This window comes from Bactrocera tryoni, chromosome 2 (assembly GCF_016617805.1).
Source record: "Bactrocera tryoni isolate S06 chromosome 2, CSIRO_BtryS06_freeze2, whole genome shotgun sequence".
Classification (NCBI taxonomy): Eukaryota; Metazoa; Arthropoda; class Insecta; order Diptera; family Tephritidae; genus Bactrocera; species Bactrocera tryoni.
This window is the reverse complement of record NC_052500.1, coordinates 40208917-40281005: the sequence shown is the minus strand read 5'-3', so window position 1 is coordinate 40281005 and position 72089 is coordinate 40208917.

Genomic DNA, 72089 nt, shown 5'->3' with positions numbered 1-72089 from the left:
TGTCCGTTGTTAGTACCACTAAAATCTTTATACACTGAATTGTTGGACTCCTCCTCGCTAGCCGTTTTTCTTTTAATTTTTGTTCTGCTCAATTTTGCATACGTTCTTGCATTTTCAGTGTATTACAAACATTCGTTTTGTTCTCGTTTCATACTTTGCCTTATCATATTTATTATTCTCATCTTAAGCTCACACTTAATTACAATGTCTTATTTTATTTTATTCTTCTTCTTTCCAACTTATTTTCTTCATTCTTCTCTTATTAGATGTAGTTCTTCTTCTTAATGTAATTACCTTTCTAAGTACTTGTCCTTATTAGATTTCGTTCTTAACAACTTCTATTCTTGTTAGATTGTATTCATCTTACAACTTGTTTTCTTTAAAATTTTCGTCTTTAAAATTTTTTTCAACTCACGTCGACTTTACCTTGAAAAGGCCGACATATCGTCCGATTTATATAAATAATATTCCTATTCCACATCATAACAGTGCTAAGTACCTAGATATCACCTTAGATGCTAAGCTACGGTGGAAAGAGCATGTCAAAAAAAAGGAGCGAGCTTGATATGAAATCAGCTAAACTTTACCACCAAGTTGGCAGGAAATCCGCTCTATAAGTTCAAAACAATCTGTTAGTATATAATCAAGTTCTAAATCCAGTTTCGGCCTACGGAGCCCAACTATGGGATTACTCAAGTTAAAGCTGTATTGCCAGCATTCAGCGCTTTCAAAGTAATGTACTAAGGACTTCAGTTGATGCTCCTTGGTACGTTAGATCTGCTGACCTGCACAGTGATCTAGGCGTGAATTCAGTCGTAAATGAAATCTCCAAAATTGCAAAGTCTAACGAAGTGAGGCATAGACAGCACGTTAATAAGGAAGCCTCCAGACTCATCGAAACTGCTGGGCGAGAAATCCGGTTGAAACGAAAGAACCCTTCCGACCTAGTGAGACAACAGTAGCAGCAAATGTACTATATTTCTTAACATTTAGCTTTCAAGTATTTCTCCTAATTAATTAGACTAGAATTGTTGTTGGTATTTTATTTCTATATACTAGGCACAATTGTTAAATAATAAATAAAACAAGTAAGGAAGGGCTAAGTTCGGGTGTCACCGAACATTTTATACTCTCGCATGATAAAGCGATAATCGAGATTTCATTATCAGTCATTTACATATTTTTCAAATACCGTATTTGTGTAAAGTTTTATTCCGCTATCATCATTGGTTCCTATGTACATATACTCGTATTATACAGAGAAGGCATCAGATGGAATTAAAAATAGCGTTATATTGGAAGAAGGCGTGGTTGTGAACCGATTTCACCCATATTTCGTACATGTCATCAGGGTATTAAGAAAATATTATATACCGAATTTCATTGAAATCGGTAGAGTAGTTCCCGAGATATGGTTTTTGGTCCATAAGTGGGCGACGCTACCCCGATTTTCAATTTTTAAAGAAGCCTGGGTGCAGCTTCCTTCTACCATTTTTTCCGAAACCGAAAACTTATAAAGTGTCGTAACTAAGCCATAAATAAAGATATTAAAGTGAAATTTGGCACAAAGGATCGCATTGGAGAGGGGCATATTTGGACGTAATTTTTTGGGAAAAGTTGGCGTGGCCCCGCCCCCTACTAAGTTTTTTGTACATATTTCGGAAACTACTTTAGCTATGTCAACTAAACTCGATAGAGTCGTTTCTTTCAGGAATTTCCATATACAGTTCAAAAATGGAAGAAATCGGATAATAACCACGCCCACCCCCCATACAAAGGTTATGTTGAAAATCACTAAAAGTGTGTTAACCGACTAACAAAAAACGGCAGAAACAAAAATTTTACGAAAGAAATGGCAGAAGGAAGCTGCACCCAGGCTTTTTTCAAGAATTGAAAATGGCCGTGGCGTCGCCCACTTATGGACCAAAAACCATATCTCAGAAACTACTATACCAATTTCAATGAAATTCGGTATATAATATTTTCTTAACACCCTGATGACATGTACGAAATATGGGTGAAATCGGTTCACAACCACGCCTTCTTCCAATATAACGCTATTTTTAATTCCATCTGATGCCTTCTCTGTATAATACGAGTATACATTAGGAACCAATGATGATAGCGGAATAAAACTTTACACAAATACGGTATTCGAAAAATATGTAAATGACGGTTAATGAAATCTCGATTATCACTTTATCATGCGACAGTATAAAATGTTCGGTGACACCCGAACTTAGCCCTTCCTTACTTGTTTTCATTACATTTTCTTCTTAACCATGTTTTAGTATGGTCATTATATGTTTTATCTGGTCATTTATAACTTTTGGTTATATTTTGATCAGCTGATGTGCATCGCAGTCTATGTGAAAGCGGTAAATAAACCCACATTGGCACACATAGACACGCACACTGCAAAACTGTCTGACGCACAGATAAGAATTAGTAGGTAGGTGCAATAATGCGATTCTTACTGTTTTATTCCTTAGCGCTATTCATCTTTTTCTCACATATACTTTTCTTCTTTCGACTTTTAATAATTTTGGTCGCTTTTAATTATTTTATACATTTTCTTTAGTTTTGTTTATTTTTTACTATATGATTTTTACTTGGTCTTTCACTTTACATTTTTCAGACTATACTGGTTTAGGATTCCGATTCGGATTAACGTTCGGATATAGGAAAATCAATTTCGAAATTGCCAACCAACCACAATTTTTATTAACACCAATGTGCATTTAGTATATTAACAAACACTACCAACATTGCGCCTATAATTTTTATCAAACAAACACTGCAGTCCAGCGACAAACAAATTTGTGCCCTTCGCGATCTTATACCATGTTCAGACCGAAAATTTAAAGGGATTAGATTACATTTAATTACATTCACTAATCAGTCCGTTCTCACTGCCGTTGGAAAGATGAAAAAACAGCTGTTTTTGCCATTCACGAATTCACATCGTTCAATATTTATCAAAAAAAAAAAACATTGTCATATAGTATTTTGTAATAAAAACCGTATTCTTTTAAATATTTTCCATATAATGGAAATAATGGACGCATTTTTTCATTTTGGAAGTCGATTTTCATTTTGTTTCCCTTTGTAGTGTCAAAATCAGCTGTGATAATGTAATAGATTTCCAATGCTGACAAGTGGATTGCGCAAAATCACAGTCGCACAGAGACATTTAGCGTGGATCATCTTCAAATCACTTCTATGAAGTGATTTTGAACTGTCATTTTTGTATGGCGAAATCTTGATAAAATAATAGGATTAGTGGGATAAACCACTCAACAGCCGAAATCGTGTTATTAAGTGTCGGTCTGAACATGGTATAAATCAGCTGTGATAATGTAATAGATTTCCAATGCTGACAAGTAGATAGCGCAAAATCTGAGTCGCACAGAAAGATTTAGCGTGGATCAGTTTCAAATCACTCCGATGAAGTGATTTTGAACTGTCATTTTTGTATGGCGAAATCTTGATAAAATAATAGGATTAGTGGGATAAACCACTCAACAGCCGAAATCGTGTGATTAAGTGTAGGTCTGAACATGGTATTAGAAAGAGCTTTGTCGCTGACAACGAAGAATCGCGAAACAAAACACCACCACATTACCGCCATCGGTAAACAGCTCTTTGTGTACTCTTTATTAATACTCTTAACACTAACTTATTACAAGGTTCTTACATCTATTTATACTAGTATGTTTATTTAGTACTAGATTATAGTTTGTTTAGATACAGATGTTTATTATATAATATTATTTCTTTAGGTTTGTTTACATATATATTGTTTCCTTAGATAAATTTCCTATGTTCTAAGATAAGCTTGTTGAGGATCACTGTAGTTGTATCCATTCCCACTATACTTTTAATAAACAGCTCTTTATATTGTGTCCAGGTTATCCCTGCGAAACACGAAAGAAAAATGTTGAGTGGAAACATTTTGAGGCGGTCCTTCTAATAATGTTAGTAAAATAATGTTTGAACCGTCAGTAATGTCATTGATCAACTCATTACCATTGTCGCCACTGGATAGTTATTCAACATCAATGGGCACATCAAATAGAAAGAGCTTAATTGAACAAAGAGCTTTCGTTAAAAAAATAGTTTCTTGCCAGTGCCGGATTAGCCACGTAGCAAGAGTAGCAAATGCTACGGGCTCACGCTCCGACTGACCGTAATTAAAAAAATATCAATTTAGATGGAGCGTAAAACATCGTTGCATGCTTTAAACGCGAAGTGCTTAGGCTTTGCTTCACTTCCACCTGAAAATCTAAAAAAAAGAAATTTTTAGTTCAGCCCAGCCTTAAGAGTAAGGTGTTTCAGAGTCTCAAGTAAAAAGCCCGGTAATTTGAAAATAAACTATTCATATTAGGCGTGTTTTATTTGACCAGCAAATTAAGCTATTAGCTTATTTTGTATGAAAGACTTAGCCAACATAAGTATGTTAGCTTGTCATAAGCTATCATAGCTTGTATTTTGAACCAGAGGCATTGCCAGTTCATCGCCTTTTTTCATTCACAATAGCTATGATTTTTCCAAAAAAAAAAAAAATAACGATAAAAACTGTTCGGTGCACTTAGTTTCACTGGGTATGGGGTAGCATAAGTATACTTTATTGTGTATCCCTTTTATGTTATTTGAGTTAAAAGATATTTCCCTTTTTTTTATGGAATTTTAGGTTTATATTTTTCTTTTCCTTTGGCGATTTCACTTGTTATAATAAATTCACAAAGAAATGTTATAATTAAATAAATTGGCCACTGACTATCCTATTGCGTACACTCACACGCGATGACGGAATTTCAGCTGTTTGAACTTTGAAACGATCAGTGGTCGAAAAAAGGCGAAGCGTTCTGAATACCGTCGTAAAGCGAATTGGGGCCACCCCGATCTAACCAATCCCTTTTGATCGGTTGGGTGGTGAAAAGATGAGTATGGTGTGTGTGTAGTATGGTTGGTTTGTTGCGTGGTATGATGATGCAGGTTGTGTGCTGAATGTAGTGTTGTGTGCTGAATATTGTGTTGTGTGCTAAATGTTGTGTTGTGTGATGAATGTGAGTGGTGTGATGAATGTTGTGTGGGGTCTGCCAAGCATGTCATGCAGTGGCCGTGGGCTCCAGCGATCTGTTGGCGCTGAGCGGGCGTCATCGTCTTGAAAATCGTACACTTCTTTAGGAAATGGGGTCGATGGCCTAGGCTGCATCGTGGCGGTACATACTCCTCGAACTGCTCCTCGCCCGCTTGCCTGACTGATTGATCGGATGATTGGCTGGGCTGGGTTGTGCCTTGTTGCTTCCTTGGTGCGGCGATGGGTGCAGCGGATGCTGCATTTGCAGTAATTGCGGACCTCACCGAATGGGGGTTACTGCGGATTTTTTCTACGTCCATTTCTAGTGGAATAGGAATAAGTATAGTATATTAAACATGGTTTTGCTAGTAGTATGAAGTATGCTACTCATTATATATATGAATATATATATATAGATACATGTATTTATGTCTTTATATGATACTTTTATTTGTATGTATGTATGTATTTATATAGATGGATTTTGTTTTTTAATATTAATCGCGTTCATTAGGTTTTTGGTTTGTACGTACGGATAGTAAAACGGTGTATTTTTAATTAATTATTGTTTGATTTTATGTATGAGTTTGCGTTCGCTTGTTTTCGGTGATCGGTTCTTCGGTGTTTGGAAGAAAACACATTCTACATCTACTACTCTTATATGACCATCTCGTCCCCGATGTACCTTTTCAATGCGACCTAGTCGCCATTCCGTAGGGGGAAGGCATTCGTCCAGTATGATGACGCATTCGCCTGTACTGCGTTCCTTCTGGATCGTTTTCCATTGATATCTCTTATGGAGATCTTTAAGATAGTCCTCCTTCCATCTGTGGCTGAATTCATGATGTAGAATCTTGATTTTTTCCCATCGATTTATTAAAGTGAGTGAGTCTCCTTCTGTCTCAGGCATTGCGAGAAGAGGAGCTCCTCTGAGGAAGTGTCCAGGTGTAAGAGCTGTGAAATCGGAGGGATCTTGCAAGAGTGGTGGTATAGGTCGATACGGCTTCGATACGAGTGAGTAGTGTAGTAAACTCCTCATAATTGAATTTATGATTACCAGCCGTTTTCTTTAAACGGGACTTAAAGCTTTTAAATGCTGATTCCCAAAGTCCACCCATGTGTGGAGAACATGGAGGTATAAACTGCCAATCGATCCCTTGGGGTGCATATTTTTTAACAATTTAAGGGATACTTCTTTCATGAAGTTTATGAACTCTTTTTCGGTGGCTCTTTGACCTCCGATAAAATTTTTCCTATTCTCGCTCATAATCTTTGATGGAAATCCGCGTCGTCCGACAAAGCGTGCAAATGCTGCGAGAAAAGCCGCAGTTGTCAGATCTGAACAAAGCTCGAGGTGTACTGCCTTTGTCGTAAAACATACAAAAACAGCCACATACCCTCTTCTAAATGAAGAGGACCTTAACATCGACGCCTTTATCTGGAAAGGTCCAGCAAAATCAACCCCAGTAATAGTAAAAGGTAGAGCATAATTGCAGCGTTCAGGTGGTAAAGCTGCCATGATCTGCGTGCGTATTTTATGTTTGTACAAGGTACACTGTTTACACATAAAAATCGTTTTTTTAAGTTGTGGCTTTAGTCGAGGAATATAAAATTCTTGTCGGACCATTTGCTACATCAAGCGATGCTCACCATGTAGTGTAAGGGTGAAGATATATTAAGAATAAATGCGTAAAACGGGATTTCTCAGGTATAATAATGGGATGCCGTTCGTTGTAACTGAGGCTGGAATTCGCAAATCTTCCGTTTGCCCTTATTAATCCCTTAGCGTCCAAGAATGGATTTAAGACGAGAAGAGAACTTTCCTTTTCGAGTGGTCGTCTTCCGACCAACTGTGCTTTCTCTCGACTGAAATAGCGAGTTTGGGTGTAGGTAATGAGACTAACTTTGGCATGTTGCAAATCGGTATGCGTTAGTTGTACGCAAGGATCATTTGGTATCCCTTTAATTTTTTTTTTTTGGTCTTTGGGTGAATTTGTGCATGTAAGCGACTACTTTTAGTGCTCTAGGAAATGAAGAAAATCGGTGGAGAATATCATCCTCTTCTGTAGTGATATGAAAATTTTCAATTTTCCGACTTTCCTATGGTATTATATTCCAAGCGGTGGACATTGGCCTGAATTCTTGTAATTCTGTTAGCCATGTGAGACGTTTCCACCGGAGTGTAGTGCTGGTGAGATGCAGTGGCTTGCAACCTCTTGTCCCAAGATCCGCTGGGTTATCTGCACTTGCAGCATGTTGCCATTTTGCTAGGCTAGATACAAGAGGTGTGCAAATATTTTATTGTCGTACTGAGTACGTACGTAAACTGTTGCGCAATAAGCCGTTTCCTAGGCATCACAGAAACCGTGTAATTCCGCGTTAATGTTAGGGATGAAATTTACCCATCGAGGGATTCGAATTTCTGATATAGTAAGCAAATTGCCAGCAATTTGAACCCATTTTGTTAAACGCACAGGTTTTGCCTGTTCATCCCATTCAGTGCCATCTTGCCACAGTTCTTGAATGAGGATTTTCGCTTAATCATTATTGGCCATTATTGGCCATCCTGCAGAGTCTAAAAGTTTTGCCACTGAGGAAAGTATTTGGCGCTTGGTTACGGCGGACATTGCTGATATTGACTCAATTGTATATGAGAATTTATCGGTTATCGCATTCCATTGAATCCCTAGGGTTTTTGTTGTGCTGGCCGTTTCAAATTTAAGGAAATCTGTATCTATTAAGTCTTCCTTTTTTATGTTTTTTAATATTTCGAGTTGATTTGATGAAATTTTCTTTAGGGGGAATCCCGCTGAATTTAGTGCTTTAATCACTTGAGATAGTGATTCGCACACTAATGACAGACGTATTTTTGTGTTTGTAACACAGAAGTTGCTAAGAGCAAATTTGTTTCACACGTTTTTGCCACTTCATGCAGTGTCCTAATCGCCAAATAGGGCGCGCAATTGATGCCAAAGGTGACGGTTTTAAGTTTGTAGTCGCTTATTGGACTATTACTTGATTTGCGGAAGAGTATACGCTGGAAATCTTGGTCATCTTTATGTACTAGAACTTGTCTGTACATTTTCTCTGCATCCCCATTAAAAACATATTTAAACATGCGCCAATTTAGTATTAGCAGCATGAGATTAGGTTGTAAGGTTAAGTCAGTGTATAGTACGTCGTTGAGTGATTTGCCTGAGCTTGTACACTTTGAGACATTGAAAACCACTCGTACTTTTGTTGTGATTTACCTTTACCTATTTACCTTTAGATACTTTTTCACATGGTACAGCTTCTTCCATATGATTGACGTCTAGATATTCGTCCATCACATTATCATATGCTGATTTAAGCTTACTTTTCTTGATCAGGCTTTTTTCCAGGCTTAGAAATTGCTGGACTGCTGATATTCTAGAGTGACCTAGAGCTATACAATCTGGGAAGGTGTGTTTGAAAGGGAGTCGCACAACATAACGACCATTTTTGTTTCTTGTTGTTGTGGACTTGTAATAGGCTTCGCATGCCTGGTCTTCTTCTACTTCCCAGAACTTTTTGAGTTCATTATTTAAATATTCGTTTGAAATATTTTCAACTTCAGTTGTAAAAGAATTAATTTTTTCTGTGACTTGGCCACTTAATATCCACCCAAAGGTTGTTTTTTGGGCTAACAATTTATTGGATATTTTTTCAATACCTTCAAGAATTATTTGAGGTATTAAGTCGCTACCTAATAATAAATCGATTTGTGATGGGGTATGACAGTTGGGGTCTGTTAATTTGAGATATGAGCATTTTTCCCATTGCTTTTTATTTACTTCACAGCTTGGAAGCAAATTTGTGCATCTATTATTATATCCGCGTTTGGGGAGACTATACTGATTGGGCAATTTTGTATAATTCTTCCGCCTAATTTGGAAATTTGAATGTTTTGACAAGCAATTTTAGCCGATTTTGAGCTTTTTGTGTTAAATTTTTTTATTTTGTTGTTAATTTGAATAACTCTCCTCCATGTTCAATAGCGATGACCGCAGTGGGTAAAAGAATTTTGCTTTCATTTTCTGAATGAAGAGCTTGAATTTTTGCTGCTTTAGAGCAACATGGTTGTTCTTCCCTTTTTTCGGGATTTGAGATTTCGGGATTACCACTTTTGGTTGTAGTGACTAACCCGGTGGTTTTATGAAATTGATTTTGTTTCATATTTTGAAAATTTGTAATATGAAGCAATGAGTGGTGTCTTCGTTGAGAGTACACACAATTAAATTTGCTTTCACAGTCTTTTGTCCCGTGACAATTGGACAGACAGTTGAAGCAAAGCTTATGTTGTCGAACAAGATTGTTCCTATCTGAAACAGACTTTTTTATAAACTTCTCGCAAGATCTTATATTATGACCTCCTTTACATATTTCACATAATGATTGCCAATGATTTGTTTGATTTGACACAAATGTTTGGCTTCTATAAGCGAGCCTATTACTCGTATATTGCATATTATTGCTGACTTGGGGCTTAAAAAGTTTTTATTCGAGTCATTTTGATTATTTTTTGGCTTCACTATTTGTTCAAAATTGAACATGTTCGTTGCTACCAAAGGACGGAAATATTCTAGCTATTGTAATAAATTATACAGTTCACATATATTAGATAAGGCAGACAGTATAAAACATACATAAATAAACACATAAATATATGCATTTATATGCAACATACATACATATATGAGGCACGTATGCATTAATATGTAACACGCATGCACTCAAGAAATATAATCAACATATTTACTTAGGTTTGGGCAATTGATTACAAATGTACATGTGCACTTGAAAACAACCTAAACCATGCAACATAAATTATATGACAACACACACACATGTATGTATAGTTGAAAACAACCCCAAGTGGTGAGCCGTACATCATATATACTTATTTAATTAGATAACTAAGAGCTCAAATATAGTATATAAGGTTTACAAATTTAAAAATAAAATTAGAATGAAATATTTCTCAGCTTGAATAAGGTCTTTGTTTTCCCCCCACCAGTGGTAAAGGCCTAAAGAATCTTATTTAAGTTTTAACGTTTGATCATACAAATCAAACAGTTTGATTCTATAATTCAAACACTATTATTTTGTCAACTCGCTCAGTTATTTCGTACTAAATTGTTAAGAATTCTTTCATTTGATGCCATTTTGGCGATTTCTTTCTTGCAGCATTAGGCAGTGTTGCTGCACAAATATTTACTAGGATAGGGTCCCACGATTCTGTGGAAATCTTTTGTGTTTCAAACACAGCTAAACAATTAGTCACTGTTGAGTATAGTTTTGAAATTCTTGGCTGGTTTCTTGTTGAATTTTTAGCAAATTCATTAAAATTGTTATTTGGTTGTCTACCAATACTCTTTCATTTTCGTATCTTTGGACCAGTTTTTCCCAAGCCAGATTAAAGTTTTCGTAATTTAAATCGAAACGCTTGACGATACTGCCAGCTTCCCCTTTTGCTTTGTATCTGAGATGGTACAGCTTTTGGACTCGTGAAAGTTTGGGATGGTTAATGTATACGGCAGTGAACATGTCCCGGAAGTCCACTGCACATAACCTCCGTGAAAAACTTCAATATCACAAGCTGGCACTTTCAAGAATATAGCTGTATCTATTTCTTCTTTTTGAGTCGTAACTACTGTCGGGGGAGGAGTAGTGGCTCTACATGGCCTTAAAAAATTTATTTGGTCCTGTACCATTGCCTTCGTAATTTCATATTGTTCGAGGCAGTTTTCATATTTAGCTGACGCCGAAGCTTTTATGTTTTCTGGGGGTTCAGCATCGTCAGTATCTAGTACTGTATCGTATGCTGCCAGAAGGCGTGCCCATATGCCATCTATGCTTTGAATTTTTAAATTTAGAACCGAATCTGTGTTATCATTAATCGGGAAAGCAGTAAATCTTGTGCAGTATCTAACAAAACTGTCACGTTCAGTTATGAACCTTGACACTGAATTATCTTTGGTTCTTTTTTGTTTGACACCCTGCTTTGAGCGTGTAGCTTTGTGATTTATCATCATCAGCCATTTTCGGAATTTCTAATAATTGAGGTGTTCTTGGTTTAACCTCTTTTGATTTTTCCGATTGCATTTATAGAACTAAATTGTAAGCTTTGAGCTTGGAAATATTTTGCTTTAAAATACAATTAAAAAATTGGTAATATGAGCAAATGTGTAAATAAAAATGAAAAGAAAAATAGATTTGAAACTTTTATTATTAATTAATTGAATGATATAATATAAAATTGCGAACACGTATTCACCGCATAAATTGTCAAAATCAAAAAATGTTTGTATATAATAATAATAATTATTATTTTTTTTTGACCGTGTATTATTTAAATGTATCTGCGAAATACTTACGATTAATTTGTATATTGGTTGTCAAAAAAGTTTTGTGGTATTTTCGCTAGTTGGCGCTGAAAGCGCGTAGTTCTAGTTTTCAGTTTCACGCGCTAACACGTGTTTGATTGATTGTCGTTTCTTTTAAGTCGTTCGTGAGTTATAGCGTCGCAAACATGGAGCAAAATAAAGAGAAAATACGGCATATTTTACAGTACTACTACGATAAAGGCAAAAATGCATCTCAAGCCGCCAATAAAATTTGTGCAGATTATGGACCCGATACAGTTTCCATTTCCACCGCACAACGATGTGTTTCAACGTTTTCGTTCTAGTGTAGAGGTGGTCGAAGATGCGCCATGCTCCGGAAGGCCTGTCGTCGAAAATTGCGATAAAATCGCTGAATTGGTCGAAAGAGACCGGCATAGTAGCAGCCGTAGCATCGGTCAAGAGCTGGGCATGAGTCATCAAAAATTCATTTCAATTTCAATAAAAAAAAATCAATAAAAATACCACAAGACTTTTTTGACAACCCATTATTATGCAGAGTTGAGGTTATTGACCTTTGTTTTGTGTTATAACGCGCCCGTTTAATGCTATTTGTTAATATATAGTTATAATAATTTTCTTCACTTTTTTGAACCTTTTAACTTTTTTGTTTTTCTTTATGTATTGTATCGTTCTGTATTTAATTTTTATTTTTTCATTTTTTTTTTTATTTTACGCTTGTGGTTTTTTATCATACATACAGTGGCGTACAAAACTCTACGTACGACCCCTTTTTCTTAAATTTAAATGTCCCAATACATTTTATAAAAAAAGTAATGATGCAGGTTTGTTTTGAATCTTATAATTGTGTAAAAAATAACTAAATAATATATATCTCCAATATGTATTAACTTTTAAAGTTATTCACAGAAAACTCAAAAAAGGCACTGACAAAAGTGTACGTACGAATTTAAAAAAAAGAAATAATATTAAAATATAATAATAAATAATAAAATTTAATATTTTGTAGGTGCCTTTCTGAGTGGCTCGAAGGACCATTTGTTCGGTGCACTTAGTTCCACTGGGTATGGGGTATACTTACGCTGCCTTTTATTATGTATCCCTTTTATGTTATTTGAGTTAAAAGATATTTCCTTTTTTTAATGGAATTTCAGGTTTATATTTTTCCTTTCCTTTGGCGATTTCACTTGTTATAATAAATTTACAAAGAAATGTTATAATTAAATAAATTGGCCACTGACGATTCTATTGCGTACACTCATACGCGATGACGGAATTTCAGCTGTTTGAACTTTGAAACGATCAGTGGTCGAAAAAAGGCGAAGCGTTCTGAATACCGGCGTAAAACGAATTGGGGCCACCCCGATCTAACTAATCCGTTTTGATCGGTTGGGTAGTGAAAAGATGAGTATGGTGTATGTGTAGTGTGGTTGGTTTGTTGCGTGGTATGATGATGCAGGTTGTGTGCTGAATGTAGTGTTGTGTGCTGAATGTTGTGTTGTGTGCTAAATGTTGTGTTGTGTGAGTGATGAATGTTGTGTGGGGTGAGGAATGTTGCGTGGAGGGGCGAGATGCCATGAAGTCGCATAAACACAAACCAAAAATACAAAATTTTATGGTTTGTTTAAGTCAAAATTAAGACAAATCTGAACATTTGTTATATTTGTTTTGTATTAATATCATCAAATGAACAAAATAAATAATTTTTATAATAATACCGTTTACAAATTGAAGAATTCAAACTAGCATTTTCTCCACATCAGACATTTTGAAACAAATTGAATATCAACTGACTGTTCCCGCCCGCATTGCCAACACACTTAGTTTTTAAGCGAAAATATGAAATAAGCTAAATGCGTTTTATTTGTCCATGGTTTAGCTATTAGCTTATGATGGTCAAATAAAACACGGCTATTATGCACAAAAAGTTATTCTATTTTTTTTTTCTACATTTCTAAAATTGAACACTGACCACAACACAAGTTGTGTGTTGTACTTCTTGCACTACACTACACGCAAGTTAGTAGCTCTGCAAAAATTTCTTGAGAAAAGTTGTCTTGACATTGCTTCGAGTTAGCGCTGTGCGTGCAATTCGTTCAATTATCTGTTTTGAAACACAATAGAATTCTCAAAAATCAAGAATTATACCTCAAAAACAACAATACGCGTGTTGATTCTCAACTTGTGAGCCAAATGGAGACTGAGCAAAAATATTGGAGGCTACTCTTAAAACGAATCATTGCGGTAATAAAGTTTTTAGCAGAACGAGGTCTTGCGTTTAGGGGTAATGACGAAATTGTTGGATCACCTCACAATTGAAATTATTTAGGCTTATTAGAATTAATAGCCCAATTGACACTTTTATTGAAATGGGCATATATTTTTGATATTTTTCAAAAACAACTTGTGAAGAATTTATTCATCTAATTGCATCTAGCATACTGGATCAAATTATTTTCGAAATTAAGAGGTGCAAATACTACTCAGTTTCATTGGATTCTACTCCAGATATATCGCATGTAGACCAACTGACTCTGATAGTACGCTATGTTCTGCCATCTGGACCAGTGGAAAGATTTGTTAAGTTCCTGGACATGGAAGGTCATACTGCTGAACAACTCGCTCAAAGTTTACTAGATTTCTTAAGTGAGAGTGGCATTAATATCAAAGATTTTCGTGGGCAAAGCTACGATAATGCCAGCAACATGAGTGGGAAATACATCGGCTTACAAGCCCGAATTAAGAAAATAAATAAGTATGCAGAATACATTCCCTGTCTTGCACATTCATTAAATTTGATTGCTTAGTGCACTGCAGACTGCTGTACAGAAGCATTACTTTTTTTCGATTTCATTGAAAACCTCTATACATTTTTTTCCGCTGCTACCTATCGTCGTCTTACGAACGAACTTAAACATTCTACTTCAAAAATTCCGATTTTGAAACGGTTATCGAACACTAGGTGGCCAGCCAGAGCTGATGCAATGAAGGCACTTTTGTGTGGTTTTATCACTATTTAGCAAATATTGGAAGACATTTTCAATAACGTGGATCAAAAAGCGGAGTGCCGTAATAAAGCTTACGAACTACTTTCCACGATGAATAAGTTAGAATAAGTTAGTTAGTGCTTCTCTGCAGTCGTCTGATCAATACCTTAATACAGGATACGCTCTTTATGAATCATTATATGGCTACGTCCAAGCAATGCGATCCACTTTTTCAGATATTGAGGCAAGAGCCAAAGATCTGACCTACTGTGAAGAATATCAGCAACAGACATCACGACGAATCAAGTGAAATACAAAGTACGACCGCTTCAGCGGCTTTACTACACTCGATGACTTTGTTGAAAATTAAACACCTGGACAACGTTTCGTTTGCCATTATTGATAACGCACTGTCTGCTTTAACTAAACGTATGAAAACATATCATAAAACTACTAGTGTTGAAGTATTTCAACAGCTAAAATCTCTCACAACAGAAGAGATTTTGGAAAAATTCTCTAGTATGTTCAGAGCTTACGAAGATGATTTGGAGAACAGCCTAGGCGGCGAATTAGTGCAGTTCGCAGAGCTGCTGAAAACAGATGTGGCTACTGTTATTGACAGCAAGAAACAGGAGCCTCTGGAACAGCAATGCTATACATTTTTATACTCTAGCAACAAAGTTGCTAAGGAGAGTATTATAGTTTTGTTCACATAACGGTTGTTTGTAAGTCCTAAAACTAAAAAAGTCAGATATTGGGTTATATATAACAAAGTGATCAGGGTGACGAGTAGAGTTGAAATCCGGATGTCTGTCTGTCCGTCCGTCCGTCCGTGCAAGCTGTAACTTGAGTAAAAATTGAGATATCATGATGAAATTTGGTACACGTATTCCTTGGCTCCATAAGAAGGTTAAGTTCGAAAACCTATAAAGTGTCATAACTAAGCCATAAATAAAGATATTAAAGTGAAATTTGGCACAAAGGATCGCATTAGGGAGGGGCATATTTGGACATAATTTTTTTGGAAAAGTGGGCGTGGCCCCGCCCCCTTCTAAGTTTTTTGAACATATTTCGGAAACTACTATAACTAAGTAAATCAAAGTCTATAGAGTCGTTTCCTTCAGGCATTTCCATATACAGTTCAAAAATGGAAGAAATCGGATAATAACCACGCCCACCTCTCATACAAAGGTTATGTTGAAAATCACTAAAAGTGCGTTAACCGACTAACAAAAAACGTCAGAAACACTAAATTTTACGGAAGAAATAGCAGAAGGAAGCTGCACCCAGGCTTTTTTTAAAAATTGAATATGGGCGTGGCGTCGCCCACTTATGGACCAAAAACCATAACTCAGGAACTACTAATCTAATTAATTTTACAGCAAAATAAAAAAATATGTAAATGACGGATAATGAAATCTCGATTATCACTTTATTATGCGAGAGTATAAAATGTTCGGTGACACCCGAACTTAGCTCTTCCTTACTTGTTATTAAAAAATTCTGTGGAATCGTGTTTCCCAAACTTAGAAATTGCTTTTCGAATTTACTTATTTCTCATGATCACTGCAGTGGCGAACAAAGAACGTTCAACATTCAAACGTATTAAAAATGAATTAAGGAACACGATGGGCAAAGAACGTCTTAATCATCTCACTTTGTTTGCTTATAGAAGTCGACATTGAAAGTATTATCTCTAAATTTGCCTATAATAAATCCAGAAAAGTTTATTTGTAACAATTTTGTTTTATTTAGTACTCTAAACTTGAGAACCTATAGCAAACCAAGTGCCCGTTGAAAGAATTTGCTACAGGCCCCGCGCTAGCTTAATCCGGCACTGTCTCTTGCATCAGCATTTGAAAACATATGTATTTATGTTGGTGAATATAATTTGGATGGGGCTGATGTTGAGGACTAAGAGAAAAAATATAATCCTCCTGAGCTTTAGTCAGTTCTCGAAGTTTTAACATACATACAAGAAGATTTTTTTTATTCAGAAAACAAGTTTTTGTACGAAACGCATGCTCCCTGCAAGATGAGTTTCTCTGAGCAAACGTGTTAACGACTTTTGCATACGTTAAAGTATTTGTTATTTTTGTTCAGAAAGTGGTAAAAAGGTAACACATCGCCATTTGATGTTCAATGGTCTTCTTACTCTACCCAATTGCAAATATGGCAGCTTTCTTTTCCTAAGTTACCTCCTATGTCATGTCCATGTTTCAGTTGGAGTGACCAAGTGGAAGAAGCAGTGACGAATTATTATAATTACGCCCGGCCGAAATTAATCTCCGCTCTGAAAACTAAACAAAAAAGTTCAATGTTTTATTAAAATCCATATATTATATTATTAAAATAAAAAGGTTAGTAAAATAAAAGGTGATCCATTTCGAGGTTCCATACAAAACCAACAAAAGAAAACATATAAACTTCAAATCTAATAGAGAATGTTTTATATCATTCGAAATAACATTGTTTGGCATTTACTTTTTGAAGATCATCTCTTTCAAATGTTGGCGGCGTCTACGTCTCAGATGATCCATCCAATGAATTCAATTTTTGATGACTCGTTCGAGCATTTCGACTGATAACTGGTGAATGAATGGAAGTGACATTGTTCGAATAGACTTTAAACTTTACGTATCCCCACAAGAAAAAGTTTAACGGTGTAATATCGATCTTGGTGACCTAATGATAGGCTTAAACGTGAAATTATCTGCTCACAATTCAATTTAAGGCATCAATCATAGTGCGATAATGACCGCCATTGATACGTTCTCACCGGCATCAAGTTAGAAGAAATATGGACCACTGACTTCACCGGGCAAACCGTGTTTTTTCTGGATGAAATGACAGCTCTTAGAAATCTTCAGGATGTTCTTCATCCCAGTTTTACTAATTTACGTACCCATTGAGCCAGAAATTAGCTTGATCACTAAATCAAAATTTGCTCAACAATACAACATAAGTTCTTGAATCTTTTCAAGAGCCCATCGAGCGAAGCTATGTCGCTTGGGAAGGTAGAGCGGCTACAGTTCTTTATTTTGTACGCTTTCAATTTAAGGTGATGACGTAAAATACGCCAAGTCGTTCCATACGTCAGTCCGAGTTGTTGCAAACGGCGCCGAATCGGCTGATTTAATTTCTACATTGCGTGCTGGACGTAATCTATCCAGTCGAATATTATCCAATAATAAATGCTGGGTCTCAAGATGGGTGATAGTGGTGTGAAAAGTGCTCGGTGGGCCGGTTTACAGGTTGGTTTACAGAGCATGAATTGTTAACCTTATACAGGCGAAAGTCTTTCCATGATGAAATGCGAAATAATGCTGAAAAAAATGGCAGCTTGACACGACTCACGCTTAATCTGTCAAAAAAAAGAATATTGAAAAAAGTATCCCTACTTGGATCACGCGTTATAAACAAATAAGGAAGAGCTACCTGTAAGTTATGGTATAACCAAACATTTCATACTCTTGCCACTTGCTAAGAAAGTACTTCCATGTACATAAGGCTTGTTGATAGTATGGGGTAATGGCGAAATAGCACTAATAATATAAGATAACTCCGATATTGGCTGAGGTATGCGGTATAAAGTCACCCGGAAGTTCGAAAATCTTTGTATTAGGTATATGGGCGCTAAGGATTGTATTGACCCGATTCAACCCATTTTTGACACACAGTCATAATATTATGATTTAAGGAATATCTCTGTATTTCAATTATGTGCATATCTCATATCTAACAAATTTTTTCGGGGAAAATGTCAAATACAGGTACTGGGGTCCAAATGTTCGGTACCTTGGGCTTGCACAGTTTTTGTTGGATTTGAACAATTTTAGTGATAAAGTGGAATACTCTAAATATATTATTTGGGCAGAGTTTTATCCCGTTATATTAATTGCTCTTTGATTTGTACATACATTCGAAAGGAAAGAATTAATTAAAATTTTAATTGTGTTATATGGGAAGTACGTGTGGATGTAATCCGATTTCGCCCATTTTCACACTATAGTATACAAAATATGTAGAATGCCACATATTGAGATTGAGATTTGTCTTTTCACATAAAAGTGTGCGATGCCACGTTCATCGTCTAATTTTGACCCCGGCTCAAATAAAGCCTTGTTATCCCAACTCGCGGGTAAAAATCAATGTAGCATATTCAGTAATTGATTTATCACGCTTTAAGCACTTTTTAAAGTACCGTTAAATGGGGTGTGAGCGGGTTGTCACCCGATTTCATCCATATTCAGTTATTGATTTATCACGTTTAATTAGTTTTTAAAGTACTGTTAAAAGGGATGTGATCGGGTTGTCATCCATTTTGATGGTAGGAGTTCTTATAGTATTTATGTTACGTGAATTTAGTTGTTGCAGCTTAAGTTGTTTAAGAGATATGTCCAATATACTTATTAGAGGGTCCACTCTTTTTAAATTTGTTTTTCTCACAGGTGGCCCTTGAAGTACAGTTCCATACCTTGATAGAGATATTAGAGATTAGTTATGAAATTTTATATGTTTTGCTTTAATGGCGTTGGCGTGGTAGTGGTCCAATTACGCCGATCTACGAACTCGTAATTTTCTTTTGCCAATGAAAATGTGTACCAAGTTTTATCAAGATATCGTAATTTTCCCCTATATCTTTTCAAAAGAGGATATCTACATCTAAATTTATTTTTTACAAAATGAGAAAACGTTATAAGGGAAATATATACTGATTTATTAACAACTTTGAGAATCTGTTCATAATTTTAAAACTCTTAATTTATTTTTCAAAATCAATGTCGTGTCCATCAAATTAATCCCCTTTGCCCCAATACACTTGTGCCGACGTTTTTTATTAAGACAATTTACGCAATAGCAATAATCTTCAAAAGGGCTAAATCAGACCAATACGGTGGTTGCAGTACAATATTAGTTGAAATTCCGACCTCATTTTACGAATAGCTTCGCACAAACGACACTCAAATAGTATTCCCTGTTGACAGTTTGACCGATCGGAAGGAATTCAGTGCGCACAACACAAGAAAATTGTCACATAACTTTGATTTTTGACCTGCTTTAAGGTGGTTTTTTTGGCTTCGGCTATCCTTTGCGACGATATTCGGCAGATTGATCGTCTGTTTCCGGGTCGCAGGCATAGATACAAGACTCATTACCAGTAGCAGTACGTTTCATGACATCCTGGTAGTCGGAAAGCATGATTGATTGATTTCGATGCTTTCACTTTTCTTAGGGTTGGTTTTCACTGATCCTTCCGATATTCCAACGAAGTCAGTGAGATCTCTGGCAGTTAATCGGCAATTCTCAAGCACAAATTTCTTTATTTTATTGACGTGTTGATTATCAGTTGATATTGATTCTCGACCCTCTTCGAACAATTTGGCACCATCACACAACGCCATTAATGGAAGACGTTTAAAGTGTCGTAACTAAGCACTAAATTAAGATGCAGAACTGTAATTGACACAGAGGACCGCAGTAGTAAGGGAAACTGTAGATAAAAACTTTTGAAAAAATGGGAGCGGTCACGCCCTTTAATTACTTGAATATACATATGTATCTCCTAAACCAACTAAGCCAAAATAACACATTTGCTCAGAACAAATCCCCTTAGCACATCTCTCGACACCGATAAAATGGATGAAATTGAATGATAACCGTGCCCACTCCCCACTTATGGGCACTATTAAAAACTGCTAAAAGCGCGATAAATCAATAACTGAATTCGCCAGAGACATTAAATTTATTTTATCCCCGAGATGATATAAGAGGTTTTGATGAGAGCAGGTGTAAAAATCGGGCGCTGGGGGTGGCCCCGTCCACTTTTATATAAAATCCCTTATCTCAGGATCTTCTGGACCGATTTCAGCCAAATTCGGTATGTAATGTTCCCCTTACATTCTTATGTTTTAGTGCAAAAATGGGCTAAATCGGACTACAGCTACACCTACATGCAACATAACACAATTTTAAATTCAATCTTTTTCTTTAAGCTGTACGAGTATAAATCAAAAACCATATTAATATAAAGGAGGATGGAGTCATGTGTAGAAGTTCACGCAAGTGAGGAAAGTTCTCTGATCGTCATTCACTTGGGAGTGGCCAGAAACGATTCTTTTACATATGGCTCAAGCAGCTCACGATTTCTAGTCTTTGACCAAGTATCCTCTGGATAGCCTAAGAACATCCGTTTGAAAGCGAGCTAAAGTAAGAAGGCGAAACATCCCATCAGCAAGGTTGTGCGCTGGGTTTGGGACCCGCCACGTAAAAAATGGACCCAATGAAAAGCCTCGGATGAGTGATCCCCCTTTTGATGACGACCATGGCAAACGAATAAAGGTTTCAGACAAGGCCACTCTCTATCGTGCGACTTCTTCAACCTACAAATGAAGAAAATAATTCGAGCTGCAGAACTTAATCGAGCAGGTACAATCTTTTATAACGGTGTTCAGCTGCTGGCGTATGCCGATGTTGGAAGGACGAGGTGAAAAAGGACCTGGCTTTGCTTGGAATATCCAATTTTCGCCAAGTAGCGAAAAGAAGAAACGACTGGCGCGCTGTTGTTAACTCGGCTATAATCGCGTATAAGAAGAAAATATTAGTATAACGGAAAAAAACTTTCCAGTAATAAAACCTTCAGGTTAAGCCATCTTATGTCCAAAAATTGTCTAAATGGAACAGAAATTATTCAAGCCCGAACACCCCAGTACATATCTTCTTCATCTCTATTGGCGTAGACACCGCTTACGTGGTTATAGCAGAGTTCACAACAGTGCGCCAGTTGTTCTTCCTTCTCGCTGTTTGGCGCTAATTGGAGATCTCAAGTGAAGCCACCTGCTCTTTCCAACGAAATGGAGGTCTTCCTCTAATTCTCACTGCGGCTACCGCGTCGAATAATCTCAGAGCTAGAGTATTTTCATTTTCGAACGATCTTACCCAGCAAGCGTAGCCGCTGTCTCTTAATTCGCTGGACTATCGTTCCATCGACTGCGCTATTCGCCGCTGGCAATGCGCAAAGGAACATGAAACTTCAGCAGAACCTATCTTTTAAGAACTTGTAGCGCCTGTTGTTATCGTTCATGCCATGTAACAGTTTCTAGGCTGATGTTGTTGTTGGTGTTAATACTGGTTCCAAGAAGGACGAAATTATCTACGACTTCGAAGTTATGACTGTCAACAGTGACGTGGGAGCCAACTCACGAGTGCAACGACTGTTTGTTTGATAACATGATATGTTTCGTCTTGCCTTCGTTTACTACCAAATACGTTTGCTTCGCTTCCTTAACCATTCTGAAGAAAGCAGAACTAACGACGCGGCTGTTAAGGCCAATGATATCAATATCATAAGCATACGCCAACAGCTTATAAGATGTTGCCTTCTCTGTTTAGTTCTGTTTCCAGAAGTAGGTTGAAGAAGTCACAGGAAAGGGAGTCGCCTAGTCTGAATCCCCGTTTAGTATCGAACGGCTCGGAGACGTCCTTCCCGATCCTGAGGGAGCTTTAGGTGTTGCTCAACGTCAGATTACACAACCGTTTTGGTTTTGTGGGGATACCAAATTCAGACATCGCGGCATAAAGGGCATCACCTTTTCGTGCTGTCAAAAGCAGCTTTGAAGCCGACGAATGGGTGGGGCGTGTTGATTATTTTTTCACGGTCTTTTCCACGATTTTGAGCATGGTGAATATCTGGTCGGTTGTTGATTTTCGCTGGTACTAAAGCCACACTCATAAGGTCCAATCAGTTTGTTAACGGTGGGCTTTAATCTGTGTGGATTTTGCAGAGCACACTTAAATTCTAATCGATGGGCATGCTTTCGTCGAACCATCTTCTACAAAGAAGCTGATGCATGCTCGTTATAATTTCTTCGCCGCCGTGTTTGAATAGTTCGGCCGGCAATGTATTTGCCGTTGCGAGGTAAGTAGTCTGTTGTCTCTCCACTGGACCGGACGGACAGACAGTCATCCGGATTTCATTTCTCTCGTCATCCTGATCACTTATGTATGTACATATATACTAGTTGTACTCGTATAACCACCTATCTATCTCGCATAGTGTTAGGTGATATGTATAACGTAAGGTGAACAAAACTATTAGACCCTGTAGTAACGTGTTGTAAGAGTATAAAAAGTAAAATATATTAACCGAAAATGTAGCTCTAAAATTATTGCACCTTAGGCAATTGCCTAATTGCCCGTTGACTGTTATCATTGAAAATATAAAAATAATAAATATACGTATATTATATACGAAAATTGAGATATCATGATGAAACTTGGTACACGTATTTCTTGGCTCCATAAGAAGGTTAAGTTCGAAGATGGGCAAAATCGGCCCACTGCCATACATATCTCGGAAACTACTATAGCTATGTCAACCAAATTCTATAAAGTCGTTTCCTTCAGGCATTTCCATATACAGTTCAAAAATGGAAGAAATCGGATAATAACCACGCCCACCTCCCTTACAAAGTTTATGTTGAAAATCACTGAAAGTGTGTTAACCGACTAACAAAAAACGTCAGAAATACTAAATTTTACGGAAGAAATGGCAAAAGGAAGCTGCACCCAGGCTTGTTTTAAAAATTGAAAATGGGCGTGGCCTCTTTCCACCTATGGACCAAAAACCATATCTCAGGAACTACTAAACCGATTTCAATGAGATTCGGTATATAATATTTTCTTAACACCCTGATGACATGTACGAAATATGGGTGAAATCGGTTCACAACCACGCCTTCTTCCAATATAACGCTGTTTTGAATTCCATCTGATGCCTTCTCTGTATAATAATATATAGTACACATACATTAGGAACCAATGATGATAGCGGAATAAAAATTTACACAAATACGGTATTTGAAAAATATGTAAATGACGGATAATGAAATCTCAATTATCACTTTATCATGCGAGAGTATAAAATGTTCGGTGACACCCGAACTTAGCCCTTCCTTACTTGTTAAAAGTATAGAATGGTATAACAACTCAGTCCACTCCGCGATAAAAGCAACCCCTATAGATGTAATTGAAGGAAGATCAGATAATGCAAAAATTTACTTTATGATATTTTAATTGATTTGAGAAGTGTTTAACATTAAACTATAATTTTATTTTGGGTACATATTTTAACATTTAATTTACAGCATAAAATCAATACGGTGTTTGCTCATTTTACTAAATTTTTCTATTCTTTCTTTTGGTTCCACACCAATGTTGGAGTTTATATTTAGGAGTGCTAAGCCGTGGAGCATCGTTGTTCCGAGCGAAGTCTTGATTCGGCGCAAAGAAGAAAAGGATCGTTCACTGCCAGCATTTATGGCTGGCAAAGTTCAGAGTACGTGAAGGAGAATATGAATCGATGGATATATATCCTTATTGCAAGTGCTGAGGGCTTCTGAAGGCAAAAAGTACTTGTGTTCTCGTAGTCATTTTAATTTTCCATTGTTGTTGAGAAATCGCTACTTTTGCTTTGAGCTTAATTTTTTGCAGTTTCTGGGCAAGATTTTGACAAAATGTCTAACTAGGCATTCAATGAGACCAGTTAAATCCTTTTCTTCCAAATTTAAGTTAAATTTTGGTAACAGCAGGCTTAAATTGAAACTTTCAAGAACTTCATAGGAAATATATGCAGAAACCCCGTAAAAGTCTTCACATCCTTGAGGTGGGTGATTGTTTCGATAACTCTGACGACCACCATCTGATGCCTTCTCTGTATAATACGAGTATACATTAGGAACCAATGATGATAGCGGAATAAAACTTTACAAAAATACGGTATTAGAAAAATATGTAAATGACGTATAATGAAATCTCGATTATCACTTTATCATGCGAGAGTATAAAATGTTCGGTGACACCCGAACTTAGCCCTTCCTTACTTGTTATTGGATATATTTGCGAAAAATAAGGCTTTTCATGAAATGTAAAATATAGAGGAAATCACTAACATACCATCATCAGTAAAACAGATTTAAATACTTTACTTCTGAAGCCTTGAGACCTATACCCCGTTTGTGTCCAAGAAAAGCAATGAACAGGAGTGGAAGTGGATCGTAGTAGACGATTACCGACAAGTTCAGCAGAAAAACAACCACAAAAAGCAAAAGTTACAAAAAACATCTCGAGACGATGTCTGTTTCAAAATAAAAGTTCCAATAAAAAAAAATTTCAATTTAAAATTTCATACCATCTAACGATAGTATTTTTAATGAAGAGGAACATAAAGATATTCATTTTTCAAATTGTATATTAAATGCCGACGAAGAATTAAAAAGCGTCCACAATGTTTCGTTTAATTTTGGAGAATACAGCAAGACATTCTCAGAAGTCTTTCCAGATTCAACATACAAAGTCAATTACCAAAGAAAACTATATTTATATAGCTGGGTATTCGTAAAATCAGAAGTGGATGATCATCACTTTAAGGAGTGAAATCGAATTGAAATTTCGGAATCCAATCGCACCAAATATTTATTTAACATAACGTTAACTTTGGAAAGCTATATATTATATGCAACTAATTTTTTATATGTTTTTTACATTACCAGTAAGTATGGTACGTTAAGAAAAAAGAATTCTGAGTTGTGCCTTCTTATCTTATTTAATATGTTCAATAAGAAATAAGAAAACAAGTTTAATGCAAATGTTTTGTGAAATATGGTAGGATCATTGAACAAAACTAATATTTAACGTTTGTTTGTATTTAAAAGTCAATAAACACAAATATTAATAAAAATATATTTTAGTTTAACTGGAAGAATTCCACATAAAATATAACTGTTCAATTTTACCTTTATAAAGTAAAATGTACCCCTTATACGGGGCACATTAGACAATTTAGAGTTTTTTATAAAACCCTAATATACCAATATTATATACATATATTTTCTTAAGTCTTGCCCTGTATAAGTTAAGCTTGAACATACACACGTTTTATCAAAATAATGCATTGCATTAAAAAATACACCAATTGCTCTAAGATAATCGGTCTTAGAAAATTAAGTTATAAATGTACCCCGCCTTACCCTATATGGGGCTAAGCAGGGTCGGTCCGTCCATATAGGCAAGTTAGACAATTGCCAAGAGCGAATGAATTTCAGGGCGGTATTTTGGCATTTTGTTTTATATTTTATAAATTTACAAAATTACTTCATTTATTTCCTTTGTATAAAATATGTATGTAGATATTATTACTTTTTTTTTAATAATGACACCTATTTGTATGTATGTATTTTCGATCAGAAAAGACAGTTCAATTATGATGTTAACCAAAATTTTAAAATTAATTTTTATATATTTTGTCATTATTGATACTGCATTGTCTTTAATCGATGAAAGATATAATTAGTTAAAAAAATTTACTAAAAATTTTTGACTAAATTCAATATTGATTAGCTGCAAAATTTTACATACACAGCCATTTCTGAACTTTTTAAAAAATTAGAAATGTTATTAACTCAAAGTGGATTAACGGATATAGATAGAACAGATTTGTTCAACAAAGTACAAGCTATTGGCTGAAAAAATTTTATACGCAATACAGGTGATGCTAACATTGCTTGTGACCGTGGCTCTCTAATTGAAATTTAGCCTTCTCTACAATGCGTCTAAAAAGACTGACAGGCTTGACAACATTGTCAGTTGAAAATAAAGTGGCACAAACCTTTAACATTACAAGAATTGTGTCTGATTATTAAAATAATTAACTTTATAATTAATTTTAATTAATAAATATAATAATTTTTGATTAATAATGTACCCTATTGCGGTTTTCAGCCCAACTGAAATTTGCTTTTACGCACAAAAACGATGTGCAAAATATTTAAACCCTTCCTAACAGGCATTGTTATCGTAGTCTGCTCCAGCCCAAAGTTAAAATCATTTAAAATGCATTCTCGATAACTACCAACGGCAGGAAATGGATAGTTTGTGGTGATGTTGCTTTCTTGTTTTAGAAAAATAAAAACCAAAATGCTTTCTTTTTTCAACGATTAAAACTTTTGGATCTGCAACAAACCTCATCTAAAAGCCATTTAATTGTAACCATAGCTTTGTCTTACTTGATATTAGAATTCAAATGGATTTGACTGGCTGACTTTTTCTTATGCGCAGGGCATCACTTTTTTGTCATCGGCTTATAAATCAACCCTAATGTATTTTTAATAATTGTTCACCTTTCCGTGAGCAATAATTAAATATAATTGATTTTATTATTCATTTAAAAATTTTCGGCTTTTAAACTGTTGAATCGTCATTTTAGGTTAGCAACACCTGTTTTACTTCGATTGCTGTCGAACTGAGAGGAGATGGAAATATTATTAAGGGTATATGCTTTGGAATATGAATGTCGTTTGGTTTAGTAAAAGCTATAAAGACAGAGGCAACGTATGAGACAAAAAGCGTAATTTGAAAAGCAGAATAAACAATGATGATTTATGCATCGCTTAATAAAACAAAAACCTACAGAGTTGAAGAGGTTCGCCGGCTCCTTAAGAAAAACAAGTTTTATGCTAAGGTATCTCACCAAAAACCACTTATTACAAAAAATCAAAAGTATAGGGTAGAGTTTTCCAAAAAGAACCAACATGAACACTGATTTTTTGGTCTAAGGTTTGATTGAAAAATAATCCGACATCAATGTATTCATACCACGTCTTCTAAACCCTGTAACATGGCGCATAAATGTACTAGAAAATTTAGTCGCTGGGGTCTTTATACATACCTTCGATGCAGGGTATCAAATTTTTCCAGAATTTTCGTATACGTCTCAACATTGAGTTTTCTTATAATTATAAGAATCCATTACACTGGCCTACAAAAAAAAATTTTGGTTTGGTGCAGCTCTGTACGTATCAGTAGTCGGTATAGTAGGTAGGATGAACCACATTCCCGCTACTAGATGTCAGCTGACAGCTCTAGTTTACCTACAATTCTCATTTTAATTTCCTCGTATACTACTCGTATGTATGCAAACACTTGCCAGCCACCGCATCGCGCATCACTCATACGCCCTGGCATACACTAAGTAATGTAAGCTTGTATGGTATGGTCCTGCATGAGGTTAGCCGTTTCAAATATTGGCTTCTGGCAATTTATGTGAATAAACCAATTACACTGGCCTACAAAAAAAAATTTTGGTTTGGTGCAGCTCTGTGCGGTATAGTACATAGGTCGGATGAACCACATTTCCGCTACTAGATGTTTTTTCTTCTTTCTTATGAACAAGAGCTGATATGGAAAATGTGACTTGTTTTCTCGTATCAACTCACAAAATACATCCAAAATTAGGTATAAAATGTTAGGAAAATGAGTGTAGGCCAGTGTTATAAAAAAAGCGCTTGACTATCCTGCTTTCTGACTGGCGTACTTTTATTTGTAGTTATTCTCCACTGAAACGTTGAAACTGACCTTCTCCACACATGGTGGATGCCAACAATTGTCGATATTTGTCTGGAGCTTTGATTCTGCTGCGATAAGGATATTATTTGCCCTCTGCTGACATCAGTCTTTTGCCGTCGTTTTGGTATGTATAACTGCACTTAAACACACTTTTTCAAAACACAATTGATTTTTATATGATGCAAATCAACTCTTTATAGCACTGAATACCAAAGATAAAAAGTGCATGGCAATCCAATAAGGAATAGCGTATTAACTCAAACTTAAAGCAAAGCTGAGGTAGCAACTACCTGACCCGGTTATTTATGCCCCATACTAAATATATACCTCATTAGAGATAACTGAACATGTTACGTATAATATACGTACAAGGTTGTATACCACGATTTGATATTTATAATGAAAATACATTACGTTCGTAGGTATTTTACGCTTTTCATAAAATAACTTCTTACAAATTAATTACAATAAGTTTAAAACCTATTCGAAGACTTTGAAGATAACAGCAACTTCCATAAGAAAAATATATGCATGTTTAAAAAACAACGTTGTACGTCTCCTGAACAAAGCTTAAATACTGTTCAGCAAAGGTAGTGATATTCAATCATGTAAGTCTCGGCCGGAGAACATTGACGTACGGTCTGCTAAACAAAGTATAAATATTATTTGGCGCAATGTCGGACCGAAGTATGTATTTACTGTGCCGGACCAAGCCCGCCAACTCAATTTCGAAACTTTTTTGCAAGATCATCCGAATACGTTGAAAACTTTCAATCTGAAGATGAAAGTTACAACTTTTGTGCAACTTTTGTTCATGTAATATAAATTCACTTAAGAAAACGTTTAGAATACAATCATGATAATACGACGAATACCTTACACCCCGCAAAGGTTATGAAAACTTTGCAATTTTTGGTATCCGGTGCATCGCGAGCACAATATATAGTACATAGTAATTAGAACAGGATTTCATAACTTAATAGCCAGAAAGAAATGGCTTTTGTTGGGGTCAAGACACGCTTACAGAAAAAAAAAATCCTGCAGAAAACTTCGACTATAACCGTTCAGTTATAGCTCCAGCTGAAAGACCAATTGACACAATTCCGAAGAATTGTCAATTGGAACAATATACGTTGGGCTGAAACGTACTTACCCTGAAACATACAGAAAGACGTACTGACTCTCTGAAATTCGCCGATTGACAGGAGAATATATACCATTCCAATGTTGTTCTACAATTTTAAAGAATTAGAATTCTTGCAAGTTAAGAATGATATATTCACTTGTCTTCGAAACTTTTTAGGTCGCAACCGACTAACGGCCGAAATTTGTTGAAGGAGAACCTTTTTTAGAAGTTTGTGAAAGGTGTTACCATATATCCCTTCCTGCACACTGGGAAGCTTTGAAATAAAAAGGCCATCGCCATTATTCGCCAATTTGGGTTTTCAACTTTGTAACTGGTCGTTCTGTCAATAACTGTAGATTCTAAGGATATTCTATAGAACATATGTATGTTTTTTGATGACTTAAGGTCGTTACTGTGGATTAAATTCTTGGAACCTTCTGTTGGTTTCATAGCCTGATCAAAAAAGGTACATTATCTAGAAAGTTCCTGGACACCAATTAAAGGCGAACCCGATTCCCCAATCGATGACGATTGAGCAGACGTTCCATTGCCCGACCACGAAGAAGTTCGAATAGCAATAGCCCGCCTGAAGAACAACAAAGCGACGAGGGCCGATGGATTACCGGCCGAGCTATTCAAACACGGCGGCGAAGAACTGATAAGGAGCATGCATCAGCTTCTTTGTAAAATATGGTCGGACGAAAGCATGCCCAACGTTTGGAATTTAAGTATGCTCTGCCCAATCCATAAAAAATGAGACCCCACAATCTGCGCCAACTACCGTGGGATAAGCCTCCTCAACACCGCATATAAGGTTCTATCGAGCGTATTGTGTAAAAGATTAAAGCCCACCGTCAACAAACTGAATGGACTTTATCAGTGTGGCTTTAGACCTGGCAATTCAACAACCGACCAGTTATTCACCATACGCCAAATTTTGGAAAAAAAGATTCTCTTGTGAAAGAAGAATCGACACACCACCTCTTCGTCGATTTCAAAGCTGCTTTCGACAGCACGAAAAGGAGCTGCCTTTATGCCGCGATGTCTGAATTTGGTATCCCCGCAAAACTAGTACGGCTGTGTAAACTGACGTTGAGCAACACGAAAAGCTCCGTCAGGATCGGGAAGGACCTCTCCGAGCCGCTCGATACCAAACGAGGTTTCAAACAAGGCGACTTTACTTCAACCTGCTTCTGGAGAAAATAGTTCGAGCTGCAGAACTAAATAGAGAAGGTACCATCTTCTATAAGAGTGTACAGCTGCTGGCGTATGCCGATGATATTGATATCATCGGCCTCAAAACCCGCACAGTTAGTTCTGCTTTCTCCAGGCGGGACAAGGAAGCACAGAAAATGGGTCTGGCAGTGAACGAGGACAAAACGAAATATCTCCTGCCATCAAACACACAGTCGTCGCACTCGCGACTTGACTCTCACGTCACTGTTGACAGTCATAACTTTGAAGTTGTAGATAATTTCGTCTATTTAGGAACCAGTAAACCACCAACGATGTCAACCGGGAAATCCAACGCAGGATTGCTCTTGCCAACAGATGCTACTTCGGACTGAGTAGGCAATTGAAAAGTAAAGTACTCTCTCGACGAACAAAAGCCAAACTCTATAAGTCGCTCATAATTCCCGTCCTGCTATATGGTGCAGAGGCTTGGACGATGACAGCAACCGATGAGTCGACGTTACGAGTTTTCGAGAGAAAGGTTCTGCGAAAGATTTATGGTCCTTTGCGCATTGGCCACGGCGAATATCGCATTCGATGGAACGATGAGCTGTACGAGATATACGACGACGTTGACATAGTTCAGCGAATTAAAAGACAGCGGCTACGCTGTCTAGGTCTGAAAGTATTGGGCGCAGTATCCGCCGGGGGAAGCAGAGGAAGAGGAAGACCTCCACTCCGTTGGAAGGACCAAGTGGAGAAGGACCTGGCTTCGCTTGGAATATCCAATTGGCGTCACGTAGCGAAAAGAAGAAACGACTGGCGCGCTGTTGTTAACTCGACTATAACTGCGTAAGCGGTGTCTACGCCAATTAAGAAGAAGAAGACTTATGCGATAGTGCATAACTAACATAATAGTATTTCCGTCTCTGCATATTTCGAACTAAAATAGACTTAGTGCAACATTTCTTTTTCTTATGACATTAATATAGCATAGCAATTTTCGCAGTAGTATATATGTAAAATATAAAAATTTAATTGTAAAAAAAAATAAATAAAATATAGTATATATATATATTTCGATTAGTTTTAGATGATACGCACACCCATTAGGGAACAAAACTATTATACTCTGTAGCAACAGGTTGAAAGAGTATAAAAACAAACAGTGAAAGAAAATTTAGGTTATCAGGTTAAGATACGAAACGGAAATAGTTTCATTTATAAGGATATTATTACAACGTAAATTTTAATTTCAGAGTTTTTTTTATGAAACTGACTTAAGAGAACTGGATTGCAGTCATCCCTAATAACGACGATATAATATAATAGATAAGAGATTAAATGAATTTGTCAACACTAATAATAATCAACTTACATTAGCTATAGAAACGTTTAAAGTCAGAACTCAATTAACTGGAACAATTATAAATACTAATGAAATTTCCAAGTATGAGCAAATTTTTAAACTATAGGTAATCTTTTGACAAATGAATTTTGAAATGTTTCACCGACATTAACGTAAGTAAAATTAAGAATTGAAAATCCGGCCATTTTACCTTTAGACAAATTAAGAATATAACTGAATACGAAGGTGAACAATTAACAATAAATAATTTAAAGAATACATAGAAGTGTTAAATATTACAAAATAATGAATGAATCGTTATACAAGTATGAATATATTAAATCTATATATATAAAAATCAATACCACTTTCTTTGTAATTGCATCACTCATAAACGGCTGAACTGCAACTGTACGTAAGAAGTTTGAAATGCCGTCCCACAGTTCCCTTTATACGGAGTTGTTGACTAGTGCTCTAAGAGAGCAGGAGTGCAAGCTTAGTAGCAAATCGTTCGGCTGTCTGTTGTGATTGCAGTACATTAATACATAAAAATTCACATGTAAACAATAATTTAAATAAGAAGAATATAATACTGTGCCCAAAAAATAAGGTGACATTTGAATTTAAACTGCGCGCGTCGAGGGATTTGGAGAATTATTTTCTTTTTAGGTTGGTAGTACTGTCAGTGACATTTATGTCAAATTTCATGTCAAAATATTTATTAGTGTTTGAGATACGTGTCGTTTCGTGAGCTGCTAAAAGTGAGTTTTTCATGTTTTGCGATGTCGAAATTTGTTGAGCAAAGAATTTGCATTAAATTTTGTTTACGGAATCAATTTTCTGCTGCGGATACGTTGGGGACGGTGCAGAAACCCTTTGGTGATGAGGCTATGTCTAAAAAAAAATGTTTACAAGTGGCATAGTGAGTTCCAAGCCGGCCGTGAACGTGTCGAAGACGAAGAGCGTCCAGGGCGACCATCAACCTCAACCGACGAAGCTCACGTTCAACAAATCAAAGATTTGGTGTTGAAAAACCGTCAATTAACAGTTAGAGACCTTGCTGATGAAGTTGGCATATCAAAATGCTCAGCCAATACCATTTTGAAGGATGTTTTGGGCCTCAAGCGCGTCAAATCTCGACTGGTACCGAAAACATTGAATTTTTTGGAAAAAAGGCGTCGCGTTGAAGTGTGACAATTCTTGGTTTTTACACCACGATAATGCACCATCCCATACTGCCCACGTAATTCGTGATCATTTCGCCAAAAACTCAACCCATATCGTTCCGCAACCACCGTATTCACCTATCTGGCGCCGTGCGACTTCTGGCTGTTCACCAAGCTCAAAAAACCGCTCCGGGGACACCGTTTTTATACGATAGAGGAGATTCAAGCCGCAGCGAAGACGGAACTGAAGGCCATCCCGGAAAGTGACTACAACCAGTGTTTCGAAGATTGGAAAATCCGTTGGCATAAGTGCAGTGCATCGGGAGGGGATTACTTTGAAGAGGATGAAATTGATTAGGAAGAATAAATAAAGAATTTTCAAAATAAATACAATGTTACCTTATTTTATAAGTAAGTATGTGTATAAGTGCGTTTGATGTACTAATATAAAGTGTTGTAAAATATCAAAGCGTTGGCATCTGAAGCATACAACAAAATTATTTACATATTTACACATATGTATGCACACTAAGCATACGCACATATACATATAGAGATTAGAATTAAGAAATGTATTGATGAAAGAAATTTTAATAAGGAATTCAGAGTCAAACGTGAACTCTCAGCGTACAGATCAAAACAAAGAGTCTTTCTGTACAAGTAAATGCTAAAATACTCTTTAAAGTTTTAAAGGCAGTACGCAAAATTTTAGAAAAAGAAGGTTTTCTAAATATTATATATTTAAAGAGGATAACCCATTAGGTACATATTAGACACGACCAGTAAGTTGAACAATTATATACTAGTAGTAGTGAATGCCTTCAGTAAATTTGTGTCGTTGTACCCTATTAATACAGCAGCTGAGGTAGATGGATAGACTCAAAAAACAGTCAACCATATTTGGTAAATAGAGACAAATTATTTCTGATAGGGGAGCAGCTTTTAGGTCGAATTTGCTTAAAGCATACTGTCATAAAGAGAATATACAACATTTGTTGATAACAACGGGCGTTCTAAGAGGTTAAGGGCAAGTGGAGAGAATTCATATAATTGTTTTACCTATGTTGTCTAAATTATGTATAGAGAAATCCACTAATTGCTATAAGCATGTAGAAAAGGAGGATGGAGTCATGTGTAGAAGTTCACGCAAGTGAGGAAAGTTCTATGATCGCCACTCACTAGGGAGTGGCCAGAAACGATTCTTTTACATATGGGTCAAGCAGCTCACGACTTCCGCTTTTAGACCAAGTATCTTCTGCGTAGCCTAAGAACATCCGTTAGAAGGCGACGTAAAGTGAGAAGGCGCAATATCCCCTCCGTGCTGAGTAAAATACGCCCCAATGAAAAACTACCAACAGACTCGGATGACGACCATGGCAAACGAAATAAGGATTTCAATTTGAGGACATGTACCTGGAATGTACGCAGCCTTAATTGGGAAGGTGCCGCTGTCCAGCTGGGTGATGTCCTCGTGAAAATAAAGGCTGACATCACCAGCGTCCAAGAAATGCGATGGACGGGACAAGAACTGAGGCGAGTAAGTCCTTGTGGCATTTACTACAGTTGCCATATAAAGGAGCGCTAACTCGGTGTGGGTAGACAAATTCAGCTTTAATGAGGAAACATTCCCAACTGGGTTGAGACTGCTCGAGAAGCTGCAATCACAACAGATAGCCGAACGATTTTCTACTCGACTTGCACTCGTGTCCTCTGAGAAAGCTGGTACGATGAGAAGTTCATTTTCGCAGCGGAGAGAAAATAGACTGCCTACCTTGCAACGTTACAATTGACCACAACATGTACGGGAGGGAAGCGAGACGCATTCGCACACAGAAAAGAGAGAGGTCGACATGCGTGAGTATGAAGAGCTTGACAAGCTGGCCGACAGGGGTAATGCTTGAAAATTCGACGAAAAGATGCGGCGGCTAACTTAAGGTTTCAACAACGGAGCATACTCTTGTAGAACCCTCAGAGGTGATCTAGTGACTGATGCCCAGAGCATACTAAAATTATGAAGGGAACAATTCTCCTGCCTGCTGAATGGCAGTGAATGCATACCGCCAAGATAAGGCGAACCCCATTCTCCAATTGATGATGATGGAGCCGACGTTCCATTACCTGACCATGAAAAAGTTCGAATAGCAATTACCCGTTTAAAGAACAACAAAGCGCGGGGGCCGAGGACTATTCAAACACGTCGGCGAAGAACTCATAAAGAGCATGCATCAGCTTCTTTGTACATAGAATATGGTCGGACGAAACCATACCCAACGATTGGAATTTATGTGTGCTCTGCCCATTCCACAAAAAGGGTGATCTCACAATCCAACTTCCGTGGGATAAGTCTCCTCACCATCGCGTATAAAGTTCTATCGAGCGTATTGCGTGAAAGATTAAAGCCCACCATCAAAAAACTGATTGGACCTTATTAGTGTGTCTTTAGACCTAGAACGAAAAGGAGCTGCCGCGATGTTTGAATTTGGTATTCCCGTAAAACTAATACGGCTGTGTAAGCTGACGTTAAGCAACACCAAAACTCCGTCAGGATCGGGAAGAACCTCCCCGAGCCGTTCGATACCAAACGAGGTTTGAGACAAGACGACTCCTTTTTGTGTGATTTCTTCAACCTACTTCTGGAGAAAATAATTCGAGCTGCAGAGCTAAATCGAGATGGTACAATCTTCTATAAGAGTGTATAGCTGCTGTCGTATGTTGATGATATTGGCCTTAACAACCGCGCCGTTAGTTCTGCTTTTTCCAGAATGGATAAGGCAGCGAAGCAAATGGGTCTGGTGATGAACGAGGGCAAAACAAAATATCTCCTGTCTTCAAAAAACCAGTCGTTGCACGCACGTCACTTTTGACAGTCATAACTTTCGTAATCGGTCGTCACTGTGAACGGACGTATTTTTTCTCTGCTCCGCCTTCTATTATTTAATCTACATATATTAATGCCGTGTGTTTGTGGCCATAGAGTTGATCGTGCTCAGCCCAAGATCAGCTGCCATAAGTGTAATCAATTCTTTCACTTGTCGTGTGTGAATTTATCACAGGCTGATGTGGATTTTTTGCTGAAATCCAAAAATGCTTTTTATTGTAAAGTGTGTGCGGTTGTTCCAAGAAATTCCATTCGTTCGCCGCCTGCGTCGCCATCAGAGCGCAATGCTCATTCAAACAAGGAAGTGAATCTGAATCTTTGATGGAGCCTAATAATCCTAATAATGTAAAAGCGGTGCTTAATTCTCTGGTTTTGGAAGTAAGTTCACTGAGAAGTGAACAATCGAAGGCGCTCACCTTAATACAACAACTCTGTGATGATCGAAATTCGTTATTCGTTAAGCTTAACGAACTTAAATCAGAGATCTGCATTGTGGGAAAAAATTGTCCGATAACGGCAAGTTCTCTGTACCAGCTTCGAATGCTCTTTCTGCTGCCTACCCCACTCTCACTGCTGCGACTGCTGTTGGTACAAATGCTTCTACAATTGCTTCTCCGTCTAACGCTGCTGTTTCTGCTGATAATGTGAGTGTGAATTATCTCGCCCCGCTATACCGAAATCATTCTCTGCAGCTGTGTTCCTGCGGATAGACCTCCTGCAGCTACCAATGCTGTTAATTATGCCAATGCATATGCTGACGTTGTTGCTAGGAATTTCAACACTCATTCGAAAGCCAAAAACAATCCAACAGTTGCTGCTAAACCAGATCGTCCCTCCGTCGCTGTCAATGCTGCTCAATCAGTTGCCGTTGATGATTCTGTTAATCTAAACTCGTCTACTTCAATTACTGCTAATGGAAATTTGAAGTTAAAAGTGAGTACTAGGAACAAAAAATCCCCAGCTGCTTCAACTGTTGTTGGTGTTAATGCCAATTATGATCACGATGTCGTCATACCCAAGAAATGGATTCACTTGTCTGCCTTTAAGAACTCAGTCACTGAAGAAGATATTATATCTTTTGTCGCTAAACATGCTAATGTTGATATAGAGCAGCTTTTATGTTATGAATTAATTAAGGATACTGATATTAATAATCTTAAGAGCATAAACTTAAAGTTAGGTGTCCTTCTGGCATTAAGTTGCGTCCCTTGAAGTTTTTTCCAAAGTGAGGGGAAAGCAGCGCTGCAGATTAGTTGATGCACCTGTTAATAACGATTTTATTCATACGTCTTCTTCACCTTCCTCAACTGGATCCTGTCTTAAGGTGTACTACCAAAATCTATCAGGTATTAGGTGTATATCAAATATTATTCGCAACTTTCCTTCACATTTGGATTTCGATATTATCGTGATTGTTGAGACTTGGCTAAATTATAGTTTCTTTGATAGTGAATATTTTGACTGAAATCTCTATTATGTCTTCCGTAAAGACAGAGATCATGAAAAGACTGGCTGTTTAAGAGGGGGTCGTGCTCTCCTAGCAGTTCATCGCAAATATCGTCCTCGTTTAATTATGTTTGATAATGATGATTCTATTCTGGACATACTATGTATTTGTATCAATGACGCTCTGTTCATTGCAGTCTCATGCATTCCTCCTAATAGTCCTCTAGAGTTGTAGAAGTTGCACGCAAATAATATTTCCGCTGGTATTAAATAAGGTGAAAGAGAATAATATTTGTGTTCTGGGTGACTTTAATTTAAGCAATATCGTCTGGTCTGGTTGTTCTTATAGTAATGCTCTTATTCCTTCCAATTTTTCGTCTTCTCAGGAGTTATTTCTCATTGATAGCCTGCTTAGTCTCAATCTGATTCAAATCAACTCATATTCAAATAGTCTTGATCGTTGTCTTGACTTAGTCTTTCTCAGTGATAATTTAAAATTTAGGTTTCTTGATGGATTGTTCGCAAGTACTCTAGCCACCATTCATCATTCTCCGCTAGCGTTTGAAGTGGATACTTATCTTTTCGCTCCTGTTAAACCTATTGATGGGATTGGTTTTAATTTTGCATTTTGTGATTTTGAGCGACTCAACAATCTGCTCTCTGAGATTAAATGGGATGATTTACTTTCGGGACTAGATACAGCTAATAGTTTCTCCATTTTTAAGAAATCAATTCAGGAATTTTGTCATTATAATATCCCGCTCAAACATATACAATCATATAAGTTGCCTTGGTACACTAAGGACCTCAAACGTTTAAAAAATCTTAGAAATAAATACTACAGAAAATTCTCTTCAACTAAATCTCATGTTTCCTTTGTTCAATATCAGTACTACACAAAACTGTTTACAAGTCTACAATTAAGTCGAACCCGAAGTTCTTTTGGAAATCTAGAAGAGCGTGTTCGGTCATTTCCTCTGCTTTACGCTGGGGTGATAAGTCAGAATGCACTCCTGGCGAAATCTCCAACTTGTTTGATGAATTTTTCAAATCGAACTATGTTCACGATGATCCTGGCACTAGTTCCATTTTCGGCTAATAATTTCCCACACTGTGTCTTTCACAGGATGATATTGCCAAAGCTATTTGTGATATTAAGTCTTCTTACAAATTGGATTTGGATGGGCTTCCGCCTGTACTTATTAAAAATTGTACTGCCTTGGTATATCCTCTCATGCTTATCTTTAATAAGTCTCTCTCCTCTGGGAATTTTATTTCTGACTGGAAATTGACATGCATTACCCCTATTCTCAAAGGTGGTAGAAACCATGAAGTCTCCAATTACAGGCCTATTTCTAAACTTTCTACTATTTCGAAAATTTTTGAGTGTTCTGCTAAAAATAAATTATCTTTTGCAGTGAAATCAATAATTGATGTCAATCAGCATGGGTTCGTCTCGGGACGCTCCACTGTGTCAAACTTAGTGGTTTTTAGCGATTATTGTACATATGTCTGCATTCTCCGCTGTATTTCAGGTAGATTGTGTCTACACAGATTTTTCTAAAGCCTTTGATAAAGTTTCACACAATATTCTAATTAAAAAATTATCATCTTTAGGATTTCACTCGGTCTTCTTGCAGATTAAATCATATTTGCACAATAGACGATGCGTTGTCAGTGTCGATGGAGTGTCATCAGATTCATTAAATGCGTCTTCGGGAGTGCCACAAGGAAGCGTCTTGGGTCCACTTCTCTTTGTGCTGTTTATCAATGACATCTCCTGTCGCTTCTCTTTCGCTAACTTTCTGTTATATGCAGATGACTTAAAAATTTTTGCAATAATCAAAAACTCATAAGAAGTTTTCAAACTTCAATGTGATATTGATACTTTTTATGATTGGTTCCTGAAATCGAAGCTTTTTCTGAATCTAGAAAAATGCTCTCAGATCTCTTATAGTAGGCGACGTAACATCTTACCTTCAAGTTACATTATTTCTAATTGCGTCCTAAAATGTGTTACTGAAATCAAAGATCTTGGGGTAACCTTTGACAACAGAGTTTCTTTCAGTAATCACATCAACTACATCACTTCTAAATCATTCTCTGTGCTCGGCTTTGTCCGTCGAAATGCTTTAAATTTTTCCGACCCCTACACGTTAAAATTACTGTATACATGGTTTGTTCGGTCCATTTTGGAGTACGCAGTGTTCATCTGGACACAATTTTGCATATCGTCAATTAATAGGATCGAGCGTGTTCAAAAGATTTTTCTTAAATTTGCTCTCCGCTCCTTAAAGTTTGTTGACCCAATACCATCGTATACATCTCGTTTACTGCTTTTACATCTTAAATCACTGGAAAATCGACGGTCCGTTCTTTGCCTTTCCTTCATTTTCAATGTGATTAATGGAGATATTGACTGTCCCTATTTATTAGGGAAAATTAACGATTTCGATTTCCGAGAAAGTTCTTCTAGATTTTTCTCACTCTAGGGTATCCTTCATTAATACCCTCAATTCTGTTTTTTAGTTTAAGTTATTTACTTATGTAATTGTATTTTAATTTTTTTGGAATTCTGATTTGCATCCTAATTTTCTATTAGTCTGTAAGAATTAATGTTCATAGACTTAACTAAATATATAAATAAATTTTGAAGTTGTAAATTATTTCGTCTATCTTGGAACCAGCATAAACACCAACAACACCGTCAGCCTCGAAATACAACGCAGTATATCTCTTGCCAACAAGTGCTACTTCGGACTAAGTAGGCATTCGAGAAGTAAAGTCTTCTATATGATGCAGAGGCATGAGCGATATTAATGTCTGATGAGTAGACGTTGCGAGTTTTCGAGAGATGAGTTCTACGAACGATTTATGGTCCTTTGCGCGTTGGCCACGGCGAATATCGCACGGCTAGCTCATGTGTCCTAATGGACTCCAGCTTTGAAAATATTCGACGCAGTACTCGCCGGGAGAAGTAGATGAAGACCTCCACTCCGTTGGAAGGACCAGGTGGAGAAGGATCTGGCTGCAAATTATTAACAGGACTTGACATGCGTATAGCCATAATGCCGGAACTAAAGGTCTTATTAGAGGATACAGTTATAAACGACCTAAATGAATATCGTCAAAGGTTACGAAAAATAGCCAATTCAAATATTTTAAGAACACAGGAAGAAAATCGGAAGTCATATAATTTACGTCGTTAGGGAGAGAAAAACTTAAACTTTAAATTAAACATTGACATTTTAATTGAAAATTTTTTCTAATATACTTCAAAAGTTGTATAATAATATGTCACTGAATTTACTATAATTATAGTGCTCATGTCGCGGCAAAAACAAACACTAATATATTCTTTTTTTTTTACTTTAAAACCGAAGGCGAATCCGGTGGTTGTGCACGATATTAGTTAAAAATGTGGCGAAATGATCACGAATAATCAATGAAGTAAGATATGGTGCATTAACGCAGTTCTTTGTTCAATAAATTCAGGCATAGTAAAAATCCAAGAATTCATTTTTAGAGCCTCACGAAGCGACGCCTATCTCAAACACGAATGAATATTTTGACGTGAAATTTAGCATAGATGTCACTAACAGTACTACCAACTGAGATCGTATTATATAGAGAAGGTTCAATTGCAGACAGGCGTGTGAACTGTCAAGAGCTAACAAAATCCTGTTAGTGGATTTCACTATACATTGCTATTACAGACGTATGTTGCTCTTTTGCTTATATTTTTATACGTTTACATGCAATCATATCAATTGATATGAATATCATTTTGCGATTTTTTGTGAATTCATGCAAAATTGATTATAATATTATTAAATTATGCAATTTCCAAAACAATATTTGTAGTTAACGTGCAAATAAAAGCTATCTTTTCAAATATTTCTTATCTTTGATAATACTATAATATAATTTCATATACATGTACTTATAATGTATTTGCTATATATATGATATATTATCGTAATATCCTAAAAACATAATATATTACAATAATAATATATGTATGTAATAGTGCCCATACACGACACACAAATCTATTTTGCGTTCGTTCTTCACAGAGTTAACATGTGCGACAGGCAAGCGAAACATTTCTTGGAATTTATTTCTAATGTAGCATTTTTATCTATGTATTTCATTGTATTTCTTCAATAAGTTATTCCAACTTTTACTTTTCTTACACTATGTATATGTATGAGCGCTTAGGCAAAAAGCGAAAACTTTGAAGCGTGATTTCTCGGTTTTTCATTTTTACGATTATTCTTAATTGGCGGGCAGGATAAAAAAAAAACTAAAGGTCGTATGGAATTAGGGCAAAGCTTATTATCATTGACATAAAAATATCTTATATTTAAACTAAAAAAAATATTAAGAAAAGTCAAGTTTTAACATATTTTTAAACAACATAAAGTAAAATTCTTTTCATCAAAAGCCACTATTTATTAAATTTTTAATATTTAAATTTTACACTTTTTTTGGAATTTTCTTAGTTGAACTAGAAGATAAATTCATAAAAAATATGAATCTCTTTGAATTTTTTGTTTCCGATAGAAATTGCGACCTGAATCCTGCCCACCGTCCGAAAAATGTACAAGCGAGATGCATCGGGTAATTGCTTCCCAAAGGCAGAATATCAAAGATTTTGTATCCAAAAAAATTTGTGAAAGATGTTCAAATATATAACTATAAAGCCTAGAAATTTCGCTTGAATCAATTATTTCTTTCCCTCCCAAAAAAAATCCTTAAAAAAATCGATTTTTTGAAGCCTCGAAAGCAGGCTCTCCCCTTAACACTTGCCATTGTCCGCGATCTTCACTGTTCGGCGACACGAGAGAAATGAGATTTTGTGCGCCGACAACGCCGTACACGATAAACATGTTCGCACACCGATCGTAAAAAATCAAACATTTTCGCGAACATGGATCGTTACGCGAACAAGCCCATACACGATAAACCGCAAGCGCACACATACCGATCGAACGCACTTGTGTGCTCGTGTATGGGCGCTTTAAGTCACCCCCCTTATCTTTTAAAACTTTATACGCATTTATCGTGCAGATACATATGTACATATGTATGTATGCAAGTAGATACATATCAATATTATCATTTATCAGTAATATAAAAAGCACGCGCTCTCTGTATTTACGTGCACACATATGTATGGCTGTGTGTATGACATTCTCACACAAATAATATATGCGTACGCATGTAAGTCAAAAAATATAAACATTCTTCTGGAAAAAGCAACAATAGTCTCAAAAATCATCATACATACTTACAATAGAGTACACATGTAAATATGTGCGTATGACATGCATACACAACATACATACTTACATGCGTTCACATGTGGATATGTCACCCGCAAAAAGTACAAATATTGTTCTACAAAAACAACAATCGTTTGAAAAAGCATCAGAAACCAATATGGCAGTCAAATTGCCTAAGTCAAAATTTATAGTAAATTACCCAACAACAAAATTTTCATTCATGAACGCAAACGTACTTTCAAAAAGCATATTCGATTCATTCATAAAAGCAGACGCCATTACATCTCCCCGAGCATACCTTGCCTACAAGTGTCTTTCGTGATGATTTCAAAAGCTAAAAATCATAAATTGAATATATTTCTGAAATGTATGAGAAAGAAAAAGTGACAACACCGCAAAAATAAGTATTAAAATATATTAGAATAAAATTGACAACATAGTTTATTTGTCGATTTTCAATTCAAGAAATGTTTAAAAAATAATATTCAATATTCCTCTGATTCATGTGTACAGTCAATCCCGGCTAAGTAGTACTCCGCGTAAATGAAAATTAAATCCCTCCCTCATCACTCTTAACAGCCTATAACTATAACTATAATACATGAATTGCCCCACAACCTGGTGCAAATGGTCTTGCATATTTGCAATTGCAAATGAGCGAGCAATATTTTTGCTTTTACACTAACAAAATGTTCAGCGAATTTGCAATTGCAAATATGCAAGATTGTGAATTGCCCTGTGAATTGCGCGTGTACAGAGAACGTATAATATAGGGAAGGTTCAAAAGAGGGGTACTCTTTTCTATTAGCGGATTTCACCAATATTTAATAGGAGGGTCGAAAATAGCAGAATTGAGCATTTTCAGTGTTAAATGAGAAAAATAATGCTAATTTCAATGTTTAGAAATGTACGCTTACAGATTCGCATATTTACAATGCACAAGAGACTATGTATGTATATAATTTATAAATATTCTCCATATATTTGATAACAGAGCTCATATGTATATCTGTATGTATGTCTGTGCAATTTGACCTATTTAATGATAAATTCCATTAAATCTGTTGAAATTTAAATAAAGTCATATTTCCATTATTACCTAAATAAATATGCAAACATGTATATTGGGCATTAGAAGTTTTAAGAACATTTTGAAAACCAAGCCGACGCACATATTTACATATGGATGTAATTATGTGTACATATAAACATGTTTTTAAAAACCATACCCGTAATGATAAAATTTTTTTTGATAAAATTCCATTTTGATAAAATTTTAAAAGTCATATGCATATAATTATGGGTACATGTAAACAGATTTTAAAAAACCGTACGCATAAGGTTCACATATTCACATACATATGTATGTATGTAATTTTGTGTTCATGTAAACAAATTTGAAAGAATCATTCGCATAATGTTTGTAAATTTGTCTACACACAATTTTTTATGTAAATATATAAACCCATTGTTTCATACATAAACTCCGTTGTCACGGACAACCAATGGCCGAACTTCACGTTTTGTCAAAATGTTTTGTGAAAATCCAAGCTGTGCCGAGAAAAAAACGAATGGCCGCCGATTGCCACCGCTTCCCTTTGCCGGTGAAACAGCTTCGCCTTCTTTTTCACATTCCTTAACAAATACAGTCAATACTGGTTATGTGCCACATTCAAAGATACAGATATTTGTAGTTAGCTAAAAATAAAAATATAATATGGTACATAAGCGAGTGCGGATACTTAAGCGAGTGGTACTTAAAACAATAATTTCTAAAGGGCAATTCACAATCTGGTGCAAATGGTCTTGCATTATGTATTTCAAAACACAAACCGTGAGATGCAGCAAAGTTATAATATAGGCTGTTAAGAGTGATGAGGGAGGGATTTTATTTTCATCTACGCGGAGTACTACTTAGCCGGGATTGACTGTACACATGAATCAGAGGAATATTGAATATTATTTTTTAAACATTTCTTGAATTGAAAATCGACAAATAAACTATGTTGTCAATTTTATTCTAATATATTTTAAAACTTATTTTTGCGGTGTTGTCACTTTTTCCTTCTCATACATTTCAAAAATATATTCAATTTGTGATTTTACTTAATTCAATTTGGGAACTTACTTTGAATTAAACGCTTTAGTTATTTTTAAAATGTACAAAAATGTTTTATTTATCAAAACCGGAAAATATAAATTAGGATTATTCACTACATCATTGAATGATAATATATGTATAAAAAAAGTTAGTCTATTTCAACAATGTTTCGGAGGGCACGTCCGTACTGCGCGAAGTTTCAAAATCAAGTGTACTTGTCGGCTGTTAGTATTGAAGTGTCACACCGATTTTTGATTTATTACTCTTTAACGTTCGTTGTCGTTTGTTCGCTGTTCATTGTTTTCGTTAAGTCCGTTTATTCAGTGTGTCTGTTAAGAGGTTAGGGCAGGTCAGGGTTGCAATCCCACATTCGGCCTTCCTGACTTATTCGTTCGACCCGAACGAAGGTTTCCATCTCTTCATGAATTCGGCGATGATGGTCGTGTAACCAGGACCCTCACCGTCGTCGACCTTCTCGACCTCATACCTATCGTGTCCTAATACCTTCGAAATCTTATATAGACCAAAATATTTAGGACTTAATCTAAGCCCGCCCTATACTGGGTTCGCTTAATGGCGACTAATTCGTCAAGTCTGTACTTTGTTGATTCTTTCCTCTTTCTGTCAAAATTGTGTTTGTTTTCCTTTCGTATCAATGCAATATTTTGTTTTGCCTGATCTTTTGTCACTTGTCGGTCATCAGCGATGGAACTACTATAAGCTCACTTATTAGATCCTTGTCTAGTAGCCCATGCTTAAAATAGAAATCCTCATATTCAATTGTTTCCAAGACTTTGCCCACTGACCAAATTCATTCGTCCTGTTGCTGAGCCTGCCTCAGCCTATACAGCAAAGAATCTTCCAACATAAGACACGCTATTCTGCTTAACGCATCAACGTGACGCTTCTTCGAGCCATTTCGGTATTCTATTTCATAGTCAAAGTCTTGTAATAGAAATGCCCACTGAGATACTCTTAGCGGAATATCCTTCTTTTTCATGGTCATTGCGAACGCGTTGCAATCAGTAACGATTCTGAAATGCAACCCCAAAAGATATACCCTCCACTTTTTAAGTGCTTCAACAATCGCTAACACCTCTAACTCAAACGAATGGTACTTCTCTTCTGCTGGTCTTATTTACCACACTCTATAATATACCCCAGAAAATCAACAGTCGTCTTCAAGAACTAGCCCCACTTAATCCTTATGTTATAACATGCCACCCTGTTCAACACAGCTTTCAACTTTTGTATACCCTTGTCATAACTCATAGAAGGAATTATATGATCATCCATGTAAGTTACCACGATGCCATCCTTCACTAAGTCTCGAAACACTGCGAAAATGTATCGAGTGAATACTGCTGGGGAATTGGAAATACGGAAAGGAACGTAAATGAATTCGTATTGGCCTTGATGGGTCACGAATGACGTATATTCCCGTGAACCTGCCTCTATCGGCACATGGAAAAACCCATTCCGTAAATCTAACGTTGTAAATACTTTTGCGCCTTGTAATCTCTCGATAACGTCATCTATGAGTGGCATTGGAACATTATCCCTCACAGACGTTTGGTTCAGTCTTTTTTTCCCACCAATACGATCGGCGATGTATACTCGGAGACGCTAGGTTGGAGTATGCCTTGCTCCATCCATTCTTATCACTTAGCGGAGTAGGACATTCGTCTTGGCGCTTGGAATACCGGAGTATCATCCGTAAAACAAATTTTCATAGAAACCGCGGAATCGTGCTGCTTACTAGGCGAGTAATCACAAACAATGACTTCTATTGCCTCTTCTTGTTCTCCCCTGAGATGCGACAAATCTACCTGTAAGGTTTTTTCGGACATTACTTCTGCGGTCATACACATATCTTCAAACTCATTAAGAACTTCTATTTTACGTTCACTTTTCTCTACTATGGGGTTTTGAACCTTAGTTTCCTTCACCTTTGCTCTAAATTCTACCTCGCCTTCCTTGATAACCAAGTCAACCAGCTTTAATACACTATTCCCGATTATTGCCTCGTAAATAAAGTCACGTTCACCCACAACATGGAAACTGATATCCACTTTGACTCCATCTACGCTAACTTTGATTATGAAACTGCCAATGGTTGTAAGTATATTATTTCCTATTCCACGAAGATGATTTATATCATTGGACAAATCAATCCTTCCTAACTTCATCAACACATCGTAACGCATGAGGCAGACCAGTGTCCAGCAATGCTGACAACGTAAACCCGTTAATAGTTAATTCTTTGAAAACTACGCTGCCAAGGGACGCCATACGCGTCATTTCATGCGTATATACCCTTGCACCCTCGCTCTTCACCTCAGTTCTCTTCTTTGGGCACTCTGCAATACGATGTCCTGGCTGATTACACCCGAAACACTTTGATAGTCGATGCTGTTTGCAAGTACACTCAGTCCTTTTTTACGCGATCTCTTTTTTCGCTATTTCAGTTTAACGTGGTTATTTTTGCAGCGCAAATTCCTTTTTTTACGCGAATTTCTCACTTTAACGCGATTGCTTTTTTTCGTTTTTTGCTTGGTCTTAAACTTGCAGCAGAATTTAAAAATTATTTTGTAGCAAATGATACTGATGCTGAACGTGCACGAATTTTTCAAAAAGAATTGAGTCTCTGCATGTTAAGATATAAAGAACTACTACATCGGAATTTATTGGGTGCAAAAAGAAGCATTCAAACAAAATTAACTGAATTTATGGTGCAAACTCAATCGGAGATGCTAAGTCAATCAGAACATGAATCCATAGTTCTTACTATTGATTCTGATACAAATTCTAGTGATATCAGTACCGGCCATCAAAATAAGCGGCTAAGAATATCAATAAATCTACCTATTTTCTATTTTCTTCTCTTTTATATATGGTTTTTGTTTTGTATTTTTTATTTTGATATTAATGAATAAATCATAAGTCTGAAATTTGAAACTTATTGTATTATTTTTGAATATTTTTTTGCGCGTATATTTTGTTATACGCGATATTTTTTATATTCGGAACCAATTCGTCAGTTAATATTGGAAAACTAACCATTTTTACGCCATTTTTTTACGCGATTAGTGGCAGAACCAAAAATCGCGTAAAAAAAGGACTGAGTGTATTCGCCAAATGACCCACTACTCCATACTAATAACAAATTTTCCTATTGGGTCCTTGATCATTAGTAACAGAATTATTGTCTTCACGCTTATTTTGAAATGTACTTACATTGGGTTGACGCCCCGAGCGAACTTTTTCATAAACAAGGATCTGAGCTTTTAATTCTTCTATCGAACTAGCCTGATACAAGTTAGCCCCTTGACTGGGTGTTGTCCCGTACCACTAAAAGTTGAAAGAGATTGCTCGAGATCGCGCAGAGTGAAGGCCGGAGACCCGGACCTCATCGCCGGCAACATGTTGTTTTGCACTGAGCTGGTTTCACTGTCTGAGCTACCTTCTTCAGCATCTACAGTCAGTCCAAACTGCTCACAAAGTCTGTCCTGTAACGTGGCTTTACGGCCATTTGTCGATAAACCCAGTGCCAACAATTTTTCCTTTAACCCGTTCCCTGTCAATAAAAAAATCTGTTGCCTATCCATATCGAATGTTAACAAAAGTAAATGGTATAGAATTTTGAATACAAATTAGGTATTTAATATATAATAAGTAAAAGCAAACCTTAAAATATACGTTGACAAGTTTTGCTTTTATATAGCAATCTGAATACAGAGTTAATTCTTGTAATTTAAATTTAAATTTAAGACAATTAATTTTACAATTAATCTTTTTGACAACTTAGTCCAATTTGGTTTAATTCAAAGCTCATTTGAATTAACTTACAATTTGATTTATAATTTTCTTATAGTCTATCGATACAAAAAAAATCGTACAATCTTATCGATAACTTTGCGCATAAATTCTAATTAGTTAATGTTTAACACATACCTGTTATACGCTTACTCTCTAAATACATACGCTAAACTGCTCCGCTCCGCTCACTCGTGTTCTCACCCGCATACACTCTGCATATATCGACTCAATCGCAAACACAGTTTATTTCGACGCTTTCGCCAACTGTACCAATGCTGCTTACTCTGCTTACTTTGTGCCATAAAGCTCTCAGTCTATTTCGACGCTCTCGCCAACTGAAGACAATGCTGCTTACTTAAACTGCTCACTCTCTGCTACCGCAAAATCACTTAACAACGCTGAATCGGCGTCACAACGGCTTGAGTTAACGGTGCCCTTAACGGAGACCCCGGTCACGCCACGCCAAGTTAAGAGTACCCGACACTGTACCCTTTTGCAAAATTCTAGAATGTTCTTTATGATGAAAACAAGTCTGTTTGTGCAATTTGCTTATAAGTTAACGGTGCGCTTAATGGACACTATACCCTTTTACATATTCTTCGTACGCTCTTATAAGTTAACGGTGCTCTTAACGGTCGATACCGGTCACTTTACATGAAGTCCAAATTACCCGACACTTCTGCCAATTTCTAGAACGTTTTTTTTTTTTTGTATAACAAAATTCTAAACTAAGTGGCAGCAACCCAAATGCGCTCCGTTCATTAAGAAATTCGTTGAGGCATTATTTCCGATGCACGGCCCGATTTCTAGCTCTAAGCTACGAAACGAAGCTGTTGAATCACCCCCGTTGGTTACAGAAGAACTATTGGCCATAGCTAAAAAATCAAAAACAACAAAGTGCCTGGAATCGATGGCATACCAAACAGAGGTGTAAAGGTAGCCATAATTTCAAAGCCCACTTTTTTCGCTAAAATGTACAACGCATGTTCAAAAGAACGGGTACATACACTAGGACATACAACCAAACATCCTCCAAAAAGCCCTCTAAGGAAAATATAGTGAGCGTATTCATATTTGATCTTAATTTATTATATGCATATTCGTAATATAACATCTGTATTTCCAATACAATTTTAACGACATAATAAGGTTGTTACCAAACTGTATTTAATTTACGAGAAAACCAAAAAAACCGTTTGGTACAATACTCGTGTATACTTATATCGAAATGCATATACAAAATTAATTATATACTTTCTAATGCCTACATAAGCTTATATTTGTGTTTTCAAAACACTCTACATGATTTAAAAATTATCAATTTTTTACTTGCAAATATTATCAAGCAACGCCCCTTTTGTTAAACAAAAAAATAAGTAGGATTACATAATAATTAGCAATGGCCAAATCCAAATTATAACATAAACAAACAAAAACGAGAGTAAAAAGAAAACAAACATATGAATATTTCATACTTACTTATTGTATACATATTATATCTATACATTTTAATATATGTATATGGACAAGCTAAAACATATTTAGAAAGTTCATGATAAGCTTAAATAATATAACAAATTTTATGTTTTTAACATATATACAAAAGTGCATAAGGAAAATCACTATACATTAACAATTCCGCTTCCATTGCATAAATATAGAAGTGTATCTTGTACATACATAAGGCAGAGAATCTGCCTCTCTATATACCCCACGTTGCGTAATATTAAACTATTAAATATTTATACAAAATTAGCGAATAACTAAAGGTGGTTTAATTACATATTATTTACAATTTAAAATATGTTAAAATATAATGGGTTGTCAAAAAAGTCTTGCGGTATTTTTATTGATTTTTCTTCCGGAGCGTGGCGCATCTTCGACCACCTCTACACCAGAACGAAAACGTTGAAACCATGGTTGTGCGATGGAAATGGAAACTGTATCGGGTCCATAAACTGCACAGATTTTATTGGCGGCTTGAGATGCATTTTTGCCTTTATCGTAGTAGTACTGTAAAATATGTCGTATTTTCTCGTTATTTTGCTCCATGTTTGCGACGCTATAACTCACGAACGACTTAAAAGAAACGAGAATTAATCAAACACGTGTTAGCGCGTGAAATGAGCTTTCCAAAAAGGTATAGCATGCGACGAATAAAACTAGAACTACGCGCTTTCAGCGCCAACTAAAATACCGCAAGACTTTTTTGACAACCTAATATAATCATTGCGCTGCAGTACAAGATCTCCTAAAACAAACAGTATTTGAAAAAAATATTGATGTTGCTTTATAAAGCGAGCAATACCCCCAGCGTTCGGAAAGCACTTGTACCACAGACATATCCGGCAAGGCTACAATATGGTCATGTAAAGGACAACCATTTATGTATATCTCGCTCCAGATATCACAACTGTCTCACGTGGACAAATGTACGTGGTATATACATATGTATGTACTTTGTTAGTTGTTATGCTCCTTCCAGCGCCTCAATTAAAGATTTTAAAGAATTCCTCCTGGAATTTGCTCTAGAAACCGAACCTGCGACGCAACCATGCGTAGCACAGTACACCTCAACAACCGAAGTCCAGCGTATTGGTGGAATTAAGAAACAGCTGGGCTCAGAAAACTATTTAAAAATCAAAAGAAGCTTCTGAAGTCAGCCATTGGCCGCAGTAAAAAGGAATGTTTTGAAAAACTCTATGAGGAAGCAAACGAAGACCTCTGGGGAACAGCATATAAAATCTGTATGTCGAAATTCAAAAATAAGAGACACTAACCCAAAAGCGCATTCCTTATGAGAAATGTCGTCGAAACTTTGTTTCCAAAACACCACATTATTTCTTATGCTAAGTCTTGGACCAAAGTCATAGAGCCACCATAGAAATATTGGTCATAGCCGGAAAAATTAAAAGCAGCAGAGCGCTTGAAATAGATGGCATTCCAAACAGAGCCCAAAAAGAAGCCATGACTCTGAAACCAAAAGTATTCGTAAAAATGTACAATGTGTGCTGAAGGGGCTATACCAGTGTGACACTTTTTTTGCTTTTTTCGATAGCTTATACATTCAAAAATATCCTGTGAAATCGGCGAGGTCGTATTTTAAATAGTTTTTGAATGGCAGCGTTCTAAATAGCGACCGCTCAGAGGTGCAAACATATATAAGTGAAACTTTAAACGCATTTTTCTCGAAACGACATTTTTCAAATTTGCTGACATTATAACTCAACGAGAAATTAACCGATCGACTTCAAATTAAAACTGAATATAGTTGAATACTTTTGCTATACAATAGACTACGATCTTTTTGATTGGCTGAAAATTGTCAATTTGGCATTAAAAAACGACAATTTTTTTCGTAAAAAAACGATTTTTTTTTTCAAAATGGCGCCATTTTCTTAATTTTTGATATTTTTCAAAGATCGTAGTCCATTGTATAGAAAATATATTTAAGTTTAATAAACATTTTGAATTTTTTTGTTTCAGCTACTCAATCGACCGGAATCATGCCAGCAGTTGAGGCACTTTTTTTTTTTTGGCACTTCCGCAGACAGCACATTACTCCGTTATTTTTCAATATTTTTGTAAAATTTTTTTTTTTAATATAGCTAAAAATATACTTTATTACGTCCATAGAACGTCCTAACATTCAATCTAGTACTTTCTTTTAAAAAAATTCACGAAAATCGCCTAATTTTTCATGCGTCACACTGGTATAGCCCCTTAAAATAAGGGATATTTCCCGACCCATGGTAAGTCCAGCGATTGATTCTACTTCCTAAACCAAAAAAACCTCCGGAGGAACCATCATCATATCGACCTATGTGCATGCTTGACCCTATTGGGAAAGTATATGAAAGCATAGTTAGAAACCGCTTGGAGTTAGCAATCCAGAAAGCCGGCGGATTATAAGAAAGACAATACGGCATTATGAAAAAAATTTCCACCATTGATGCGCCATACGATGTCGTTGATACCGCGAAATGCGCAGTAAGTGGCAAGCGATGGAAAGGCGTAAAAAAAAAACTTGTGCGTGGAGTCCATACGCGCGGAAGAAGTTAAACTTCTTAGTGATAGGAAGGGAAGGGAAAGGATGAAAATATGGTGGAGTGACCAACACTTTCTTAAATTCGCATACAACATCATACAGAATTCAATTTGCACCTTCTCTATGCTTTAAGCAGAGAACTTAAAATAATATTTTAGACGTTGTTCAATTTATGGTTTTTAGCTATTGCCATCGTCGCGAAAAGGCGCTTGTTGACAAAGGCATGCTCGGGAAGATGTTACGGCGAAATGAAATCATTTTTGTTGTAAAATTTACTATATTTGATTAAATATCCAAATTGATTATAAATATTACTATGCATGCATTCATTCAAAATTATACTCGTATCATAATTATGTTTACATGTCATTTTAATTTTATTTCTCTTTAATTTTATTTTTTAATTTTTAAATAAATTAATATTTTAAATATTATATATATTTATTTTGACTATTACAAAGTGAAGATGTGCCAAATGAACTTCATTTCTTCAAAGAAAATTGATGACCTTCATGAAATATGCATATGCGTTATCATTTCCTAATATACCAATAGAATTTGTATGGCATATATGTATGTAAATACTATATATATATAGATATTATTTCTTTGGCGAAAGCAAATGCGAGCCACATACATACATACATATGTACATACATTCATAATAACAAGTGTCGCACGCATCTTTCGCTTTGACAAAGAGTCACTAGGGGTATTCTCTTGCTCTTGCAAAACCCTTGCACGGTGCAAGAATTGCATATACATATTTCCTCTTGGTGCACCGGCACAACAACAAACACACGCAGAAAATTATTTGCAATTTCTGTAAAATATGTCAGACCAAAACCCATGTATATTTGCGTGTAATGTAACGCAAAAATATTATTGCAACCCTCTTTTAGCTGTAATTTTACATAAAGACATATTACGTCGTTAAATTGTTGAGGAAGGTAAGTTTTAAATAGATTTTATAATTTCTATTTAAATTATAAAGATTTGTTACAGATTTTTTTGTTAAAAATGTATGCAGAAGTTGCGCCAATTCACAATAGCCATGCATAACAGTCATTCACAATAAATTGACCTAATCAGCCGTTCATATATCACTAGATTCTGCAATGGGTGCGCTCGTGCCCTTGTATATTTCGGTGTAGTATATTCTGCAATCTTGCAAGAGCAAGCGAATACCCCTAATGTGTCGAAGCACTGACACGACGACAAAGCGTTAGAACATTGTGTTGCTGGTAGAAAATCCGAGCAGTACCGAAAGAAATTAACAAACGATCGCCGATTGTCACCGCTTCCCTTGCTGTTCGAACATCTTCGCCAACAAGCTAGCGTAAATATGTAAGTCCGCGATTACATGAAGCAACTTTTGTTGCTAATTCTCCGGCGATTCTCTTTTGCTGTCGCCCATTACCTTCACACGAGCAACTTGTGTTGCGCAACTCTGTTCGAGTTTTTTTCTCATTCTCTTTCACTTTACTTTAACCCATTGTCTACTCTTTATTTTAACCCATTGTCGTTTCTTTTTCCTTATTGGTATTTGGGCCACTCTATCACATATATTAATCAGCTCTGTCAATTAAGAAATACATTTTTTTATTAAAACAAAGATATATCACCCCTTTTTCCTATCGTCTGAATCAATTTGTATGGCTTCCCCCATACATTTCACAATGTCTTTAATTAATTCGATTTTTTCGTCATACTCCATTTTCTAAAATATTTATATTATATTATGTATATTTGTATACATATTTGCAAATTACTTACCAAAAGATGAAATAAAATTTTTTAAATATATTCGAAATATTAATTTCAAATTTCTGGATGTGAAGAATGCCTTTAACTCAGTAAAGTGAGCAAACATAATCAAGGCTCTGTATTACATAAGGGTCAAACCACGTCAAATGGCCCATGAAAAATTCAAAAAATCTCCGATTTTGAAAATCGGTCTACATTTTTTAACAAACAGCAAAGATGAATGACGATAAAAGTCAAAAAACACCTGCAGGAGCTACACGAACAAAACAGGTTGTTAAATTTATTTCACAAATTGACACTTTATTAAGCTACTGCACTAGCTTTGCATCTTCACCGATTCAGGAAAATTCTGAGCCGCATTACGAGAAAATACGTTAGTTTAGTGGAAGCAATCGCTCCCATTCCGAAGAAAAGGACCTACGTGGCAACAAATAAAACATTTTTGACCACCCAATATGAAATAACGGACAGAGTAGAATAAAATTTTATTAGAAGAAATAAAAATTCAACATGATCAAAGTCGAAGCTTATACAGATCTCAAGCTAGAAGCAACAAAAAATAAACAAAAGCTTTTACAAAACCCAATCGTTCACATCCGAACAAAAAAAACCCACGCCATGCAAATTATGTACAGGAGGGAATAAACTCAAATCTTAGAGAATTTCATTAAAAAATTGAATAATATGCCTTAAAAACGCAAACGCTACGCAGCGAAACCCAAGGTAGGATACTACTACCCACAGCAGTCGTGTCTATCGAACAACGAGGAGAACTGTTTACGGGAATGGGCGGAAGAGTAATCCAAAACTTAAATAAAATCTGCTCATGAAGCTATAGTCCTACCGCAACTTACTAACCATACATACCAACTCAAGTTGGGAATAATGCAAACAAATACCTTAATTCAGAATTGAGGAAATTTCAAAGGTGAGGAAGACTCCTCCCCATAACAAACAAAACTCTAGAAGATCAACATTGTGAAGATTTTTCTAAATCCACAACTACTCGTGGATTCGGTCTGACAATCCCAATAATAAAAACTTAAATATTTGTTACTTTTCGACTCCGCAGGATGGCCTTCGGCAATTATGACTCTTGATGTAAAATTTATGCGATGAACAAGGGCAAGCGAACTGCAAATTCGCAGATACAAAAATCACGATGAGTAAACTATTCTCCATATACCAAGTCAAACCATATGGCTTCTGCATATTCAAATTGCGCAATATCTTCAGTATGTTCACATACAAGGCGATACCACGACCACAACCTAATTGCTAGTAAGCAAAAGCCCTCTCATAACTCCAATACCGTTTTTTTTCCTCACAAAAATATTGTATTTACATATATTGCCGTATGCTTGGGCTTGTCGCTTGAATTTTCATTTATGGTTTCTAAAAAGTTTCATAGTGTTTTAATGAAGTAAAGAAAAAGTGTTAAATGACAAGCATTTTTATACTCTCGCAACAATGTTGCTAAGGAGAGTATTATAGTTTTGTTCATATAACGGTTGTTTGTAAGTCCTAAAACTAAAAGAGTCAGATATAGGGTTATATATACCAAAGTGATCAGGGTGACGAGTAGAGTTGAAATCCGGATGTCTGTCTGTCCGTCCGCCCGTCTGTCCGTCCGTCCGTGCAAGCTGTATCTTGAGTAAAAATTGAGATATCATGATGAAACTTGGTACACGTATTTTTTGGCTCCATAAGAAGGTTAAGTTCGAAGATGGGCGAAATCCGCCCACTGCCACGCCCACAAAATGGCGGAAACCGAAAACCTATAGTGTCATAACTAAGCCATAAATTAAGATATTAAAGTGAAATTTGGCACAAAAGATTGCATTAGGGAGGGGCATATTTGGACGTAATTTTTTTGGAAAAGTGGGCGTGGCCCCGCCCCCTACTAAGTTTTTTGTATATATCTCGGAAACTACTATAGCTATGTCAACCAAATTTTATAGGGTCGTTTCCTTCAGCCATTTCCATATACAGTTCAAAAATGGAAGAAATCGGATAATAACCATGCTCACCTCCCATACAAAGGTTATGTTGAAAATCACTAAAATTGCGTTAACCGACTAACAGAAAACGTCAGAAACAAATGGTAGAAGGAAGCTGCACCCAGGCTTTTTTTAAAAATTGAAAATCGGGGTGGCGTTGCCCACTTATGGACTAAAAACCATATCTCGGGAACTACTCAACCGATTTCAATGACATTCGGTATGTAATATTTTCTTAACACCGTGATGACATGTACAAAATATGGGTGAAATCGGTTCACAACCACGCCTTCTTCCAATATAACGCTATTTTGAATTCCATCTGATGCCTTCTCTGTATAATATATACATTAGGAACCAATGATGATAGCGGAATAAAATTTTACACAAATACGGTATTTGAAAAATATGTAAATGACTGATAATGAAATCTCGATTACCGCTTTATCATGCGAGAGTATAAAATGTTCGGTGACACCCGAACTTAGCCCTTCCTTACTTGTTTTTTAATAATTTAAGAAATTGAACATTTTGCAGGGTATAATGGAACATTTGTACAATGATGCAAAATTTTCGTCGAGAATAGAAAATGATACTCTTATTAGTCTACTATGATTTGAGTATGGTCTGTTATTGCCAATTTATCATCCACAGTGTATACATATTTCTGCTTCGATCCGAAATTGCACTAGCCTGGTTGGAAAAAGCACTATGTACATTAAAGCATATACATACATATGTATATACATTCAATCGTAGTCGAAAAATCGACACATATCGTTCACTATTACATCACATGTAAATTTTCAAATTATAAAAAAAATCTCAAAAGAAAGTTAAGGGAGCAACATATTCCCGATGCGATACAGTGATTCGCCTATACTTACAAACAGCAAAAGTCGATCTTATCGTATCTATACAAGCGTTCCTCATATGGGTGAAGTATGTGTAAGCTTTAAATTAATTATGAAGAATTCTCTACTTTACAAATCGAATCAAGATCCCTCTAATTTCACAGACCTAACACCAGGGCTAAGGAGTACTCATTCTGGGCATATCTGAGCATGCAGTGCTATCCTTCATAAGCTGATAATAAAGAAAATGCAAACGATTGCCGATAATATGGAAAAGACAAATAATAAACAATCGGCACATCAAACCAATAAAAAAACGCAAGTACAATAAGTGAAAAAACCATATGCGCGATGTTGAGGAGACTTATCCCACGGTAGTTGGCGCAGATTGTGGGGCTTCCCTTTTTGTGGATCGGCCAGAGTACACCTTAAATTCCAATCGTTGGGTATGCGTTTGTCCGACCATATTCTACAAAGAAACTGATGCATGCTCCTTCGCCGACGTGTTTGAATAGCCCTCGGCCCCCGCCGCTTTGTTGTTTTTCATACGGGTAATTGTTATTCGATCTTCTTTATGGCAGGGCAATGGAACGTCTGCTGCATCGTCATCGGTTGGGGAATCGGGTTGGCTTTCTCTGGTGTTATACTTTCACTGCCACTGTTCCCTCCATAATTTTAATATGCTCTGAGCATCAGTCACTAGAGCACCTCTGAGGGTTCTACAAAAGTATGCTCCGGTCTTCAAACCTTCTTTAAGTCGCCTTTCTTTTTCTATCTGCAAATGCGTCTTGCTTCCCTCTCCAACTCTCGGTATCTTTTCCATCCCGCACGTGTTGTGGTCAATTGTACCGTTGCGAGGTAGGCAGTCTGCTTTCTCTACGCTGCGACGCGGCACTCATCATCGTACCCACTGTTTAACCCATTAAATGATTGACCTTCAGCCTCTATATTGCTACACAAGTAGTCGGAACCTAAACTTCGTTCAGTACGCACGTCCTTATTCTCGATACTTTCTATATTTCTCGAAATTGCAACTGGTGTCTTGTGTTGCGTGAAGTGAATTCTGGAAAATATTTGTTATGGATTCAGGACAACATGGTATGTACTTAATTCTAATAGCATAAAGATTAATTTAGTTAATGTATTATTTTGTTTTTGTTCCTTTTTCCTGAAAACAATGAAATATCAAAAAAACGGAAAAATATTTTTAATTTTTTAGAAATTAGTGCTAGTGTCGGGAGGTCGAATTATAAATTATTTTTTTTACTAAACTACACCGCCCATTTTGTGGTGAAATCCCTTACATCGGAACCGAAATATAATGGAATAAAATTTTTCTTAATGATTGCGTTAAAGTAGGGCAGTTTTGGACCAAAAATTGTCCAAATTTCACCAAAACTGTTCAAGACCCTAGATAACAAATATGTGGACCCTGTATATATAATTGACTTCTGTTCGAAAATGTTGGCCAATGACTTTATGCTGGATATATCCGCCAATATTTGAGTCATTTCAATGAAAATTGCAGAACATGTTTTATTTATAACAGTGTATCTTTACGCCTAAAATAGATACAATTGCGCGAAAACTTGACCCTCCCCATATAACTATGTATTACCAAGATTTTCGAACATCCACTTGAATTTTGATATTCAAAATAAAAGGTTCGGTTGCACACGAACTTAACCTTTTCTTACTTGTTTTATTCTAACATATTGCATTATTTTATTCGGTGATGTCAGCTCTTATTTTCACGAGGACATCAATCAGCTGGACAGCAGCACCTTCCCAATTCCAGGTGCATGTCCTCAAATCATAATCTTTGTTTCGTTTGCTGTGGTCGTCATCAAAAGGAGGGTCTCTCATCCGGGGCAGTTGGTATCTTTTCATTGGGAGCGTTTTTTAGGTGGTCCCAAACCCAGCGCACAACCCTGTGGAGGGATGTTTCGCCTTCTCACTTCATCTCGCCGTGAGCTGCTTGAGTAATGTAAAAGAATCGTTTCTGACCACTCCCAAGTGTGTGCCTCACTTTCCTCATTTGCGTGAACTTCTACATAGTATGAGGATGGACCTCATTGTCCATTTAGTCTCATAAAAATATCACAGTTTGACCAACTTGAAAAAGACAGGCAGATTGCATTAATTTCTCATTTCTTGATTTTATTGAATGAGTGCGAATGAGAAAACATAATTGTCAATAGTGCCAAAAGAAAATCCCAAAAAGGGTAATAAAAAAAACGATTGAAAGACGCGCTAGTTAATTACAATTGAATGAAGTTATTGTATCTTTTGCACCGTCAGGACAAGTTCTTTTATTAATAGACAAGACTGTCTACATTTTGATAATTTACTGCTATTTATACTATTTTATGGTACTAGTTTCTATTTGCTCTGTGCTATGTTATTTGAAGATAGACACACTATCTACGGTCGAATGTTTGTCGATACAATCTGTCCCGAGAGGATGGCGTGTAGGAGATAACACTCGTTATGTGTGATACCATTTCTATTCCACACCATGTGTGCAGCATACATTGGAATTGCTTATCACTATTTGTTTATGCGTGGTTCATAAGGATGCAAACGATGCATCGATGTTTCTGAAACATCGATGTTTTTGTCAAAAAGCATCGATATTTGCCATCGATGTTGTTATTCTAAAAACATCGATACATCGATGTTGCCTGCATCGATGTTTTATGGCGATGTTTTTTCAAATTTTACTCCACATCTTTGCAGCACTTTTTCTCAGTATTAATGCGAAAAAATCTGCTTCGAAATGCTTTGGCAAACTGTTATGTGTTTTGTTGTAAAATACGGAGAATTCGTTGGTTGAATGTGCACTTGAATAATACTGAGAATTCGCTTATGAATTAATGCGAAATAAGTTTTACAAAAAATCGAAAATACATTTTGTGTGACAGTCTATTTCGTGCTACATATGTGTGTTAGAAGTTGTTTTTGAGCGTTTAATATAAGTTTTGTTTCGAATTCATTTGTTGTCAATCACAACTTTATTACAGGTGTGGTGAATATAAAATATATGTAAATGAGACGTATAAAGGTGTACATAATATCTCAGATTTTCAAAATGCTGCCTTCAAAATTAAAAAGCAAGGTCTGGAGCTTCTTTATAAGAAATTCAGATGCTTCAGCCACATGCGATCAAGTTGATAATGCAAAATGCTTCTCCAAAACTACGCCGCACTCGGAATCAAAACAGCGAAAAATTTCTGAAATAATTAACATATCACCAACCGCTCGGACGACAGCGGCAAGTGAGTTATCCGACGACAGTAATAAGAAGACTGCATGTATTGAATCGTCTCTTAGTACATGTACTCCGTCAGTACTGCAAAATAAATCGGATCAGTTGCCAGCGCTGATCCAACCTAATCTGAAAGACTTTTTTGAGCAGGTCAAAAGTATTTCTTACCAAGATGGTCCTAAATCAAGGAAAATTACTAAAGCAATTGTGAAATATATTATAATGGACAACAAGCCATTTTCCACTGTAGAAGGAAAAGGTTTTCTGCAGATGATGAAAGAACTGGTTCCGCTTTTTAAAGTTCCAAGTAGAGAAACAATAAAATTACGAGTGGATGAAAAATATGAAGCGCTGTCTTCAATTTTCAAAGAGTTTATTCGTAAGTGCGACAGTTATTGCCTAACGAATGACATATGGGCGGAGACTATGAAAAATCAGTCGTTCCTTGGGGTAACAATTCATTTTTTGGACAATTTACGTTTATTGAGTGGGACGTTAGGAGTAATCGAACTGCACGAAAGTCATACAGCAGCTTATTTAGAAGAAACTATGTTTAAACTTTTCAACGAGTGGAACGTTTCCATAAATAAAGTTTCTGCTTGTGTAACTGATAATGATTCAACCATGATGAAATTACATAGAAGCGTAATAGTAAGAACGCGATGGAATTCATGTTTTTATATGTTAGAGAGATTTGTCCAGTTAGCCCCTATTTTAAGAGAAGTACTGCTCACTCGCCCAGTAGCACCCTCTATGGTTATTGCCTCCGAGCTGAACAAAATTAAGGAGGTGATTGAATTATTAAAGTGTTTTGAAATTGTGACCAGGGAGATTTCGGCTGATACCTACGTTACCATTAGCAAGGTTATACCTTTAGTAAGCTGTTTAACTGAAGTTCTGACAAAAATTTCAGCTCAAGACGCTATTGTAAGGGAGCTAAAAAGTGAACTGCAAAAGAACATGAATTAAGAGATTTGACAAACTTGAATTTAATTCAGTTCTGGCGTTGGCTACTGTATTGGATCCGAGATTTAAATTTCTGCATTTTAAAGATGCACTGGCTAAAACCAAAACAGTTTTGTATTTAAATAATTTCATAAAGGATGCAAATAATGGCATGAGTACGTTGGAATCTTCGGATGAGTGTGCAATAGAAAACCCGTTTTATATTTGGAGCCATCATAAACAGTTGGCCCACCAAAATATGAAAAGTAAGTCTTCCAATTTATCTGCAATTACAACAACGGAAGTTGAAGTGCAAATGTATCATGGATCAGCTGTTGCTCCTATCAAACAGAATCCAACAGAAATGTGGGATGATATGAAAAATGGATTTCCTGAATTGTATAGACAAGCTTCCAAATATTTATCCATTGTGGCCACTCAGTCCCTAGTGAACGACTGTTTTCTAAAGCTGTAGCAACGTTCACACAGCAAAGAAATCGCTTGACAGAGAAAAGACTTTCCAAATTGTTATTTTTAAATTCTGTTTTAAATAAATAATTGGTTGTTTGTTAAAAAACTATTTATATCTTTTATTTATTTGAAAAAACAGCGATACATCGAACCATCGATGTTTCATTTCACGATGTTTGCATCCCTAGTGGTTCAGCATAAACAAGAGATGTTGTGGTTATTTCTGTTTAATGAAACGTTCCTCAATTCGCTCGTAAAACAAGAAGGTATTTGGATGAATTTTATGTGATTTTTTTTTAATATTTTGCAAATAATTAATTAAGTTGTTTTTATAGCATTGGCAATCAGAACAAAATTGGTATTAGCAGCAGTTTAAACACTATCATCAGATGCATCAAATCCAAATTGTTAAGTAAGTATATGAAAATAAGTTTGTTTGTGTTTGTTTTGTGTGTTTGTGTTTTTTCAATTCGCTGAACTATGTATGTCAAAGTCGTCATATATCTCATACAGCTCATCGTTCCATCGAATGCTATATTCGCCGTGGCCAACTCGCAAAGGACCATAAATATTTCACAGCCGTATTAGTTTTGCGGCAATACCAATTTCAGATATCGCGGCATAAAGGCAGCTCTTTTTCGCACGGTCAAAGGCAGCTCTGAAATCAACGAAGAGGTGGTGTATGTCGATACTCATTTTACGGCTTTTTTCCAAGATTTGGCGCATGGTGAATACCTAGTCAGTTGTTGATTTGCCAGGTCTAAAGCCACACTGATAAGGTCCAATAAGTTTTGTGACGGTGGGCTTTAATCTTTCACACTATACGCTCGATAGAACCTTATACGCGATGTTGAGGAGACTTATACCCCGGCAGTTGGCGCCATTTTTTACTTCAGTATAATGAATGAATCAGCTCCGAGCTACGTTTGTATACCCTTGGAGCATGTTGCTACGGAGTATAATAATTTTGTTCAAAACTAAAACTTCTTCTTCTTCTTAATTGGCGTAGACACCGCTTACGCGATTATAGCCGAGTTAACAACAGCGCGCCAGTCGTTTCTCCTTTTCGCTACGTGGCCCCAATTGGATATTCCAAGCGTAGCCAGGTCCTTCTCCACTTGGTCCTTCCAACGGAGTGGAGGTCTTCCTCTTCCTCTGCTTCCCCCGGCGGGTACAGCGTCGAATACTTTCAGAGCTGGAGTGTTTTCGTCCATTCGGACAACATGACCTAGCCAGCGTAGCCACTGTCTTTTAATTCGCTGAACTATGTCAATGTCGTCGTATATCTCGTACAGCTCATCGTTCCATCGAATGCGATATTCGCCGTGGCCAACGCGCAAAGGACTATAAATCTTTCGCAGAACTTTTCTCTCGAAAACTCGCAACGTCGACTCATCAGTTGTTGACATCGTCCAAGCCTCTGCACCATATAGCAGGACGGGAATTATGAGCGACTTATAGAGTTTGGCTTTTGTTCGTCGAGAGAGGACTTTACTTTTCAATTGCCTACTCAGTCCGAAGTAGCACTTGTTGGCAAGAGCAATCCTGCGTTGGATTTCCAGGCTGACATTGTTGGTGGTGTTAATACTGGTTCCTAAATAGACGAAATTATCTACAACTTCAAAGTTATGACTGTCAACAGTGACGTGAGTGCCAAGTCGCGAATGCGACGACTGTTTGTTTGATGACAGGAGATATTTCATCTTGCCCTCGTTCACTGCCAGACCCATTTGTTTTGCTTCCTTGTCTAGTCTAGAGAAAGCAGAACTAACGGCGCGGGTGTTAAGGCCGATGATATCAATATCATCAGCATACGCCAGCAGCTGTACACTCTTATAAAAGATGGTACCTTCTCTACTAAGTTCTGCAGCTCGAACTATTTTCTCCAGAAGCAGGTTGAAAAAGTCACACGATAGGGAAACGCCTTGTCTGAAACCTCGTTTGGTATGGAACGGCTCGGAGGGGTCCTTCCCGATCCTGACGGAGCTCTTCGTGTTGCTCAACGTCAGTTTACACAGCCGTATTAGTTTTGCGGGGATACCAAATTCAGACATCGCGGCATAGAGGCAGTTCCTTTTCATGCTGTCGAAAGCAGCTTTGAAATCGACGAAGAGGTGGTGTGTGTCGATTCTCCTTTCACGGGTCTTTTCCAAGATTTGGCGCATGGTGAATATCTGGTCGGTTGTTGATTGTCCAGGTCTAAAGCCACACTGATAAGGTCCAATCAGTTCAGCCGTATTAGTTTTGCGGGGATACCAAATTCAGACATCGCGGCATAGAGGCAGTTCCTTTTCATGCTGTCGAAAGCAGCTTTGAAATCGACGAAGAGGTGGTGTGTGTCGATTCTCCTTTCACGGGTCTTTTCCAAGATTTGGCGCATGGTGAATATCTGGTCGGTTGTTGATTTTCCAGAAAGCAGAACTAACGGCGCGGAGTGTTAAGGCCGATGATATCAATATCATCAGCATACGCCAGCAGCTGTACACTCTTATACAAAAAGATGGTACCTTCTTACTAAGTTCTGCAGCTCGAACTATTTTCTCCAGAAGCAGGTTGAAAAGTCACACGATAGGGAAACGCCTTGTCTGAAACCCTCGTTTGGTATGGAAACGGCTCGGAGGGGTCCTTCCCGATCCTGACGGAGCTCTTCGTGTTGCTCAACGTCAGTTTACACAGCCGTATTAGTTTTGCGGGGATACCAAATTCAGACATCGCGGCATAGAGGCAGCTCCTTTTCGTGCTGTCGAAAGCAGCTTTGAAATCGACGAAGAGGTGGTGTGTGTCGATTCTCCTTTCACGGGTCTTTTCCAAGATTTGGCGCATGGTGAATATCTGGTCGGTTGTTGATTTTCCAGGTCTAAAGCCACACTGATAAGGTCCGGGATACCAAATTCAGACATCGCGGCATAGAGGCAGCTCCTTTTCGTGCTGTCGAAAGCAGCTTTGAAATCGACGAAGAGGTGGTGTGTGTCGATTCTCCTTTCACGGGTCTTTTCCAAGATTTGGCGCATGGTGAATATCTGGTCGGTTGTTGATTTTCCAGGTCTAAAGCCACACTGATAAGGTCCAATCAGTTTGTTGACGGTGGGCTTTAATCTTTCACACAATACGCTCGATAGAACCTTATATGCGATGTTGAGGAGGCTAATCCCACGGTAGTTGGCGCAGATTGTGGGGTCTCCTTTTTTATGGATTGGGCATAGCACACTTAAATTCCAATCGTTGGGCATGCTTTCGTCCGACCATATTTTACAAAGAAGCCGTCTGCCCCTGCCGCTTTGTTGTTCTTCAGGCGGGCAATTGCTATTCGAACTTCTTCATGGTCGGGCAACGGAACGTCTGCTCCATCGTAATCGATTGGGGAATCGGGTTCACCTTCTCCTGGCGTTGTGCGTTCACTGCCATTCAGCAGGCTGGAGAAGTGTTCCCTCCATAATTTAAGTATGCTCTGGGCATCAGTGACTAGATCACCTTTGGGGGTTCTACAAGAGTACGCTCCGGTCTTGAAACCTTCCGTAAGTCGCCGCATTTTTTCGTAGAATTTTCGAGCATTACCCCTGTCGGCCAGCTTATCAAGCTCTTCGTACTCACGCATTTCAGCCTCTTTCTTTTTCTGTCTGCAGATGCGTCTCGCTTCCCTCATCAATTCTCGGTATCTATCCCATCCCGCACGTGTTGTGGTCGATCGTAACGTTGCGAGGTAGGCAGCCTGTTTTCTCTCCGCTGCGACGCGGCACTCCTCGTCGTACCAGTTGTTCTTTTGCACTTTCCGAAAACCAAGGGTTTCGGATGCAGCTGTACGTAACTAAAACTAATCGAGTAAAATATAAGGTTATATGTATGAATGATCAGGACGACAAGGCAAGTTGAAACACGGATGCCTGTCTGTCCGTTCGTCTGTACAACATGCAACCTGAGTAAAACTGAAATATCGTAACACAACTTATTAAATACAGAAAGCAGAAAACGGCAGAAAACGGACGACAATTTTCCTTTAAGGGCGTAATCGAACCACTGCCACACCCAAAAAACGCCATTAAAAGATAGCAATAACAAAGTAACCAAATTCCCTCAAGGTAAATTTTATAGAAATCCCTACTCACAGTGTGAAAATTAACGAAATCGGATAATTTTCCCGTTCTCTCCCCATATAACGGTTCTTTTAAAAACTACAAAAAGCGCGGTAAATCAGTAATTAAATACGCCAGAAACAATAGATTTTCTTCCCGAGATGATATGAGAAGGATTCATGGGAACCGGTGTGAAAATTGGACGATGGTCTTAGCATCGCCTATTTTTTGGTGAAATACTACATCTCTGGACCTCCCCACCGATTTCATCTAAAATTAGGTATGGTACATTCCCGTGAAATTTATATAAACGCTGCGAAAATGGACGAAATCGGATTACAACTACGCCTACCTTCCATATAGCACAATTTTAAATTCTTTCACTTTCCAGTATACAATTCAAACAGCAGTTAATATAACGATATAAAATTTTGCAGAAATAGTACCTTTAAAGTATGTCACATTATGACAAAAACTGTTCAAATTTGACCAAAACTGTACAAGCTCCTAGATAACGAAAATGTGGACCCTAATACCTATAGTTGACTTTTTACCGAAAACATCGGCCATGGATAAGATATATACTTTCAGTGAAAATCCTGATTCCTGATAATATCAAAAATAATAACTCCCATATACAAATTCTAAGGAGTTTCTTTATTGTAACAAGCAACTTGAGCAATGTCAGAATTATTGCAACTTCTCTGTCCCCAATATACCCCTTGAAATGATTTCCGTCTTTCAGGTTGGTTATCCAAAATGTGTGATATTTTAATGAAGCTAATTTTAATTGGTTTAGCGGTGAATTAGAATAGAACTGGTCTATATCTTGGACTAAACCTCATATACCTAATATAATAAATTCTGATCCTCTGATTGACGTTTTCCTCATCAAGACATTAATGATCTTAAGAGGATAAACTTTAAGTTAGGTGTGTCCCCATCTTTTTCAATGCCGTTTTCTCCTCTTTAGTGTGGCCTTCCGGCATTAAGTTGCGTCCCTTTAAGTTTTTTCCAAAGGGAGGGGAAAGCAGCGCTGCAGATTAGTTGATGCGCCTGTTAATAACGATTTTTTTCATGCGTTTTCTGCACCTTCTTCAACTGGCTCCTGTCTTAAGGTGTACTACCAAACTCTATCAGGTGTTAGGTGTAAATCAATATTATTCGCAACTTTTCTTCACATTTGGATTTCGATATTATCGTTATTGTTGAGACTTGGCTGAATTCCAGTTACTTTGATAGCGAATATTTTTACTCAAATCTATATTATGTCTTCCGCAAGAACAGAGATCATGAAAAAACTGGCTGTTTAAGAGGAGGTCGTGTTCTCCTAGCAGTTCATCGCAAATATCGTCCTCGTTTAATTATTCTTGACAAAGATGATTCTATTCTGGACAAACTATGTATTTGTATCAATGACGCACTGTTCATTGCAGTCTCATACATCCCTCCTAATAGTCCTCTAAAGTTGTAGAAGTTGCACGCAAATAATATTTCCTCTCTGGTATTAAATAAGGTGAAAGAGAATAATATTTGTGTTCTGGGCGACTTTAATTTAAGCAATATTGTCTGGTCTGGTTGTTCCTATAGTCCTGCTCTCATTCCTTCCAATTTTTCGTCTTCTTTTATTTTTCGCTCCTATTAAACTTATTGATGGCATTGGTTTTAATTTTGCATTTTGTGATTTTGAACGACTCAACAATCTGCTCTCTGAGATTAATTGGGATGATTTACTTTCGGGACTAAATGCAGCTAATAGTTTCTCCATTTTTAAGAATTCATTTCAGGAATTTTATCATTATAATATCCCGCTCAAACATATACAACCATACGAGTTGTGTTCAAAAAGTGTCGCGAATTTTGTGTTTTTTCAAAAATTATTTATTTATTCATGAATATCTATTTTGTCCCCTTCAAAGTAATCCCCATGCGATATTATACACTTGTGCCAACGGTTTTTCCAATCTTCGAAGCACTTCAAAAAATCATTTTTTTTTTATCTTCTTCAGCTCCTCCTTCGATGCCGTCTTTATCTCGTCAAGAGAAGCGTAACGTCGTCGTTTCATGGGCCTCTTCAGTTTAGGGAACAACTGTAGAAAAAGTCACAGGGGCCAGATCTGGGGAATACGGTGGCTGCGGCATCATTAGTGTGTTGTTTTTGGCCAAAAAGTCGCGCACAAGCAACGATGTGTGAGCAGGGGCGTTATCGTGGTGCAAAAGCCAATTTTTGTTCTTCCACAAATCCGGGCGTTTCTGGCGGATTGCTTCGCGCAAATTGCGCATAACTTGCAGATAATATTCCTTATTGACCGTTCTTCCCTGTGGCAAGAACTCATGATGCATCACGCCCCTGCAATCGAAGAAAACTGTCAGCAAACTGTCGCGATACTTTTTAAACACACCTCGTATAAGTTGCCTTGGTACACTAAGGACCTCAAACGTTTAAAAAATCTTAGAAATAAATACTACAGAAAATTCTCTTCAACTAAATCTCATGTTTTCTGTGTTCAATATCAGCACTTTACAAAACTGTTTAATGAATTGGATATGTCTCTCTATAAAAGGTTTATTTATAGTACGCAGTCTGCAATTAAGTCGAACCCTAAGTCAGCATACACTCCTGGCGAAATCTCCAACATGTTTGCTGAATTTTTCAAATCGAATTATGTTCACGATGATCCTAGTACCGGGATCATCCACTTTTTCGGCTAATAATTTCCCATCCATAAATTTTGGCACACTGCGTCTTTCACAGGATGATGAAAGGGCTATTGGCGATATTAAGTCTTCTTACAAATTGGATTTGGATGGGCTTCGGCCTGTACTTATAAAAAATTGTTCTGCCTTGGTATATCCTCTCATGCTTATTTTTAATAAGTCTCCCTCCTCTGGGAATTTTATTTCTGACTGGAAATTGACATGCATTACCCCTATTCTCAAAGGTGGTAGAAACGATGAAGTCTCCAATTACAGGCCTATTTCTAAACTTACTACTATTTCGAAAATTTTTGAGTGTTCTGCTAAAAATAAATTATAATTAAAATCAATAATTAATGTCAATCAGCATGGGTCCGTCTCGGGACGCTCCACTGTTTCAAACTTAGTGGTTTTTAGCGATTATTGTACATATGTCTGCATTCTTCGCTGTATTTCAGGTAGATGTAGACACAGATTTCTCTAAAGCCTTTGATAAAGTTTCACACAATATTCTAATTAAAAAATTATCATCTTTAGGATTTTACTCGATCTTCTTGCAGTGGATTAAATCATATTTGCACAATAGACCATGCGTTGTCAGTGTCGATGGAGTGTCATCAGACGAAGACGCAATTCTTCGTGAGTGCCATAAGGAAGCGTCTTGGGTCCACTTCTCTTTGTGCTGCTTATCAATGACATCTCCTGTTGCTTCTCTTTCGCTAACTTTCTGTTATAAGCAGATGACTTAAATTTTTTTGCAATAATCAAAAACTCACAAGATGTTTTCAAACTTCAATGTGATATTGATACTTCTTATGATTGGTTCCTGAAATCGAAGCTTTTTCTGAATCTAGATAAATACTCTCAGATCTCTTATGGTAGTCGACGTAACATTTTACCTTCAAGTTACATTATTTCTAACTGCGTCCTAAAATGTGTTACTGAAATCAAAGATCTTGGGGTAATCTTTGACAACAGAGTTTCTTTCAGTAATCACATCAACTACATCACTTCTAAATCATTCTCTGTGCTCGGCTTTGTCCGTCGAAATGCTTTGAATTTTTCCTACCCCTACACGTTAAAATTACTGTATACATGTTTTGTTCGGTCCATTTTGGAGTACGCAGTGTTCATCTGGAGACCATATTGCATATCGTCAATTAATAGGATCGAGCGTGTTCAAAAGATTTTTCTTAAATTTGCTCTCCGCTCATTAAAGTTTGTTGACCCAATACCATCGTATACATCTCGTTTACTGCTTTTACATCTTAAATCACTGGAAAATCGACGGTCCGTTCTTTGCCTTTCCTTCATTTTCAATGTGATTAATGGAGATATTGACTGTCCCTATTTATTAGGGAAAATTAACGTCAATTCTTCTCAGCGTTGTCTCAGATCTATTTCCCCATTTTATTATAAAAAGGAAAGTACTAATTTTGCTGTATATGCTCCTCGAGAAAGTTCTTCTAGATTTTTCTCACTCTAGGGTATCCTTCATTAATACCCTCAATTCTGTTTTTTAGTTTAAGTTATCTACTTATGTAACTGTAATTTAATTCTCCATTAGTCTGTAAGAATTAATGTTTATAGACTTAACTAAATAAATAAATATATATATTCATATATGTATATATTTAGCCTCTTTGGTCGAGATTATAAGACCTATCACACATATCTCATTTGAAGATGTTTGTAGTACAAGCATAAATTGCTAGCGCGAACTTTTAGTCTAGGAGTGGTATTACGTACCGAATTTGGCTGAAATCGGCAAATTAGTTACCGAACCGTATAGGTTTTCACTTAAATGTTGACGGTACTATGCCCATAATCCAAATTTGACATCGGCTCATATAAAGCCATTGCTAGCCATATCGGAAGTAAAAAATTATGTGAGCCATATATTTATAGATTTATCGCACTTTTAATAGTAAAAAACCCGTTAACCCTTATATCGGCCAATGTGTGATAATATAATTGCATTCAGAGATAATTTTTCCTGATAATTTATGTTTGTGTGTCAAAAAATGGGTTGAATCGGATCAATCCTTCCTTTATCCCCATATACCTAAATAAAGATTTTCGAACTCCCGGGTGACCCTATACCGCACATAAGGAGCCAATATGTGAGTTATCTTAAAATAGGTTGTCAAAAAAGTCTTGCGGTATTTTCGCTAGTTGGCGCTGACGCATCGAGTCATGCTCCTTTTTGGAAAGCTCATTTCGCGCTAACACGTGTTTGATTAATTGTCGTTTCTTTCAAGTCGTTCGTGAGTTATAGCGTCGCAAACATGGAGCAAAATAAAGAGAAAATACGGCATATTTTACAGTACTACTACGATAAAGGCAAAAATGCATCTCAAGCCGCCAATAAAATTAGTGCAGTTTATGGACCCGATACAGTTTCCATTTCCACCGCACAACGATGGTTTCAACGTTTTCGTTCTGGTGTAGAGGTGGTCGAAGATGCGCCACGTTCCGGAAAGCCTGTCGTCGAAAATTGCGGTAAAATCGCTGAATTGGTCGAAAGAGACCCGCATAGTAGCAGTCGTAGCATCGGTCAAGAGCTGGGCATGAGTCATCAAAAATTCATTTCAATTTCAATAAAAAAAAATTCAATAAAAATACCGCAAGACTTTTTTGACAATCCATTATAATTGATAGAGCGTGTTATACTCATAATATTGGAACTTTGAGTTTAAGATGGATAAAATTGGTCGAAAACTTGACCTAGCCTCCATATAACTAATATGAGATTTTCGAACACCCGGTTGACCAAAAATATTTGAAATTGGTCTACAAATTACCCAAATTCCCATATAACTAGTACTACATATAATTATTTTTGTTACTCTAACACACCTGATGTCAAATATGGCAGTCAGAGTATATAATATATACGTATAAAATTGGTTAGATTCCGAACCTCTGGTTAACGGTTTGCACCTTAAAGTATTTCCCTGACTTTGATCCTGGGAAGTTGTATGAAATGTTCGATTACCCCCTTTTTTTTTGTTCTTTTTGCTTCTCAAACTACATATGTTATCAATTTACCCCCAAATTTAATAGGCGTTTGTTCCACGAAAAGAAAATTACAAACAAACTGGTGAAGCTAATAAAAGCGATATTAAAACTGGAAAAATATTAGGTTTCAAGAAAAAGAAGAATATCTCTTTAGATGAATGAACATATGTATATACTTATATCATTTACGATATTATTTGCAATGAATTATTATGAAATTCTAGAAAAAGAATACTGTTTCTTTTTTTAGCATGTACTATGTATAAATACATAATTTACGACAGTATTTGAAATGTTTCTACCGGAAGAGAACCACTTATATTGCAATAGAAAAATTGCGTTGACAAGTATATATGTGTATATCTTATTGAAACATGAACATTACATAATATCGTTTTTAATTTTCTTGAATTGAATTTATATTATTTCTAACAGATAAGAAATTATTTTAAACACATGTGTTATATGTTCGTACATATGGTCCATATGTATTAGTGTCATGAATGCACATATAGTTCATGAATGGCATTCATACATTTGAAAAAAGTTGTGCATGTGCATTTAAGAGTACATGTCGGAATGACTATGACGTTAATATTAATTACAAAAGAAAAAGCAATATCTTCTTGATATCGAAAAATACGAACTGACATTTAAATTTGTGGAGCAGTTGCTATTTTACTTAACTACGCTAGTATTTTTACTTGTTTGGTCATATTAAGTTTACAGTTGTGTCACTCCAATGT